The sequence below is a fragment of the Scardinius erythrophthalmus genome (assembly GCF_964197995.2).
Source record: "Scardinius erythrophthalmus genome assembly, chromosome: 13".
NCBI classification, from domain to species: Eukaryota; Metazoa; Chordata; class Actinopteri; order Cypriniformes; family Leuciscidae; genus Scardinius; species Scardinius erythrophthalmus.
Window position 1 is genome coordinate 34,225,143 of NC_138233.1, and position 60,948 is coordinate 34,286,090.

The following is a 60,948-nucleotide window of genomic DNA, read 5'->3' on the forward strand; positions in this document are numbered from 1 at the left end:
ATGTCATCTAGCAGTCATCAGAGTATTAGTAGACTGTCTGCTTAATATCTGCTAAGAATTCATTTTGATGGTCTCCAACAGACACTCTACTGAGTAATTTTGTATCTAACATAACAGTCTTCTACAGTCTACTAATACTCTAATGAGAGATCGACATGGACCACCATCTGCCCCGCGTACAGGGAGCTGCTTGATGTAATGGCCAGTGCCATGGACAGGCTCAGTCTGGTCTGGGCGTGTGAGAAGCAGGAGGTTGCTTGTGGCCGATTGGATGAGCAATTCCTCGTGGGCCCTCCCTCGTGCCCTTACTGTTTCTCTTGCTGTGGATTCTGGAAGAATCCACACTCGGCACGCATTTTTCCCTTCCAACGTTACAATTATTCAAATGTGGAGGGATTGTGGGAGTATTTGTGTGCATGTATGTGAGAATGCCCCCTGTAGAAGAGGAGCTAACTGGATATCTCTCACGGAGTGTGATATCCTCAATAAGGGCTCCAGTCTAATCATCGAAGCTGTCAGATCACCTCGTGGCTCGTGGGTAAGGCTATGCAGCAGTGGGCCAGGCTTGTGGTGCCTTGCACATTATTGCTGTGTTGCAGACCAAGCAAACCTTAAAGATTGAAATCAGGTCCAGGGATTATCTCCTGAGGTGGTGGCTGACCTATGCAGTACCACAGATTTGGCTCTCCGTGCCACTAAACAGACGACCTCTGCCATCGGGTGGCAGCAATGGTGATCACGGAGAGGCACCTGTGGCTGAATCTGTCAGGGATCAATGAGCAGGAGAAAACCTGACCCTGAAATGCCCCGATCTCGCTCTCTTGGCCTTTCGGCATCTCTGTTGAGACAGAAATATCTTGCAGAGGTTTGAGTCATCACACAAACTCTCCATGGCTTCTTCTTCTATATCGGTGAATCCAGGTTGATTGGGACACTTTTTGCCATTGAGGTGAAAAAAAGTGTCCCAATCAACCTGAATTCACCCCTACCTTTGAACCTTCTGAAACTCAGAGACAGGGTCAGAAGGCCAGCGTAGCTGGTCATGCCCCCCTTCCTATGAGTAGGAGGCAGAAGCCCAACAGAAGTGCAGAAGTGAACAAGACCTCAGGGAATTGATTACTCAGAGATTCAGAAAGAGGAAAACAGAATGACTACATGTGATGTGATGATCATTTTATCACTTCCACTCCAGCATTGCAGCGGGGAGTGGTTAAATATATTACACTTCCTTGTCGAGCTTGTGGTAATTATATCAACCGTTGCAAATAATTGGCACAGGATTACAGCAGGTGTTTAAAAGAAAAGAAATGAAACTGTTCTCTGCTGCTTGTTTCTCCATCAGGTGCAGTGCTGTAAATTTCATGAGAGTAGAAAGGATAGTGCGCACCCCCCGTCCCTGTGGATGGTTGCTGTATTGACTTGAAGCTTGCTGAATGAGAGTAGCTTTGGGCAAAGTTTTGCATGCCACACTCCCATTTACCACACTCTCCGATCATTCAGTTGGAGTTTAAAGTAAGGGAAATGCTTCCCTCTAAATAGGTTATCAGGGTATGAGCTGGGCAAATAGGAATTATGAGAACAGAACACTTTGCGTTCCATTCTTATTGCGTCTCATTGCCATGCTTTAGGGAATGCCTGCATGTCTCCTTCACACAAAATAGTTGATGATGATTGCCATCTGTCAGTGATTGCCATATGTGTACATGTGCTCAGACACCGGTCACGCTGAGGGCATTCCCAGAGCGTCAACACCAGACTCAGCATCTCGTTCCCCTTCGTAGGGAACCGTGTTGCATACGCAACATAAGAAGTTTTTCACTGGCATCCCTCTTCACAAGTTCACACATACAAATAATCAGATCCAGGGGAGGGCAAATGAGAGTAAATGTGGTACGAACCCAGAATACTTCCCCGTATCCTTGACTGGAATAGAAACCAGCTAAGAATTAGGAGTCGTAGTAGTTGCGAAGGGATACAGAAAAAACTGTTTAGGAACAAAGGTGAGTCAGCTATATAGGTCTCCTCTCATGCTGATTGGGTAGATCATTTGAATGTGCTCCTCACAAACTTTGTTTATAAAATAATTCAGGTACTGAAGACTAGTCCATCTTTTACTTAAGTACTGTTAAAATCAGATAGTCGTCTAAAGCCTGGTTTCATAGACAGGCCTTAGAATAAGCAAGGATTAGGCCTTAGTTCAATTTGGGCATTTAAGTAGTTTTATAAATGTGCCTTAGAATTATTATTATTTTTTTACTGGTGTAAATCTTGAGACAAAACAATGGCACTGACATATTTTAAGATTATGTCAGTGCAAGTCTCAAACTAGCTTAAGCCTTGTCTGTGAAACCGGGGGTAAGACTTTTACCCAATTGGTATCTGAATTGGTGACTTGTAACTTGTAATTTTGGCTCCTTATGGTATCTCTGTTTTTATTCAAGTATGGTTTTCAGATAATCTTCACACATCTGTGGCTATGGTGCTGGGCTTGCAATTAACTGGTTTGGGCAAAAAAAAAAAAAAATGGCATTCAGAAATAAACAAGTGTGACATAAGTGTCCAATTAGATTTGGGGCAACTTTATGCCTGATATGTATCAAGGCAAAGTGATGGAGTGAGCACAGATCACATGTGTACAGGTGGAAAACAGCTGATCCAGGCTGGGTGATTTTTATATGTAAAAGAGGATAAAGACAGGCATTGGGATTTGCTGGGAAGAGTTCCAAGACAAAATGCTGCCAAATCTTTGTGTCCCCTGATGTTTGTTTGTTTGTTATATCAGCGGCACAAAGTGTGAGAACACTCAGCTATGCACAACTTTGAGACAATGCCCCTGGCTTTCACTTGTGTTCAAGCTATGGCATTATTTAATCTGCTTCTAATCACATACATAAACACCCTCATTCAGCCACAGGCTCATCGGCACTGGTACTGCTTACATAACTGAAAAACTACTGCCTCACAGAAAACCTGATAATTCCAGCGCTGGTTGCTTTCTGTCTGCTGAACAAATGAGTGTGTGCAGAAATGAGTGTCCATAGAATGTGGGATGGTGTGTTTTTTGTGAGATTTCGAAGAGTGGGAGAGAAAATTTGTAAGCAGCTCATGCGCTTCTTTGAATCCCTTAATGGATGAATAAATATAGAGCCACTGCTTTCACTCAGCATCTTTTTTTTTTTTTAAATACCACTTTTCAGAGTCACTTAATGGGCACATGTCTGGTGGGGGGTGGAAGTGTTGGTCATTGGTGTTTCAATGGTAGTGACATTATTTCTGGAAAGGATAAAATGCAGCAAATGGCCAATTTAGGAACCTTATGAAACATGCCTGGGTCCAACGGCTTAGACATGTGAGTTGGGGCACAACTTCTGTGCTCCAAAGGCATCGTTTTGCAAAGCAGGAGCAAGAAAACTGCTGTTCAAAGCGCACAGATGAAACGCAGAATGCAGAGGATGTGACTCAATGTTGTAACCATGACCATTATGGACCTTATGGTCGTGTAAACTACAGTAACTCCTGTGCCCCAATTGGGGGTCAGTGTTGTGCGGAGCGTGAGCAAAAAAAATAATTGCCACAGAATGCAAAACTGATGTAGAATGTGGGGATGTGTAGAATCTCATGAGCAAGACAACTATCATTCAAAATGCAGTTAATCAATTTCTGTCTAAAATGAGGAATGCGGCATAATTGACAAAGTGAAGAGAAAGGAAGATAAGCCAGGCCCAAAATGGTTGAATGTACAGCCTAACTCAATATACAGTAAGGCACCAAATATGTGCCTGTAGTAGTCGCGACACTGTGGTCGCTGATTCCATACAAGAAAGTATTGTGTCCAAAATTCACAGCTGAATTGTTGTTATCTGAAACATGGCACACGGTGGACCTGACAAAGCAAAATCAGTCATAGAGTGACCAATCTCGTGAGCAGAATTGGTAATAATAATAATTTGTTATTTATATAGCGCATTTCTCGACACTCAAAGCACTTTACAAATGGAAGGGGGGAATCTCCTCAACCACCACCAATGTGCAGCACCACCTGGATGATGCGACGGCAGCCATATTGCGCCAGAACAACCACCACACACCAGCTTATTGGTGGAGATGAGACAATTACATTCTGAAGCCAATCAGAATATATGGGGATGATTAGGAGGCCATGATGATGGACAGAGGCAACTGGGCAAATTTGGCCAGCATGCCGGGGTTAAACCCCGACTCTCTTTCGAAGGACATCGTGGGATTTTTAATGACCACAGAGAGTCAGGACCTCGGTTTAACGTCTATTCGGAGGGACGTTGATTTTTGACACTATAGAGTCCTCGTCACTATACTGGGGCGTCAGGACCCACACAGCACAGGGTGAGCAGCGCCCCCTACTGGCCTCACTAACACCTCTTCCAGTAGCAACATAGTTTTCCCAGGAGTCTCCCATCCAGGTTACAGGTCTTGGGCTACAGGGTGATATGGCTGCCGTAGCGTGAAGCAGAAAGTTATAAATCAGTCACTGCAAAATTACAGAGACGTATACAAGTTGAAAGTTTGAGAGCAAGAGCTGTGTGCTTTACAGGTGTGCACAGTCCGCAGGGAGCAAGAGAGAAGTAGAGACAGTCTGCTCGCTCTTCATAACCTCAAGCTCAACATCGGATCCTTAAAACCCAGAACTAGAGCAATGGCGGATAGTTGATTGCCCTTCTTGCCTCGTAAAGAAGACAAGCCCCCGGTGAAGCACATCAAAGTGCAGGTAGTTCAGCCAATCCATTCAAGAACTGCTTGCGCATGCCGAACGCACAAGCATTACACACACTACCTTGCATGTCCTCACTCGCCAGGACAGAGAGATAAACACTTCTGAAAGCCACCATTTTCCACTCTTAGGAGAATAATAATGCTGAAACACAATGAATCCAATCATTCAAAGCAAATAATACATGAGCAGATCTTATTAGAAGAAATCTGAAGAGTGATGCCATGAGAATGTCCTTTTTAAGGCACTGTGACTTATAACTTAAGATGGCAGCACTAGTACCAGCAGCCAATGAATTGGCGTGTTTCTATTTAGGCTTCAGAGAATCATCACCATATGATCTTCACTCCTAGTTCCCATCGTATCAGCTACTGATGCAGTGTCAAGTGAACCCATGAAAGCAAACTGCCTTTCGTTGTTGATTTGGTAAGGTCTATAAGCGGGTTTAAATATATTTTCCTCAACTCTTTTCCAGGCAGTCCATCTGTTGTCTGTGGCACATTTTCACAGCACTATCATCAGCTTGAATGTGTTATAAGAACACGGCTCGGTGTGTCTGTGTGTGCGCTTATGTACGTGCATGCACAGCATGTGAAAAAATGATCATCACAGTCATGCTCAGTTGAAGAACTTATTTAATATTTAAAAGAATGCTCATTTCTAGACGCAGCAGCTGTAACTGTCAATTAACACAGACAATGATTTGTCCCAAAGTTGTCTCAAGTGTCCCCCCTGTAATATTTGAACAATAAGCATAAGGACACTGGAAAGCACAATTTAAAAAAAAAATCCACACAGCAATTTCTATACATTTTTATACACACAATTTTCTTTTACAAATTGTATGCGCACATAAATAATGCTTACCCTTTATTTTTTAATATATTCAGTCAATATCACCACACCATTATTATTTCCACAAGAAACACTATGGATGTATGAACGCAATGAATCAGTTTTCATGAAACTGTAAAAAACATTTACATTTTTTTATTATGCAGTAACCATTTTACAAAAGCAATGAGGATCTTGAGGCTGTGCTGTATGTTGAATATAGTCATGCTGAAGGGTTCTGTCGCATCACGTGCCTAACAACACCTTACAGCTGATTTCCACAATATAGCATGACTCTCGCAACGTATGCAGTGAAATGCCATGCCCTGTCGACTAAACTGCATTACTGTAAACACAATTTTGATTTTTTTTTTTTTTACAAACTGAGGGACGATTCAGTTTTATACTCCTCAGAAAACATGAAAATATCTGTTTTGCAAATTAATTGTGCAAATGATTACACACACCTTTTTCAAATTGGTTTTTACAATAGCAATTCCATAAATGAAACAATGGAAAAACATTTCATAAAGACTTCCATATGCAAACTGTAAACATTACTGACCGACAAGAAAAATAAAATCTGTGTCTTGAATAGTTGTTATCTTGCGTTCACCCAGTGCTGGTTAAGAGCCTGCATGTGATCTGGCCTTGAGTGGGCTGTGAGATGCTTTTCAAAGAGACCGATGCATATCGTCTCTATGGTTACGGCTCATAATGGCTTTATGATGCAGTCACGTCTACCCCAGAGGGCACTTTAATGGCTTAATCTCAATATTTGTTCACCATATACAAATACAGTTGATCTCCTAACCTAAGAGCATATTTACCAACCCTACGAGGACTACCCTCCCTCCCCCCTTTATATCTATTTAAGATACCATTTTAAATAGATATAATTTCATCAATTAAACAAGATTGCTTTTTTCCATTTTAAATGGAGAGGGTCACCGTTTTCCACTATGAGGAGAATAAAAATGCTGAAACACAATGAATCCAATAATTCAAAGCAAATTATACACGAGCAGATCTTATTAGAAGAACAGAAATCTCCTCACGGGTGCCGCCATGTTGATATAACATAACTAGCCGTGTCAACTACAAAGTAAGAACACAAAAGTACATTTTAAAATCACACAAGCAAACCAAACAATATAACAACCAAGTCTTGCATCTGCAATTCATCGGTCCAAAAATAATGAATATCAATGGAAAATTGTTCAGGCACGCTGTTCCTGGATGAAAGAAACTGCAATGACCTACAGCCTCCAAACACAGACTGAGGATAAACGTCTTGGCATGAAGTGATGACCGTGACCACAGGGAGAGAGAACTGGAAAACAGCCGGCCTTAAGATAACAGACAACTGACAATACAAAAAGTTAGTCAAGTTTCAATCCTATGATGTCAATCACGGTGTATTGTGTGAAACGAATAAACAAACTAACAAAATATATACCGCTTCTGATAGGTCAAAGCTGAAAGCCTCTTGTGCAGTGCTTTAACACAAGTTTGAGAAAGAAATTTGTGTAATTAGTTTGAACAAGTATTGTTCAGTGTTGCTACTGTGGGTCTCTCGGCTTAAGACTTTTTTTCCTTTTTGATGGACAGTGCCGATAAAACAGACAATGGAGGAAAACTGCGACACTATCGTTGCATCGCTGTACATGTTCCTCCATCTGTGCGATTCTCATCTCCGTTCCCTCAAGTGTTCCTGAACAATGCAGACGTAGGCTTTAATTAATCCCACAGTGTCAATATTTGTCTTTAGATTCTCTTTGAACTTCCTCCCAGAGTCTCTTGTTTATCTGCATTGACAGCTGCCTGTACCGTGACGGATCCTTAACGCATTACGCACACACCATTCTCAATCTGACTCACGGTGTGTGTGTGAATGTAAGCAACAGAAATGAATCGATCTAAATAGAAAGATGAAAATAAACTGTAATCTAGCTAAAATCCTAAATTGGAAAGCATTTGCAGTCTGCATGTTGGCAAGTAACGCTGTAGTGCACGATTGGCCTGTATAAAGCTGTGAAGTTGCACAAGTCTCATAAAGCATGTAAAGAGGTAAACACCCATCCTTGTAAATCTTCTTGGGTCTGGCGACTGAGGATAGAGCTTCTAGAGATTATTGACTATTAGAGGGCAGATTAAAAGCTCAAGACTCCATATGGTTGAGGTGATTCCTGTAAGAAATTATAGTTTCCCCAACTCAGATTCTACTCCGAAGTATATTTAAGAAGGAGCTCATCCCCAAATTGGCTTAATTATCATAGACAAGTCAAGTTATATTGTTTCTGCTCCATTTGGGTGGATCACATCCTGAGCAAATGGTCATCAATTGTAGAATGGGAATGGGTGTGAGACACAGAGAGACATCTCAGACAACTGGGTGTCACAACTTCATTAAAGGATTAGTTCACTTCAGAATTAAACATTTCCTGATAATTTACTCACCCCCACATCATCCAAGATGTTCATGTCTTTCTTTCTTCAGTCGAAAAGAAAAAAAATAATAATAAAAGAAATGTATATATATATATATATATATATATATATATATATATATATATATATATATATATATATATATATATAATTTTATTTTATTTTTTTTAGAAAATGACCGATGGTTTGGCTAGATAAGACGTTATTCCTCAGCTGGGATCGTGTAGAGCCTTTATATATATATTCCATTTTTTTTTGCAAAAATCTTACTTTTCATTGAAGTAAACGAACTGAAAGTGGGGGGAAATCACATTATGAAATAAATGTTTATCTCCAAAACACGTTGGCCACAATTATTGGCACCCCTTTTATGAGTAAAATGACTCTGAAGTATATTCCCATTAATATTAACTTTTTTTTTTTTAGCACTCCAGGGTGACTAGGAACTCGAAATTGTCTATGACTTTTTGTTTCAGAGGAGTTTAAATATGAGGAAACACAAAGGCCAAATTCCTTTAATCATCCATCACAATGAGTAAAAGCAAAGAATATAGTTCTGATGTGCAGAAAAAGATTGTTGAGCTTCACAAAAATAGAAAGTGGCTGTAAGAAAATAGCTAAAGAATTGAAAATCCCCATTTTGACCATCAGGGCAATCATTAAGAAGTTCCAATCAACTAAAGATGTTACGAATCTGCCAGTTAGAGGACGTGTGTCTATATTGTCTTAAAGCACAGTGAGGAGGAGAGTTTGAGTGGCCAAAGACTCTCCAAGGATCACAGATGAAGAATTGCAGAGATGTCTTGGGGTCAGAAGCCCCAAAAAACAAATCAAACAACCCCTACATCCCCACATGTTGTTTGGGAGGGTTTCAAGAACAATCCTCCTCGCTCATCCAAAAACAAACTCCAGCAAATTCAGTTGTCAGACACGACTAGAACTTCAAACGGCACAGGGATCTGTGGTCAGATGAAACAAAAAAAGAGCTTTTTGGCAGAAAAAAGTATCCCATGTGTACAATTTAATAAACCGTTGGATCGTTAATGTTGTGGGCATATTTTTCTGCTGGAGGTCCTGGACATCTTGTTCAGAGACATGGCATTGTGGATTCGATCAAATATCAACAGATAAAAAATCAAAACCTGACGGCTTCTGCTAGAAATCTTATAATGGGCCGTGGTTGGATCTTCCATCAGGACAATGATCCAAAACAAGCTCAAAATCAGCACAAAAATGTGTCAATGAGCACAAAATGAAGCTTCTGCCATGACCATCTCAGTTCCCTGACCTAAACCCTATAGAAAATGAGTGGAGTGAACTGAAGAGAAGAAGCGCCAACATGGATCTGGGAATCTGCAGGATCTGGAGAGATTCTGTATGGAGGAATGGTTTCTGATCTCTTGTCAGGTGTTCTCCAAACTCATCAGGCATTATAGGAGAAAACTCAGAGCTGTTATCTTGGAAAAAGGAGATTGCAAAAAGTATTTATTGGGTGCCAATATTTGTGGCCAACGTGTTTTGGAGAAAAACATTTATTTCATAATGTGATTTCCCCCCACTTTCAATTCTTTTACTTCAATGAAAGGTTAGATTTTAGCAAATTTTTAAAATAAAAGATCAAAAGGATAAACAATGCAGATTTAATACAGCCATTTTTGATCATATTTACTAGGGGTGCCAATAATTCTGACCACAACTGTATATATATTGTCACGATTTGGTCTCGTCTTGGTCACGTTTCATGTCATTGTCATGTTTCTGTGTCTTGTCATGTGATTCCCTGTTTGTCATGTGATCCTGCCATGTGTCTTGTCATTGGTTAATCGTCTGTTCATTGTTCACAGGTGTCCCTTGTCTTGTCATTAGTCTGTGTATTTAAGCCCTCATGTTTGCCACGTGTCTTTGTCAAGTATTGTTTCCTGTAGTCTGCTGTTGTGTAAGTTCATGTTTATGCCTTGGTTTTTGTTTTCATGCCACGCCATGTTTTTGTTTCATGTTTTGTTTTGTTTGTAATAAACTGCACTTGGGTTCTTTATAACTTGCCTCCAGTGGAATCCCTTTACATATATATATATATATATATATACAAATGCTCATCTTGCACATCCACAACTTCACACATTACGTAATCACATTGGAAAATTCATGAGTGTTCTGGTTAGAAAACTGTAGGATAGGACAAAAAACTTCATCTCATTTTCTCCTCCAATTTCAAAATCGTCTGACAGCGTTGTTTTACTTTTTATTTATAATTTTATTTAGTAAATGGCGTTTGACTTAGTCTTTGCATGTTCGCTTTGTAAACACTAGGTCGGTACTCCCGCCTACGCCATGTGGCGCATCGCAGAGCTAGTGCGAGATGAGCATTTGTAGTTTTTAATTTACAATAAGACCCTTATTCCTCGGCTGGGATAGTGTAGAGCCTTTGAAGCTGCATTGAAACTTTAATTTGGACCTTCAGTTTCTTTTCGACTGAAGAAAGAAAGACTTGAATATCTTTTTGAATAAATTATCAGTAAATTTTAATTCTGAAGTGAACTAATCCTTTAAAACACAGACCACAGCTGTTACAACAGGAGCAACTTCATTTACATTAGTAAATGAAACAGGATAAACTGTAACAGGATAAAAGGTTTGAGATTTGGATGTTCTGGGTTCATTCTGACACCGGTGAACCCAAGGTGCTTCATGTACTTTGTCAATGCTATGCTGCAAAAAACTTCTTTGAGATCTTCAACATCCTCATCATTTTTTCTTACATTCTCTACATACTTGCTTCTAGTTTGCTCAGGAGTAGAAGCAGTTTCAAATTCATTCAGTCTCCTTTCATAGATTCACTTGACTATGGGAACATCCTCCAGGTGTGATGATTGTCTGAAGCCTGTGTTATGGCTATTCATTGGCCGATGGCGTTCAACAGGACCTGTCCGTGCCATTACTCCTCAGATTTCTGTTCTTCAGGAATACGGTTAATCTGCCAATGCTTTTTGAAAAGCCTTGGGTTTATTAGCTCATTATTGGATGTTTGTATCATGTTTCCTGCAACCCACATGGAGTAGTGTTTTGTTTTTCCTCGAAGTAACCTCTCTGGCGCTAGAGGCCGTTCCCTATCCAGCTGTCTGCAGCGATCACGGGACAGCAGAGGGGCAGTGAAGCAGTCCAGACTTCCCCTCAAAAACACTCAGGTCTGTGGACTCACTTTGCAGTGCAGTTACACTCTCGCAGGAATGTAGACCTGAATGGAGGACTGGCCCGCTTTGGGGGATTGTGTCAAACTGCAGAAGCGTATTTGCCTTTCCTCCCTCTAGATTCTGTTCTGTCAGTCCCAGAGTCTTTAGAGTTTCGGGCAACAGCAGACTGTGTGTCTTGAATCTTCTCGTCATGCTCCATGCGATGATGCTTTCGTAGTAGGGTACAACGGGGCTAAAGGCGCACCGGGGTAAACGGTGCCTTTGAGTTTATTTTCCTTTCCACTAGATGGGACAAAAACTTGTCGCAGTACTTTCCAAAACATCCGCTTTTCAAGATGCACGTGGAAATTTGGCTGAGCCTTGACCCAATCGTGGACAGCAAGGCAAAGTTGATTCTGCGCTAATTTGATCTAATATTTATCGTTTTTTTTAAATGTTGTAGATTTAAGTAAAAAACAAGAATCGCTAAAATTATTGAATATATTTTGAGACAAAAGTCTTGTTTATAATTTTCAGTTTTGTCCAAGGTAATTAAAGCAACAGTTGTTCAAACGGAAGAATATGTAAAAGTATGGTATGTGGGGTAAAAGACACCCCTGCTGTCGGGGCTAAAAGGCACAATAATTAACATGATAATAAACAGCTGGCTGACTTTACCTTTGTTGACATGACATGGTTAGATTCAGATGGTAAATATAGAGTTTATCACTATTTATAATAAAACTATCATATTTAAAAATGACATTAATCATATTATATAATAAAATATAATGTATTGTTACTACTGTAAATCTATATTAAATTATAATGGGATCTCCTTCAATGCTTTCAATCTTTATTTTTTTAATTATTTTGTTTCTGTATTTTAAAAATATATTTTGATATTAAAATATTGTAATGACAGTACATTTATTGAACAAAAATGAATTATTTTATTTTTCTAAATGAACAGAAAATAGTACCAACTTTGCTGTTTGTGATTGTTTTGAACAATTATTAACTTAGATATGATTAAAAACATATTATTTTACCTAAAGCAGTGGTTCCCATCCACGTCCCTGGAGGCCCCCAACACTGCACATTTTGCATGTCTCCTTTGTCTGACACACCCATTTCAGATCTTTGAGTCACTGCTAATGAGCTGATGACCTGAATCAGGTGTGTTTGATTGAGGACATGCAGAACGTGCAGTGTTGGGTGTCTCCAGGGACGTGGATGGGCACTGACCCAAAGTATTTGTAATAATGTGTGGGGTAGAAGGCCCACCTCATACATTCACAAGATTTTTTTAAACAAAATAAACCACTTTTATTACTTTTATTTTCACACAAAATCTGTTTCTCCATCAATGTTAAATACAAACATATATTTGCAATTTTCTGTAATCACACTATGGGAGTAGTGAAAGTAAGGTGTGCCTTTAGCCCGTTGTACCCTGCAGGAGATGTGCCTCGTTTATGTCATTTCAGACGGTCTCCCTAAGACTGGGAGGGGTTTTCCTCGTTCAAGAAGGTCTGTCTGTGACACATAAGCATAGACCGATTCTGAATGCCTCATACGTAACAGGCTTTCTCTAGTCTGCACACCCTGTGCCTCAACCCACTGATAAGGTGTCTGTCGTGACCCTCCTGCAGCGACAGACTCTCCACACTGAAAGCCAAGAACTGGGGTTGTTTCCATTGTAACAGGTTTTGGTTCTCAGATCTGTGTCTCTCTTAAAGGGGCAACCTTGGAGGATCCTAATCAGAGCAGATCTACTTTCCCAGGTTGAGGGCACTGTTGGTGGCGTCCCCAGCTGAAAACATGGAAACATTGTTTTGTCTTTAGATTGGCTGTTAATGTGCATGTGGCAATGATTGATTGTCTTATCTATAGTCAGGCAGCCAGGGTTACTCATGTAATCGATAGTGTTGTGTGCGTTTCACCTCAAATTCTTTAAGATGCTGTTTTCAATGGTTTCGTGGCTTTTCAATGGTTTAGTTACTTAGTCTGAACCTGAGTTCAAATACACCCACATCCCTCTGCCGCCACAGGCCTTTTTTATTGTGTGTTATTTGGTTGTGAACTGTGATATCTTTGCATCATCGTTATGAGTATGTAATAGCTGCAATTATTTACTACTGTATCTCAGGAGATGACACCTAAATCACTTTATTATTGAACTATTCGTCCAGAACTACACACTGCATGATATCTGAAGAATGTGAGGTTCTCTGAAAGCCATTTATCTGGAGACAAGCAACACAGACGAATGCACTACTATGATAGTAATCTTACTGTAACTGGGAACATGCAAATATTGCGAAATGCAAACTATATAGTACATCATCAAGTTCAGATGAACTGCACCCAAATCAAATAAGATACTATTACATTGAAAAACAGGCATTTCAGTTTGAGTAGGATCTTATTGGATTCTTAGCTGACACTATTAGGATCCCTATGAATTGTCAGTTCTGATTTATAACAGAAATTGTTATTGCAATTTTTACATTCCTTCAGGAATCTTGTTGCTCAGAACATCTGGTTTGAAAGAATTTGACGAGAAGTGTCTGTACTGGATTACTGCAAATCTGATCAGTTTGAGACAAATAGTTGAGATCTCCTTTGAAGGTTTGGGATCATTAGCCCTGTTTGCACTGAGTAGTTATAGGAACTAGCCACCAGGGTGGTTCCCCTATGGCCATTTTCCTTGTTGCATTCGCACCGCCAGTAGGAACTCTGAAGTGATGAAAGCCATGTTTGTTGTTGTGACCTTTATTTTGACGACAGATCCTGAGCACACAGTGATCATATACACAGAAAGTAGACATTATATAAAACATATTAGCGTTTGCCATGTGGTTGATGTCCAGTGTTGCTAGCTGAGCAGAACTACATGTTTGGCTTGGTCCTCTCAAAACTGTGTTGGATTTTCTCCTTAGTGTATGTTCGTAGAGTTTGTTTGTGGAGTAAATATATAGGCATATATATACACATCATCTTTTTTCTTTTTGCGTGTCCTTGACCAATCAGCCTACACTTACGTCACTGGAAGTTCCTATTGTGCTGGGTTAGACCCCACTCTGAAGTAGCATCTAATTAAGAGGCTGGTTACACAACACTAATTTTTTACTAAAATCGTTAAACTTTTTATGCGTTTTGGCCATTCTTTTACACGACAACAGCGTTTTGGGTGCCTGAAAATGTAAACTTTTGAAAACAGTCTCCATGTAAACCACAAAACGAGAGTCTCTGAAAACGATGATGTCATGCACATGCGTATATGTTCAGTCTATAGTGTCTATAGCATCGCCATCTAATGGCCTGGCAGCAGAATACATGGGTTTTAGTCATTTTCGCGGATCCGTGTGAATGGGGATCGTTTGGCAATGGTGTTGTCTGTACGCGGAAAACTCAAAGGAAAAATGTTTTAAGCATATCGTTGTTATGTAAATGTACCCTTAGTTCCCCCAAAAGGCGTTCCTTGAATTAAAATCATTCCCAGTTCCAGCGGTCCAAACACACCTAAAAGCAGGTACTGCCATCATTAGTTTGCAAATATCACAAATATCACTATCACTTTTTTCTCTGTAGAAAACCCAGAGGAGTAGGAAACTTTTACATTTGAACTCACTTCTGTCTTGAAGGGGGGGGGATTAGTCTTTATATTTCAATTAATTAAATAATTAAATGATTTAAAGGGATTTAAGGGAATCAACAAAAAGAAACAGAAACGGTAAACAGCTCTACGTCTAATTGTAGTTATGAAATATTCTATTTAAACTATTTACAAATAATATTTTATTTTAAAAACTTGCACACATTCACTTTTATTCACATGGTTTATATCTCAAAAACTCAAAACATTTCTTGTCTTGTCACATTCAATTATGAATTACATAAATCATGTAAATGATTCATAAGGGCAACTCTTGATAAAGTTTGAGTATATTACTGTCAGCTCTAAACATTTCTACCGTAAAACAGTTGTCAAATATTAAATGTTTAGCTATCCATATCTTACCCCGCACTCTTTCAGTAGTAAAACTAAAGCGTTGCATTGGAATTTGCACTAGTCTTCTGTGAAGCACCGCCTCCTTTGATTTGATTGGCCATCTCAATCTTTTTTACATTTATGATACCGTTAGACTGCTGAGGCAGAGCATCCTAAGAATATGAGTTTAAAAACGTTTAAAACAGAGAAGTGTGTAACAGAGTGCAGCAGAACAGCATCAAGAATATCAAGTATGGGGGGACAATTGGGCCATATCTAATTATTGATGAAGACTAGTCTATGGTGGTTATGGCCCTGCATTAAAGTTTAATAATTTTCTACTTAGCAAACAGCTAAAACAGAAGGGACACGCAGCAAAAGAAAAGCACAGGTCATCAGTCCCGATGCTGGAGAGTTTCTTCCTCTTTCTCAGGCTCAGCAGATATGCTTCAAACCCCTCTCTGTCACTGCCTACTTTACTTAGTAAAGCTGCTCAGTCGAGGCACCATCACCCCTCCACACACACACCGAGAGCTGTGCGCTTTCCTCTGAGGATGTGGATTATTAGGGTGAATCAAATGGAAAAGTCTAAGAATCGGTCATTGAAAAATCCCATTATGATCATTGGGGGATATATCCCCCTCAATGCCTATGATGATTGTGACTTTGGCTCACGGGAGTTCAGAGGCGGGCCGAATGGCTTAACAGCCGCGCCTGGACCTTATAAATAACACAAGCACACAATGCAACAAATGATACCGCTGGCCAGAGTGAAGGATCGACAGTTACACTGCCATTTAATGCTTAGATGTCTTTTAAAACCCACTGTAATAACATACATCTACGACACACATAAAGTCGATATGAAATGGCATTTGCAGCCTATTTTACTTCTGCAGTTAGACTTATTTCCAATTAAAACAGGGAAGTGATATGATTGTTTAAAGTCTGTGTTCCGTAACAGTGTTTTTCTTCTCTGGAATTAAATGCACTGATGATGAACAGTAAGGCCAGGAACGAGTATTAAGAAAGTCCAGCTAACCATCCATTTTCCAAATTTCTTACAGGGTCGTGGGGATGCTGGAGCCTGTCCCATGGCCAGATGGTGTTTCAGCTCCATCTGATTCAGCCTGTGCGGTGTCTAAGTATCATTACATTTATTAGCAGGATCTATGAGCGTTTGCAGCATGTGTTTGAGATGGTTGGCTGAAGAGTTGTCAAAAGTACTAAGAAATTGAAAAAATGTGACGATACCAGCATTTCCCTCTAGCATTTTGAGCGCTGTTGAACGGATTCTTAACCACCTCTGATTGGCCGTTGTGTTCACACGCTCAACATATGTCTGTGATTGGCTACAATGATCAACGCTTCCAAAGCATGTTGTAAATAGATATCTTTGACGCTCTTCACCGAGCGCTTACACAGATACACACGGGAGTGTTTGAAAGCAGGCGTCTATCAGCGGATCCCTATATGAACTCATAGACGTTGCTTTCAAACGCTCCCGTGTGTATCTGTGCAAGTCGGTACTGAAATGTGACGATACCAGCATTTTGAGCGCTGTTGAACGGATTCTTAACCCTCTGGTGCTCTTCGCGTGGCGATCAAAAATTACAGAATTATCAAAATGCTATATTTTAGTTTGATAATGTTTTTTATTGCATATTTTTAGGGGATTTTATGGTACTACATTATATTTACGCAGTAGTTGTAATCCATTTATTCACGTTTTGAGCATAGACCTGAAAATTTAATTTCCAACTTAAAACTGCCGTAAATCTTGAATGCTTTAAAGCACAGACTTAAGTTTGATCTCTTTTTAAAGACGACACCTGGCAAACTATTGGTGAAGTGAAAAAAGTTTTTAAAAAAGTGAACGCAGTACCAAAAGTTTTTACTAGATGAAATCCGTTTCCCATTCATTTCCAATGTGCTCATTTTTGACCGCGAGGAGCACAAGTGTGACTATTTTGTTTCAGGACCATTTAAAGGGATGGTTCACCCAAAAATGAAAATTCTGTCATCATTTACTCTCCCTCAAGTTGTTCCAAACCTGTATGACTTTCTTTCTTCTGCTGAACACAAAATAAGATATTTTGAAGAAAGTCGGTAACCAAACGACTGATGGACCCCATTGACTTCCATAGTAGGAAGAAAAAATACTATGGATGTCAATGGGGACCAGCAACTGTTTAATTACCAACCTTCTTTAAAATATCTTATTTTGTGTTTAGCAGAAGAAATTAAATCATACAGGTTTGGAACAACTTGAGGGAGAGTAAATGATGACAGAATTTTCATTTTTGGGTGAACTATCCCTTTAACCTTTTCGAATCAGGTCCATGATTTTTTTGTGTGTTCACATAGCAAGTGCCAAAACCTTTAGTCTCTGATTGGCCATTGAGTTCACGCGCTCAACATATAGGCCTACAGTATGTCTCTGATTGGCTACAATGATCAATGCTTCAAAAACATGTTGTCTTTGACACTCTTCGTCGAGCGCTTACACAGATACACACGCGACTGTTTGAAAGCGGCGTCTATCAGCGGATATATTAGGGATCCGCTGATAGACGCCTGCTTTCAAACGCTTCCGTGTGTATCTGTGTAAGCGCTCGGCGAAGAGTGTCAAATATGTCATTGTTGATCATTGTAGCCAAGCACAGACATATGTTGAGCGTTATAGTTGGCTGTACTGAAGTGGGGTTTCAGGCCTTCTGAAACCTCTCTTTCTCTCATCATATTCCAGCTCAGAGATGTTGATGTTTCAGACACCTGGACGATAGCTCTCGTGTCAGTGATCTCAGGTTATCTGTTTGAATTGCTGAATGGCTTCTATAATAACTGAGCTTTGAAGACGTGATGTTCCCTCACTGGAGTGAACTGTGAGCTGCTCAGTGTTCCAGCACAATCTTAATTAGATAGATTAGACACAGCAACACAAAGGCTGGTTGGGTAATCTGCTTTGACTGAGCTGGTTATAGGTTTGTCCTGGTTTTCACGCTTTGAAGTCTCGGCGGAGAGGACGCAAGAGCAAAATGAAAGCGAGGAAGCATGATAACAGAGGGTTCAGCGGAGAAGAGACTTTGGGGGACGGAGATTTAATAATCTGATCTAATGCTTCCGTTTTTCTTTACGTTCTCTAAGCAAAGCAGATCTGCCAAACTCTCCCTTCAAAAAATTGCTTCCAGGGTTTATAAGACGGAATAAACCAAACAAAATTTAAGTCAGTGAATCTCATGCTGTTTCTGGCTGTTTTTACATGGGCTTAATCTTTTATGCTTGCAAATTGGTATTGAATATAGACATTTCTCTGGTGAATAAGGCTCAGAAATTGAGACACGAAAGACTGCCTTATCTAAATACAGCATTCACTGTTGCTTTCATTTAAATTTGACTTCGTTTTATTGATGAAACTGGAAATGTGTTTGTACAGTATATCATTTTTGGCCTGTTTCGAATAATGTTAAAATACATTAAATACATACATTTGTTTTATATTTAGGACAAATATACTTGTTGAATAATCGTGTTTTATTCATGCTTTCATAAAGACACTTTGAGTTTGAGGTTAGCAAAAAAGACTATCAGGAAATTAAGATTAAGGGATTAATTTAATTTCTGATTGACATAAAATAAATGACGGGATGATATTTATTATCCCAAATGGCATCTCATAACTAAAAGCCCACTGCGAGATTTTGTGTTACAGTTTATAATTCAAGCCTGAGATTACAACGGATGTGCTTGTAGGAAATACCTGAAATTTAAAGCTCTAAAAAACACAAATCACACACACAAAAAAAAACCTAATCTCACCTTCATGAATTGAAAAAATAGGCTCTTGCTTAAATATCCAAACATCAATTACTGAATATAATTGATGATACATGTATTATCATTACATATGAATAAGATAAATTTCAAAAGACTTCATTAAACAACACTAATATTAGTATATGAAAAATTAGAAAGGTAAGCAACTGAAATGTTTGATTGATAATAAACAACAAAATACAGTATGGCTATGGTTCAACTGAACTGGAAACTTGACTTTTCTGAACTCAGGTCCTCTAACCGTACACCGATGAAACACTGAAAGCTTCTAACACAGCCAATACAGCTCTGATACTGTCAGGTGACGCTATACCGTTCTGCTCAATTAACGCCTACTTTATAACCTTTATAAGCCTTCACAGTTCACTAGATGTATAATGCTAGTTAAAAATTAACATATAGTGTGACACGTGAATATCCTCAAAGCAAAACACCTTTTTTCCACTTGAAATATTTTGTATTATTACATCTTTTGGTCTCACAGTGACACTTGAATATCCACATGCAGTAACTGCATCTATTTGTAAAGAGGGTTTTATAACCTTTGGTTACACATTGTACTGACTCTAAGTATTAAGGGTAAGACTTTATTTTACAGTGTCATATATGTTACATGTACTTACCATAGTAGTAACAGTAAATTATGCATAATTACATGCAACTGACCCTTTAACCAAAACCTAATCCTACCCTTATAGTAAGTACATGTTGTTAATTAATATTACTCAGTACTTAAATACATAATTACACTGTAACAACGACACCTTACAATAAAGTGTAACCGTAATTAAGTAATGTTAATTAACAACGTACTTAAAATAGAGTTACGGTTAGGGTTTGATTTAGCTACTTGTAATTATGCATAATTTACTGTTATTACTATAGTAAGCACATGTAGTAACGATACATCACCTCAAAATAAAGTGTTACCAAACCTTTTTAAAACCTAGAGGATTCCCTCTCCTTTTGGCCTCAGGGTTACACATGATAATAATGACTTAATCTATTTCTCATCAAAAAATGGCCATCAGCTCAAAAGCTTTATAATACGTCCAACAATTTGGCTGACAGAAGAGAAGCCCTTTCAAATGGCTCAAGCCTCCTAGATTAGCAGATCATTTCCGGACAAAATATGACAACAGTGCAACACTGTGTTTCTCACAAGCTGTGAAAGCAGAGAAAGGGGAAGGCAGTCTCTTGGTGAGGGGAAGATCAATGGGGTTCGAGAGGTTAGCTGAGAGACATTAAGGGCTCGGACGTGGGAAAGTCTGGTGAAGGTGGTGGGGTTTGAGATCTAGAAGCTTCTACGTGTATTGCAGGTGATCTCTGGTCTGGGAGGCAGGGAGGAGACGCAGGAACACGGGTGTAAGTTCACTCACGGTAGAATACATATTCGGTGTAGTTGGCCCAGATTTTGTCATCAGTCTGCTCATGGGCGAAGGCGCAGGTCCCTGTGGAGTTGCAGGCCACCATGTGGAAACCGGCGTCGGCTAACCTGTCAAACGCCTGCTCCAAGAAAGTAAACTTTAGGTAATAGCGTGACGTGTAGCGCTCTGGGGGGCGATCAGGGTCACGGCTTTCGTTCAGCGTCTCCCCAAAAACCTCCTTGGCAAGAGAAGTCTTCCCGCACACCATAATGCGAGCCACTCGTCGAAACTTGGCGTCTGTTTGACTGTCCCGGCCGAGAGTGTAGGAGCCCCGGTAGCCGATGGTGATGAACCCGGAGCACTTGCCGTCTCCGGCGCCGGACGCCAGGCCTGAACACGCGGCCGCCCCGAGGTTTCGGGGGATCTCAGCGCTGGGCGAGGGATCCTCGGGGTCGCTCTGGCAGCCCTCGTCGCCCAGAGAGTTCTGCTTGCTGATCTTCGGTGCCAACAGTTTAACCAGATCCGGGAGGTTGAAGAATTCGGCTTCCCGCTGAAGCCGTCCACGCTCCGGGAAATGATCCGGAAGGACCAGCTGCTGGTCCCGCATGTAGTCCAGAATGTAGCGAAACAAAAAGCCATCTCTGTCGACGAAAAAACGACCTTTGGTGTCACGAGCCAGGTTTTTGGTGCTCTTCTGGCTAAACATGTCCCACAGGAGGGAGTCTGGCACACTTGTTAAAGTCGAGTAGCGGGTTATATACACCTGACCTCCTACGTTCAGTTCGATGATTTCTGGAAAGGCCAGTTCCTCTACGGGAATGCCAGAGGCGTTGTCGGGTAAAGCCATATTTCAGAATACTAAGACGACACTTGGTGAAGGATTTAAAAAGTCTGTCGACCTGGAACAACAATTCACACTGTGTAGATAGTGGAGTAGCCTATTGTAAGGTCAGAGATATGTGACAAATACGTCTCCAGTTCACAATCACAGTTGCAAAACACAATTTATACATAATAATCCTTCAGAAAATGAGTTCAAAATTCATGTAGATTAGCATACATGGCTCAGAAAAGCTCACCGATGTCAAACACTGCCACGCAAATGCACAGAGTTTTCAGATGATGTTCCTTTCAATTATCCATGTCCATAATCGAAGGTTTTCCAAACGTCCAATTCACAGACACCTACCGTCAGTCACTGTTGAAAATGCCATCTAAAGGGCTGATTTTGCGCATTACATGTCCGTGGAAGAAATAGATGTGAATAATAAAGCGTTGTGATGATCCATTTCTCACAGGATGAGTGTAACGGAGCTCCACTCGCTCATTCTCGCACTCTGTGCTGCGCACTGCAAACTGGACCATAATAATCCCGCGCTCTGGCCACGCCCATATATTGTACGTCATCGACGCTAACCCCGCCTCCGCCTTTGTAGCGTCATCCGCAATCGTGTATAATGTAAATAATGCATAGGCTACTACATGAGGTGAAAACTCTCGCTGCTTTACCAGAAGTCTTTTAATTTGCAATTTCTCACACTTTGTTATCTCTTAAACGTATCAGTGCAAGAAATAATACATTTTAAGGCGTTTCATAATTGTGATTTATTATTCATCATCACTTATCTTTAATAATAATGTTTTTTATATATCATTTATTACATTATTTCTCTACTAATAACGTTATTATTCGTGTTACTAACGTTATTATTCAATTGATCTAATTTTTTGGAAGTTTTTCCTGCATTTTATTCGCATTAGTGAATGTGTTAATCATATATTTTCAGTACATTTTTTTTTTTTAATTACATTCGGATTAAGTTTAGAAAGTACCACACAATAATACAATTTTATGAAACACTGACATCTAGTGGATAGAAAGCCCTGATCAGATGTTTCAGAATCACAATCTAAAAGAGATTCATTACTCTCTCTCTCTCTCTCTCTCTCTCTCTCTCTCTCTCTCTCTCTCTCTCTCTCTCTCTCTCTCTCTCTCTCTCTCTCTCTCTCTCTCTCTCTCTCTCTCTCTCCTAGTTTTAAACCAGTTTTAATGATAAAAGTATGGGACTGATGATCTAATTGCATAAAGCGATGTTTTCCTCTAAAAAAAATATCTAAAAAAGGCTCGCAACTAAGAATATAATTATTTTTACATATAGGAGTCAGAATAGTTCCTTTAACACAATTTGTACAGTTTTTACACTCTCTTACAAATATCTTCTTCATCAACATGGACGGTTAAAATGATAACTATTAAATTAATTTACCATCTTGCAAAAAAAGAAGAAGAAAAAAACCCGAAATGAATTGAACTCAACGTGACACGGCCTCGCTTCATTCACAGAATCGAGAAGCTCGGGCTTTAATCAATTGCGCCCTGCGTTCAGTGTCAGCATTTCTCCAATCTTTTGTTTCTGCACTGTAAACTGCAGAGAGTTCTTGGTGAAAGCTATTGAAGCTTGAAACTAACCTTGAACAGACTATGTTCCACTGAATGAAAGCAAGTCACAAGGGCATTTTGTGATTTATTTTCTATTTAATCAGAAAAGCTGAGGTGACTTTGCACTTTGTGCCATGCAGGTGAAAAATGGATCCCATTCCTCTCCCTTTTCCATCATTGTCTGTAAAATAAGAAAAACGAGACTATAAAAGAATGAGCTAAAAGAATAAAACGACAGTCAACAAAACAAACGCAGAGGTTGAAACAGAAAGTGGCAAGCCGAGACGACTGTAAAGGCTTCGAATTTACATTAACACGTGACAAAACAAGCATTTCCAGATGATAGATTAAGTTCATATAGTGCTGCAGACTAACTGTGACTATTTGTGATATCTGTGATTTGCTGTTCTTTCTTTTGCTTTGACATTATTGGGTTATTGTGGGAGACTAGTCACTGAAACACTGAATGAATTAGTGATTGCAATCAATCACTTACAGTTTACAGAGGAGCTTGTTAAAATCACTGCAAGCTTATTTTGATAAGAGCTCTTTTTAGTCTTTTTTATGTTTTAATATCTGTCGTCAGGTGTATGGACTGAGGTCAACAAAGGGGGCATCCTCAGCCCACATATCCTTCATGAGTTTCCCCACACACTCTCTCAGCAAGAGAGAGAGAGATCTATCACATTTACTCAAGTTGTTTCAAACCTGTATGAGTTTCTTCCTTCTGCTGAACACTAAAGAAGATATTTTGAAGAATGTCGGTAACCAAAAAGTTGATGGACCCCACTGACTTATTTTTTTTTCTTACTTATGGAAGTCAGTGGGTTTCATTTTTTTGTTTCAATGCTCAAACTTTCACAAAAAAACAAAAACAAAAAAAAAAAAGCAAAAGCAATGGAAAATTACTGCTTCACAACATCCTTTAAATGGAGACGTTCTCTTATCTGTCACTCATGAAGACATACAGAATGTGTGTCCCTTGAAACCACAAAGAAAATAAAACCCAACACAGATGTATGGCGGCTCTCTTGAAGCTACACACAGGTTGCTATAGGGTCATTCGAGCCTGTAATTCTATAGGGGAGGAAGTAGATGTCTGTGAGACATGGTCAGAAAGACGAAAGTACGTTCAACCACCTCCTTCTTCCGCTGAACATCTAACCGCGTTACAGAAATGCCGTTGGTAATGGAAAGAATAGCTTGTATTTGATGCAATACTGCGCCTCTTTAAGAAAGCATGAAATACTTTATCCTCCTTCCTGGAAACAAATAAACATTATTTCTGTTTTTTAAGCCAGCCAAGGATAAGCATAATGCAGCCAACTAGGCTTATCACCAAGCCCGCATTAATGCACGGGCTTACCTGGGCTGAAGCCCAGGGGCCTCCCAAGTTAAGGGGCCTCCCATGTTCAGGTTTATGATGAGCTGAAAAGGTCATATTGTTTTAACTTGTCAGATTTTGTCGCTGTATGTCGCTAGTCGCTTGTGGACGTTGGTAGTGCTGTCGCTCTAATGTTATTGTTATGGTGCGTTTATACCAAACGCGAATAGAGCGTCTGGCGCGACTGATTTCAATGTTAAGTCAATGCAAAGACGCGTTTACGCGCGTCTAGAGGTCCCGCGGCGCGAATGAGGCAAAAGTCCGCTCAGTGCCGCTAACGTCTCGCTTTGGTGTGTGTCTGTTGCGAGTGTGTTTAATCTAAGTTTTTTTTTTCAACACACGGACAGATGCACGCGATTACATTTAGAAATAGACAAGCTTTGTTTCCAAATGCACCAAGCAATTATCCTTTCAATTTTATAAACTTTTATAAACCCAGCCAATATAATCACAATGAACACATCCAAAATAAAATCTTTAACATGTAGGATAACAACTGCAAAGCATCTAATTTGTAAACAAAATGATTTACGCACTAAATCCAGCATAAACTCACTGAGGCCCCGATCACACCTGACGCGTTTTTCAGGTTCGAAAACGCGAGGTGCACAGTTTTTAGTGCGCTGCGTTTTTTATGTTGCTAGGCAACTACTGAAACAGCTGTCCTGTCAGTCAAGTAAACGTCAAATCAGCCTTTTATTAACTTTATTTACTTTCTGTTAACATTGTGGTAGTTACGGTTCGTGAAGTCGTTAAGCTCTCGGTAACCCACGAGAGCACCACTAGTTTATCCTCCATCATCGCACTCTCCGGACGTTCAAGCAACTGTAGCGTTCATCACTACAACGGAAGGCCCGCCTCTCCATTCACTCGATTGGACAGTGGAAAAAAACGCGATGACGTCGGGCGCCTTTTCCGCTCGGAGTTGCTTTTTTTTCAACTTCAAAAACGCGCGCAGAACGCTCGCTGCCATAGGAAACCAATTGAAAACAGGCGCCTCTCACTGCAAAAAACGCGTCAGGTGTGATCGGGGCCCGAGACTGTCGACAGTTTCTTTTCCATGCATCATTTTATTATAGCCTATCCATGTTTGTGGTTAATTAGTCAAATCATATAAAACAGTGAAATCGCCCTCGAACTCTTCTGTCTTGCCTGCACTGCACTCGAGACGGTGACGGGAGCTGAGCTCCACTGAAAGGCTTCTTTCCTATTGGTTGTCGCTCGCGAAAATCGCTTCTCATTTGCATAAAGTTGAAATTTAGTTGCTGTGTGTGGTTGTTAAATAAAGTGTAAAGCTTGTTGTGTCTTGTGTTTATGTGCTCAGTGATATGTTAATAACAATATTAAAATGGAAAACAATATAAAAAAAACCTCACTTTTGTAGGTCTCGAAAGAAACTAATGCATTCTGTGATGTAGATTACCTAAATATTACACTTTTTTTAAAATGAGACTATAAATCGAGGGGATGGGGGGCCTAGAAAACCTCTCAGCCTCGGGGCCTAACATTAGGTTAAGGCGGCTCTGCTTATCACATTAACATCAAATTTGTGTGTGGGTTTTTTATTTATTTATTTAAAGTTAATGATTCGTGGACTGTGAACTATGTGTTTGAAAGGAAAGGGATTATTTTAGTGCAGCTTGTGAATAATGCAGTAGATTCTGCCGTATGTTTAGAGACAGACATTATAGTAAGGCACAAGTAAACAAAGAAGATATATTTTTATGCTGAAAATGTATATTTTTATTTTTGAAAAGACAAGCTAGGAGGAACTGTAATAAAGTTAATGAAGCAAAGGGGTTAAAGGTATAGGCTAATGATTAATCGGATAACTAGGCCTACTGTTTTGCTTGATAGAACAGTTCAGCTAAGGGTTGGGTCATCATATAAAATAGATAAATGGTAGGCTACAAGTAAACGTGTGCAGCGCAATATTTTTAAACATCATGATAAATTATGTTTTACTAAATATTAAAATAGGCCTGAAGATCTCAAGCTGACCAGATGTCAAAGGGATATTTCCTAGTTCAGTGTTCGAAATACCATTGAAATCTCACTTTGCATAGGCTCTAGGATGACTTTTTTATATCTTTATTTTATTTTTGTTTTGTTTTCTTTCCTTACACTCCAGTCCTCCAGTCGGTGGCGATGATACAGTTAGTTCATCTGGTTTGTCAACCGCCATTAAATCGAAGCAGAAGGAGGAGGCGTGGCCAGCAGGTGACGTCACGCGCGCTCCGTCTGAGATCAACAATGGCCGAGAGGTAGTGGAGACTCGCGCTCAGGGATCGACATCGGATAGAAAATATATCAACAATTACACCTCTCGCTGTTTATTGGGATCTACTCCATTTCCTGTACGATCTTTAAAAAAATAAACAAACAAAAAAAAAATGCCCAATATTAAAATTTTTAGCGGGAGCTCCCACCAGGATCTGTCCCAGAAGATCGCGGACCGCCTCGGACTGGATTTGGGGAAGGTGGTAACGAAAAAGTTTAGCAACCAAGAAACGTGGTGAGTTATTCCTAGAAATTATCTGGTTGACGTTATATGTTAGTTTATGATGTTGGAGTGCCGTTACTCGCGGGCTGCTGTGAGTTGGAGTTCACATAAAGACCACCAGCGGCCCACGTGGGTTTGAAAACACTACAATTCCCAGAATGCTGTGCGTCCGCATGCGAGGCGATGCCTATATGCTTCAGTTTCAACGTACGTTTTGTGACTAATATTGCCATTAAATATTATTTAAATACTAAACGTCTGTTGAATGGACAATTATATTAGTATCGATTGAGTTTATGCACCTTGAGACCAAGAGCATTCAGGCATTCTGTGATTGCTTCGCTTATGCTCCCCACATGATCGATTTAATTACATTTCCCACGATGAGAGTCTGATCGGTCACTTAAATGTTGTCACAAGGCCGTAATGTGCCTTTTTTACGTTTATTCGTTCAATGGGGGAATAATTATTTTTGTCCATTTGATTCCAAGTGAAATATCCCTGAACTCGCTGTGTTTACAGTCACTGCTTATCGGTTTGCTGTGAGAAACATTGATAACGAATGTTTTATTTCATAGCACGCCTTCGTGTTCCGGTGTACTTTTACAAAAAAAGAACAATGTTTCAGTGATGGTTTCATATGGTTATACACAGTAGCTTAGATGTAAGACGATACTTAGTGATTAAATTACCTGATTCAGATTGCATAACTTACACGTTGCCCAACGGTTACATGGTGATAGCAGTGTTTATCAATATTTTTTGGCAATGTAGCTTATGATATAGTCCAAACTTGTTGCTACACAGCGTTACAGGTGTAGTTCACCCAAAAAAGAAAATTTACTTTTCATTAAATCATTTACTCACCCTCAAGTTGTTCCAAACCTGTACACGTTTCTTTCTTCTGTTGAACATAAAATAGCCTAGGCTATGTTTTAGACAAACAAAACAATTGATGTGCCCCATTGACTTCCATAGTATAATTTCTTAGTTTTACTATGAAGTCATTTGTGTTCAGTATAAGAAAGAAAGTCATACAAGTTTGGAACATGAGGGTGAGTAAATTATTTTTTGGACGAACTATTATTGGGCGATATGACCGAAATCCAATATGATATGAGTAAGTTTATTTCATGATAACTAGCCTATATATCACAATATAGTTATTTTTGCTGTAAATAAGGTTTTTATGATATACATTTTTGATAACCATTAAAATGTAATAATTCTTGTCACCATTTTAAATATCATAAAAAACGAATACTGGCCTAAGTACAAAAACTAAAATAAAAAGCTTACTAAGCTCTCCAGCTTACTGAAGAAAAGTAAACTGATAAAGAAAGAACAAAGAAACTAACTTCAAGCATATAGTAAAGCAAACTACAATAGAAAAAAGACAGAAAATGCATACATTTGAATTGTATAGTAATCAAATGTATTAAAAAACACTGCACAGTCTAAAAAAATATACGTTTATTCTTATTAAATTTACAAAAGTGATTCAGTCAAGAGCAGTGAGATATCTTTTCTCTTTTGTTGTTGTTTGATTAGCATTAATAACGACAGCAGGTAAATTAGGCTGCTGTCCCTTTAAGACCGGCTGCACGGATTAAATACACTTGTGCGTTTTCTTTCTCAACTGTTTACGTTCACTTAAGACATAAAGTATATATAAGACACTTAAGACATATAGTTGCTCAAATGAGTTGTCTTTCGCTGCTTACTGCGCTTCAACGGTTTAAAATCACTGTTTTTTTTTTAACCGCAATACTTAAAAACGCATGCAAACAATAAGCCTTCATGACCACAGCAATGTCACATCAGCTAAAATTTACCAGTGGGCAAATTTCCCCACTATATGAAACAAATGTTCTATTTGTAAGAGAAGTTTTATTTGTTGATGTACAAAGTGGGACATCTAAATAGTGTAATGCTTTACACTGTAATGTACCCGTTGATTTGAGTCAGGTCTATACGCAGAGGTGCTTTGCTAACTTTGACCCGTTCCTCCTGGTGTGCAGTGTGGAGATCGGTGAGAGTGTCCGCGGGGAGGATGTCTACATCGTCCAGAGTGGCTGTGGTGAAATTAATGATAACCTCATGGAACTTCTGATCATGATAAACGCCTGCAAAATCGCATCAGCCTGCCGAGTCACAGCGGTCATCCCATGCTTCCCTTACGCCCGGCAAGACAAGAAGGATAAGGTGAGGTGAAGGTTAAATGCCAGTATTTGGGATGTAATCTGTGCACATTTGTGTGCATGCTTGCTGAATGTTTTGTAGAAAGTAGGTTGCATACTTTAATGAATCAGTCAGTTGTTGTGAAATGATGTGTGATCTTCTCATTTGTCCTCTGCAGAGTCGGGCGCCCATTTCTGCCAAGTTGGTTGCAAACATGCTGTCGGTCTCTGGTGCCGACCACATCATAACCATGGATCTGCATGCATCTCAGATACAGGTGGGTTTGATGGCACTGAAAACCGTTTAGTGATAAAACAAACAAACTTAGTGTGTTTTAGATATAAAAATTAAGTGCTGATTATAGTGAACACGCTTCCTCCTAGATGTTTGGTGTAGAATGAGAATAAGGGGCAAAAAAGGTTAGTTTTTTTCTCGATAGTTCCCTTTAGACGTTCTACTAACCAGGGCTTGACATTAACACACATCAACCATCAAATGTGTGTGTGTGTTTCAGCAGTGGCGTGTTTCAACACTCCTGTGAGCCACTTTGGTGGGTTGAATTTTATATATAATGTATCATTTTTCTATTGTAGTCTTTTAAAAAGGCATCTGAAATAATAAACTAAGTGCAATGTAGTGTTCATATCAAATATCATAATCTATATCAAAAATATAGATTTTTCAATACATCTCAACACTGAAATATCTGAAACGCTTCCAATACAAATTTTGGTTACACTTTATTTTAAGGTGTCATTGTTACAGTGTAATTATATATTTAAGTAATATTAGTAATATTAAGCAACTACATGTAAGGTTTGGGTAGGATTAGGATTTGATTGAGGGTTAGTTGCATGTAATTATGCATAATTTACTGTTATTACTATGGTAAGTACATGTAACATATGTAACAAGGACACTAAAATAAAGTGTTACCCAAATTATTTTGCAGAATAGATACATGGCACCAGCTGCTCTTTCTCTCATTTCTCCGACAGCGAGTGATACACAAACCCCGCCTCTCCTCACTCACTCGATTCATTTGCTGCGGATGAATATTGTTGGTGTTACAGAGGGTGCTTGGGATTGCACGTATTGTGCATAATTTTACTCATTCCTGCTGGTTTTGTGCTCACACCCAAAGTGCAGCACATAAAGCCTCTCAGTACTAAATTTAGTTGCGCTTAAACAGTCAAATACACACAAAATAATGTCCAAATACAAGTCTTGGCGAGTATTGATGTAAACACAGTCAGTAGGCACGTTTCCATTACAGATGTGTGCAAAACTTTTGCGATTTTTTTTTTTTCTTTTTTTTTTTTCTTCTAAATATCGATAAAAAACTATTGCGACAGCGTTTCCATTAACCGATGTTATGCGACTAAAACGTCTTTTTTTTCTCTCGTGATCATTCATTCCAAAAATCATGCCAACAGACGTTGGTAGGTTTATATATATATAACAGCCACCGCACTAGACATTATTATTATTATTATTATTATTAATGGAAGGAAACGTAGGCGTGTTATCCAAGCAGTAATGGCAAGGAAAGACCCGTATACTGTGTATGAGGTGTTTCTCCCTCATTTCAGCTCCGAGGTCTTGATTATGACATTTCTTTGAGGTTTAGATCCAGTATTCCTGTAATTCTTTTGTCTTTTATGAATTTAATAAAGAAATCTGTCTCGTCTTCTGTCCAAACACACCGCGTCATCTACGTCAGGTGACCTGTAAATGCGCAAAAACTGTTTCCATTGCAGTTTTGCGAAATATTTCTTTTTCGAATTGCCTGAAAAACCCCCTCATGCGAGCGTAAAAACCTTTTTTGCGATAAATGGGAGTTTTTGCGAAATTGACGTGTTTCCATTGAGCGTATTTTCAGTTTGCGCAATTTAAAGGGAAATGGAGACGCGGCTAGTGATGCTTTAAGTGAACATAAACAGTTGAGAAAGAAAACGTGAAAATGTGTGACAATATAATGGATCCGTGACAGATGCCTAATACATCTGCTGCCAAATTATGGGACAATATTAAAAATATATTTTTTTTCTCATGGTATCGATGTCAAAATTGTGGCCAGCAAAAACGCTGAATGGCTAGTAACCTTGGAAAACCACTAGTGGCTGGTGAGCAAAAAAGTTGATGTCAAGCCCTGCTACTAACTATAAGTAACTTTGCATACTACAACTACAAGTACTTTTCAGCACGTCTAATGTGGACTATCAAAAAAAAACGTGTTATAAAAATATACAGTGATGCTATCATTGTACCTACACATTATCTTTCAGTGATCACTAATGCATGAAGAGGTGTGGGAATCGTGCTCAAAGATCTGAATTGGTTCTCCTCCTTTTTTAGGGTTTTTTCGACATTCCAGTGGACAATTTATACGCAGAGCCGGCCGTTTTGAAATGGATTAAGGAAAATATCCCAGAATGGAAGAACTGCACTATTGTGTCACCTGATGCTGGAGGAGCCAAGAGGTCTGTCAGCCGTCTGAATTATGGCATGTTTGGTTTTGCTCTTAGCACGTGTAACTGCTGACCGAGCTGTTTCTCCATTGACAGGGTGACCTCCATTGCAGACAGGCTAAATGTTGACTTTGCCCTTATTCACAAAGAAAGGAAAAAGGCAAATGAGGTGGACCGCATGGTTCTGGTTGGAGATGTGAAAGACCGGGTGGCCATATTGGTTGATGATATGGCAGACACATGCGGTACCGTCTGCCACGCTGCTGATAAGTAAGAAACTAGCACATATAATAATAAAACATGTTATTTGAATAGCAGATGCTGTTCAGAATATTTCACTGGTCATGGAGAAAAAAAAAACAGTTAAAAGCAATATACAATTAAAAATTGTAAATAAGAAATAAGAAAAAAACAACAACATGGCTGTTTCCAATGTTTTTAGCATTTATTGCATCATTTAGTTGTTTTTTCTTGTGTAACTTTTCTTTTCTTTCTTTCTGTATTAAGGTTAATATCAGCGGGTGCAGTCAAAGTATATGCCATCTTGACCCATGGCATCTTCTCTGGACCGGCCATTTCACGCATCAACAACGCTTGCTTTGAGGCTGTAGTCGTGACCAATACCATTCCTCAGGAGGAGAAGATGAAACACTGCCCCAAAATACAGGTTTGTCACGACTCACGCCAGGAATCTTTCATTCAAATCGAAGCACTGAATTCAGTCTGTATTGAATCATCATAGCGGTTTTTTTTTTTTTTTTTTTTTTAAATGGATAATTTGGTCCAAAAACAGCTAAATGTCTAAACAAAGGTGGAGATGAAAACAAAAAGGTTTTTTTATTAGTTTTCCCTGTCATAAAAAAAAAAAAGAAGAAAAACTCTGAACAAAAGCACAGATGCATTAAAAGTTTGAGTACCACGAGGATAACGAAGTTACCTGGGCCAAAATAATCATGTTTATTTGTCAGCAAAAGGGGCATTTTAAGTTATCCGGGGCACAGATCCAGGGCATCCGTGAAATATACAGTTTGTACCTCCGTATTTCTGTATCGCCGCTACGGACAGTCGGATCAACAGAGGGTTATTAACAGAACAGATATTGTAAGAGTAGGTTTATCACTGAAAACTGTATCATCATACTTTATCTACTATTTAAACTGCATTGTTGCATAGAGGTGTAACGATTCCCTTAAGTCACGATTCGATACTGTCCGAATATTTTAAGCCAAAATAAAGAAGAGGTTTTTTTTAAAGGGGTCATATAATGCCATTTTTGTGCAAGCTAATATGATTCTTTAGGGTCTAAATGAAAAGTTTGTAATATACTTTAATTAAAAATTCTCATTAGTATTGTAAGAAAACACTAATTTTACCTGCTCAAAAACAGCTCTGTTTTCAGCACGCCGTTTGAGTGCATGTGTCTTTAAATGATAATGAGCTTTGCTCACCCCGCCCCTCTGCTCTGTGCGTACACCGTTTTTAATAATAACACTTAACCATAACGCGTTGTTCATTATAAACGTGGGATTATGAATTATATTGAGTACGTCATACATAGAAAACATGCTGTAATGTACCCTGAGTGTAAACCTTAGCCGCATTCATCGTGAAGCGTGCTAGCGATTTGCAAAGATTAATATAAAGATTAATATAAAGGTTAATAAAACCTTACACTCACTTCTTCTTCTGGAGATGCAGCAGGAACACAAATAGTTGGTACCGATCCTTTTTTCAGGAGCAGCTTCTTAGCAAAACCAGCTTTATACTGACCCTCCTTTATATAGCAGTCTGGTGAGAAATGATTCGCGCAAACATGAAAGCATTGACGTTGATCGTGGGGAATATTCCTTTCGAAAACAAACTCAGCCACTGCGTCTTCAGCGGTTCGGATTTAGGAACATCAAAATGATGCTGTGTTCGTTATTACAGTCAAGAACACCACAATCGCAGTTCTCACGCTTTCAGTTCAGGCTGAAAATAACCGGATCCTGTTTTCAAGTTATGCAAAAATCCTGTCTGTTCATTGTATGCTTTTGAAATATAGAGTTGGCTTCTGTTTTAATATCCCCAAGTGTACCTAAAATAAAACGAGTTTAATATACAGGTTTGTGGCACTTCATTTATTTTTATTAATTAACCACTTGTAAAGTCGAATCGGGAATCGAAATCAAATTTAGAATCGAATCGAATTGGAACATCTGAATCGATTCCCAGCCCTAGGTATAAGCGGCTCAAACTCGCGGCGCTTTAAGACGGAGCAGCGTTTACAGAGCCGTACATCAATGACATCAACATAGTTCCCATGTCCTGAAACGTGCTGTGGCGAGTTTTTGTGCAATCTAGCGGTTTAAAAGGGAATCATGCGCCTTTAGCTCCTTTGTACCCTATAAAACAGAAGAAATGTCATTTAAAATGTTTTAAAATACATTCGAGATGCTGTCATTATACAGATGTTCTGTCTTTACGATACGATCTGATCTCTGCAGGTTATCGACATTTCCATGATCCTGGCGGAGGCCATCCGCAGGACCCACAACGGCGAGTCGGTCTCGTACCTCTTCAGTCACGTGCCGCTGTGACATCTCCAGCTCCGGCTCCGTGACTGCGTTCATCATTCCCAAAGAGATCCCACCTGACGCCATGTGTTTCCAGAGCAAGACTTCAACGGTTCCCTCCTGAAAGTTAAACACGGGATGTTTTCATAGTCTGTTTTACTTACAAATCGCTGTTACAATCTGTGACTGAAAGTTAGACGTTAGCTTAATCGTGACGACAACCTCATTTATTTATTTGCATTCATTTCTATGCTTTGAGAAACGTCAAGTCACATTATGAATAAGTTGTAGAGAGAAGACTTTGACAGCCTTCTTCAAATGGACACGGTTTATTTTGAAATTCACTATACAAAGGTGATTTTTAGCTTGTTCCTCTTGCAGGCTGGAGCTCAACAGTAGAGTCTGAAAGAATTGGCTGGTTTTATTTCATTTTCCTGATTTTATTTTGCAAGAATGTTTTTTTAATAACTCTTTTTATGAACATTTCTATGAACAATAAAAATCTTTTTGGTTACATTACTCCATTCTGATTTCCCTCAGATTTGTTTCTACTGTGTGGTTGATTTCTGTGACGTCTTTATTTGAACTGGTTATCATATTTCAGAATACTGGGCTAAATGTAAAGAAGTGCTGTGGTGACACATTTGCTCTGGTAAACTTTTACTTCAGATCGCTTATTTTGAATGTGTTTGAAATGAAATGCAAGCAAGCATTCCTTTTTGCTAATCTGTTTAATAATTCATTTATTATGAAACGGAATGCGCACAGATAGGAAGTAAAACAAACCAAACCATAAAAAAAAATAAAAAAAAACTTTACAAGAACGAGTTGTACGTTATGTTGGAGGTTTGGCGTGAATAAATTAACTGAAAAATATTTTACATAAATAGATTCTTGAAATATCGCGCCAGTTATTTCGGAGCTATCATTTAAAATATATATAATGATAGTTGTGTTTATCAGTCAAAACACATTTTCAAGTAGGACAGGAAGCATGACATCATGTAAACGTAACGAGGAGCGTCAAGTGCTTCGACATCTTCAGTCGTGGAGAGATGATGTGCTTCTGTCATATTGGAGATTGTAAAGTTGTTTTTCTTTTATTTCAGACGAGTCTCTTTAAATAACGCATGTATATTCTTAAAGTAGGCTATCAGAGCATACATTCGCCCAGAAATCTCAGATTGGTAGGTTTTTTTTTTCTCTCTACATTGTAATCCTTCCACATTTCCTCAATGATTTTTTTTTTTTTTTTTTGCATTTTGTTTTTGTCACTTTCAGTTCACTTGAAGTATCGCTGTACAGCGGTATATTTATTATAGACAGCACGCGACTTATCAGTACGATTGAATATAATATCACACGAATTAATCTGTTTTGTTTATCATTTTACAGGAGACATTTAACTTAAAGAGACATTTTCAAAGGTAAGGAACATTAAATAATTAATACTGTCTGCAATAAAAGCTTTTGCACATTTACACGGTCACTGCTATCCTCATTTTTAAGTCGCTTTGTTTGAATAAAAGCTTAATGAATTAATGTAGGCTAATGAACATTAAGATATATTTCTGTTTTTTTTAATCATCACTATTAGCCTACAATTCATGGGAAGATGACACGGTTTAAATGTATTAAACATAACAATACATTAGCTTTCGATATCATTAGAGTAGCCTGAATAAAAATAGTGTAACATTTAAGCATCTATAGCTAACCGATTTCGCTGCAAACTGATTATGTTGAACTGCATAATAAGCTAGAATGAATGTATGCATTTTGTTTACTAGTCTATCTAATCCATTGAACCGTTTACACCCATTTTAATCAATGAGACCTAAAAGATTTTCTTATCACGTGCCGGCTCCCTCTGGTGGACAACATTATCATGGCCTTCATCTATCATTCCCACTGAAATTGAGTAGGATGAAGCTGCAGACTCGGAGCCTGCTGCATCTACAGTCCCGCACCCAGAGTCCCGCATTCTCAGACCCCTCGTTTTTCGAGACAGCGCCTCCTATCAAATTAGATCGGATAAACATGTGAAGAACTTAAGCCGAAATGTGAGTATCGTCAATTTTATTTAGCGAATCATACCTCATTCGGTTTCTTTTTAATCAAACTACTTATAGCTCATCGATACACCAACATATGAATAGTCCATTTAATATTTGTAAAGTAGTTTGTAACAAAATTTGAGCCGTTAATGTATGTTTTTTCGCCTTTTTTCCCAGAAAATATTTTGATAGCTTACGTTAGCCTTTAACCTTGGACTTTTGGTAGACAAGCCATTGTAAAAATTTGATTAAAAATAGTTGACATTAAATTAGACCAATTAAATACATTAAGTGTGTTAATATCAAAGAATGTCATCATTAATTATTTAATCAGATTCACCATTTTACCCTTTTTTTAATTACCGGACCTTTTTTCCTAAAACTATTAAGTTGAATTAATTAATGCTGGAGTAATTATTTTACTTTATATAATTTATGTAGACTACTTAAATTAGTTATTATAAAACGTAGTATTAAAATGAATCAATAATAATTTAACTGATATGAAGTTGTTGCCAGCCATTTCCTCCGTGGCCCTATACTTATCACCCTAGGTAGGTATGCTTGTAATTTGCATTTGCAAAAAAATATAATTTATTATTACACAATATTTTTGACAATGGCAATCATCTTTTATTTTAGTGAAGTCGAGGAATTTGACAGAGCGATTGCAAAAAGAAGGAACATTCGCCTACCAGAAATTATTGTACCTTATGCATTTACATTTTACATTTATTCATTTAGCAGACGCTTTTATCCAAAGCGACTAAATGAGTTTTTTTTTTAATGCAACTGAAGACGAAAAGTAAAGTCAATAACACAATTCTTTTCTTTTTTCTTTCCTTTGTCCTGTTTACAGCAAGATGATGCTTAGGTGATCGTTAAATAAAGTACAGAATTGTTTATTATTGGTGTTTTGTCTATTCTTATTTGAGTTTTGCTTCGCATTCACTATCAAAAAACAGGTTTTGTAATGTTAGCATGGTATAATGTTAATTAGACCATTATTGAACTGAAAGAAAAATTGGAATTTGAATAAAAAAAAAACATTGTAGCAATACAGTATATATTTTTCAGAAGATAGTTCAATATGCAATTGCGACTTTATTTCTCAGAATTGCGACTTTATATCTCGCAATTCTGAGAAAAAGTCACAACTCTGACTTGATATATTGCAATTGTGAGAAAAAAAAATCAGAATTGTGAGATAAAAAATCGCAATTATTATTATTTATTTATTATTCAGTGGCGGAGTCAAGCTTCCATAGTAATTGTATGCCTTCCATCAGTAATTTTCTTTCAATTACACCCACGCTCAAAAAATAACTACTGGGTAATTTGTTAGTCAGAGAACACAATGAGTTTTTTTTTGGCACATGCATTAAGCAGGGAACACAAATATTTATTTGGATAACTTTAAATAAAACGAGACCGTATTGCATCCTATACGCTGATTTCACGCAGCCGTTATTTTGAAATCGAAAGCGAGGCTCCGGTGGGAAGAAAACCGGAAGTGTCGCCTTTAATCATAGGAGAGTCGTGAATGCGATGGCGTATTGTTGTGTTTAATGATGTTTTGTCAATTCTAAAACTGTACAAACATTTCTTTCATACTTTAGACTATATACAGTGAAATTCATTTATAAATAAAATATTTTTTTTATATTATTCAGAAAGTAAAAAAAGAAGCAGGAATGAACTATATAAATATCCTATATTGGATATTAACATCCAAAAGTGTAAATCGCGGCAGCAGCTTCAGGCTGGTAGTCCAAAGCCATTGTTGTTTATCTTTACTTCCGGGGTTTTTCCCACCGGAGCCTCACTTTCGATTTCAAAATGGCGGCTGCGTGAAATCAGCGTATTGTTTTCAATGGCATTTGGATAAGGGTGTTATACGATTTTCCGAACAGCAGGAGGCGCTGTCTCGAAAAATGAGGGGTCTGAGAATGCGGGACTCTGGGTGCGGGACTGTAGATGCAGGCTCCGAGTCATGTTGCTGAAATTCATGAAACTGAAGAAATTCCTCCCTGAAATGTTCCTATAGATATATTTTCTTTCCAAATGTGCATTCTGAATAATTAATTAAATATATTTCTCCACTAATCTGCTGCAGCAGTGCAGAGCTCGTCTTCTCATTAACAGTGGTTTCCTCTTACTGATCATATTTCAAACCTTTTGAGTTTACATTTTGTAAAGAATTTGACTGATAAAAAGGATTGCTTATGCTCGCTGGTGCTCTTATTCCCGTCTTTTAAAACAATATTTTTTTGAAAACAATACGCGCTCCGACACGGGGCTTCATGAGAAATTGCGCTGCATACTCGAGACGCGCTTTGAAGCTTCAGTGTCAAATATCACTAATATATATATATATATATATATATATATATATATATATATATATATATATATATATATATATATATATATATATATATATATATATATATATATATATATACTTGTAAAGAAGGACTTGCTATTTATGTTCGGGGTAACGGGGATCAGCCAATCAGCGCTTTCGTTTTGGGGTCACCGAGAGGACCTGTTTGCGCTGACTGATAAGTTTCGCTTTGAGTTAGTAGAGAGAGTGGCCGGGAAGCACATCGTAGATATTTCTGAAGTGCATAGTTGTCGTCTGTGTCGCTATCTGTGCATTTGTGCGTTCAGAGACATAACCACACATACTGTGCACTCAGGAAGACAGATAATCATCTGCTGGCTGTCAACAAATCCATTGAAGAACATTAGAGCATTTGATTGCATTCTTACCGATGCACCACCAGTGGTCACCTATTCTCAACTAGCTACAGTTACAGTCCTAGCTATCAAGTTACCATTACAATACTTCTAAATCTTTTCTTTCCCATATTCATTTTTAGTGCCAGAGATTGTTATTTTAGTAACCACACGTGCGTGGACAGAGCTGATAGATGATTAGCAAATAAGTTTGAAACAGCTGCTGTAGCCTATTGAGTATGACCGATTGTTGTTTACTGTGAGTAAATTAGCCCTGCATTGAGTGGCTTTACAGGGTTTTAATATATGTTTTAGCCAAGTAAAATTTAAAAAAATTAAGCAATGAGAATGGATGTCAGGCCATCAATGCTGAAAACTTGTACAAACATGAAAAAAAAAAATCCCACATGAATACACTTTCTATGCATTTTTCAAATACATTTTTATCTTTAAACTTTATGCAATTGTGATATAATTCTATTCCTTTGAATATGTTAACAGTTTGTTCTTAACATTTATTGATTTGCAAGGAACAATAAAATCATTTGTATGGAAAAATCAGTTATTTATTTGGTTGAGTGTGCTATATTGCAAGTTGAGAAAATATGCTAAATTAAGTTCAATGAACATACACTTTAGTACAGATAACTTGAAAATGTAAGTTATCACATTTCAACTAATCTTTAAAAGTCCAGGTTACTTGAAATAAGTTGTTGGCTCAACTATTTTAACTGTCAACTAAACTTTTTAAGTTGAACATACTTAGTAGATTAAGTCAATAAAACTTAATTGAGTCAAAGCAAAAAAATAAGTAAAAAATGTAAGTTGAGTGAACAAATTTTTTTTTACAGTGATTATAACTGTGCATCGATTTATCGTCCTCGTTATAACACTGACATTTTTTATTTGACTTTAAGGTCTGTGTGATTAATTTGAATAATAAAAGCAGGATTTTTGTCTTGGGCTTATTATTTCACTTGATCTTTATGAGTTTCTAGTGTTATAGTGGGTTGAGCTTGGCTGTACGAAATGGTATGTCAATATGAGTACTATTGAATAATCATTTGGGCCTAGGCTGTTTTCTGGCACTTTCGTTTTTGGGAGGTTTTAATAGAATTATTTGGATTTATTGTGGTCAATTTATTAACTAATTTTTCATTGTGTGAATTTTATAGTAGTCCAAAATGACTTTCATTCAGGGATTGAATGTAGAACTTTCTGAGAAGTTTCTAGATAGGTGCACCAAAGAACAACTTTTAGAAATCGCAGAGAGTCATGCAATCATTTTGACTGGCAATGATAAGAAGCGCAAGGAGGATTTGTTAAGGGCTGTTAAAAGCCAGCCAAGGGAATTCTGGTTGTAGGAGATGAAGCTGGTCTTGGTAAAGTAGTGTATCCACTTGTTGAGAGAGATTTAATGTCCATAGAGAAACAAACACAGTTTGAAACAGAGAGACTATCGTCTGAAGGTACTCAAGCATTAGAAGATTGGGAATGGGAAAAACGTTTTCAGTTAAAAAAAATTAGAGCCTGAACAGGAGCGTGAACGTACACAATTTGAGTTGAGGAAGTTATAGTATGCATGTGAGAGTGAACGTGAACATAGGCAGTATGAGATGAGGAAGCTAGAACTTGAAATCCGTTCAGGTTGTGCATTCTTCTCTTGATGTTGGTTGAAACATTAAGATGGTTCCCCCATTTTGTGAACGTGATGTGGACAAGTGTTTTGCCCATTTTGAAAGAGTTGCTTCTTCTCTAAAATGTCCAAAAGAGGTCTAGACTCTACTTCTGCAGTGTGTCCTGACGGGGAAGGCTCAGTAAGTGTTTTCTTCTCTTTCTGAAGAAGAGAGGGTAGATATTAAACAAGTCAAAACAGCCATTTTGAGAGTGTATTGGTTAGTACCAGAGCCTTATCGCCAACGATTTTTTGTTTTTTATAAAAAACCTGAAAACAAACATTGAATGTTGAATTCGGTCGGGAAAAAGAGATTATGTTTACAAGGTAAAACGTGTAAAGGCTTTTCAGTTGTAGAACTCACTGTAGGTGTAATTTTGATGTTGGTGTGGATCCTCAGAATGCCCTGTGGTCTGTGTGTATCAAGTTTTGTTACGTTTGGATGTTGCGATCAGGAGATATAGGTCAATTCCTGAAAAAGGTTTGCTAATATCTTTGCATGAATCAAATCAATGAATCAAAATTATTTTGATAAAGTTTTTTGCCGGCACCGTCTCTTGCTGCTGTGTGTAAAATTTGGTTCAGACCAATGGCCTAGAAAGAGTAAAAAAAAAAAAAAGAATTTTTTTTTAAAACAGCCTGAACATTTGATAGATGGAAATGGAACTGGAGATATACAAGTACATCTTTGACTTTGTAGGCTTTGACTCAAGGAAAAAAATATAATTTTGATCTAAAACACAAACCTCCATCTTACTTGGTGTCGGATGGATGTGTGTCTGTGTGCACGTTTGGGACCAAGCTTGGGGTCTCTATGATTTGGGCCCTGACCTCACAATCTTCCCCCGAGTCCAGACTTTTGTGACGTAACGCCGCTGTGACTGTCTGGTAGAAGTTCACTTCAGTGCGGGATCGGCGAAAGGGTGCATCAAAGGCACATATTGACCTAAAAAAAAAGGGGCATTCGTGACCAATCTTCTGAAACCTATAATGTCACTTGGGACACCCTGCAGTCTTGTGGACTTACAGGGATAGTTCACCCAAAAACATCTGTCATTAATTAATCATCCCCATGTCGTTCCAAACCTGAAAGACTTTCGTTCATCTTCAAAACAAATCTAAGAGATTTCTGCGTAACACGAGAATGAACCTCATTGGTTCTCTCACGTCAAGCGAACCTGCTTGAGCTTCAGTTTACCACAACTGATGTGTGAGTTGATCAATGTTTATGTGAATAAAAGCCTAAATTCAATCTGTTAATTTCATTGAAAATGTGGACTAAACCGCTCGATTCAAATGGATTAATTTTACGATCTCTTTGTGAACTTTTTGAAGCGTCAAAGTGGTAGTTGCGTAGCTGAAGGAATGGAGGGACAGAAATCTCTCAGATTTCATTAAAAAGATCTTAAAATATCTTCATTTGTGTTTTTGAAGATGAACGAAAGTCTTACAGGTTTGCAACGACATGAGGGGGAGTAATTAATGACTTGTCTTGTCCCAAATGGCACACTGACGCCTATAAAAAACAAAATTGGGACACAATTTTTGTTAGTATAAACTAAACTGATGTTTCATAGTGTTTCAACTCTCACTGGTAGTGGGGCAGATTGCAACAACCACACTGTTTGTGCTTAACGTTAATTTACAGGGCCCTATCTTGCACCCAGCGCAATTGACTTTGTACACCGACACATGTATCATTCCTATTTTGCACCCGACGCACAGCGGACTTTTCCCTCCACAGACGCACGTCGGTAAATTAGGGAATGAACTTGCGCTCCCGGGGGCGGTTCAGCGAAAAGAGGAGGCGTGTACCGGCACAAACGTTTCCTGGTGCTATTTTGCAGTTTCAGAAAACGATTCCGCCACAGACCAGGAAAAACCTTGTCTAAAGTCAGTGACACGTTATTCAGCTGCTATTTTAAGGGCGCATGCTTGGCCATAATGTAGCGCGCACACAGTGCGCATACACTTTGCTTATCTCATCTACACACAGACGCAGCAGTCTGTCCATTTTTGCAAACCATACATAATTACAAGGAAAAATAGTCCACATGAGGAAAATCATTCTGGTGTCCATGAAGATGTGAAAAAATAGGCATAAATCTAGCTTACACATTTACCCAAATTATTCTATGCCTGTTTAACCGAAGCTTATTTGGGTGGGTTTCTCCATCCCCATACAATGTCACTTCTCTGTCTTTTACGGCCCTGTCGAGAACGTCGGTCTCCTCGGCTGTGAACCGCTCCTGGCGTGCGCCTGGCAAATCCGCCGTTATAATAGCAATCCGCCATGGAACAAGCGTGTTTGCTCTTAAAGGGAATGTGAGACGACGCTCTGATTGGTTTATTTCACGTTACACCCAAACCACACCTATGAATGATGAAGCTACTTCAGACCAACCCATTTTAGGTTTGAGATCCATCGAGATCCGCCCACAAAGTTACTTTCATTTCGCGTTTGAGATCGTTTCAGAATGTTAAAATAGGGCCCACAGAGTTAAGGGATAAATTGTAGATTTCAAAATCCGATAAAGCAGATAAATGTGGGGAAATTATCTCAAAGTTTCTGATGAATGGCGAGTTACAGACTTTACAGCAAAAATGTTACAACCACTACCCTTCTATATAAAAGATTAATCTGTATAAAAGGTAACAGACGAAAATATCGCTAAAAACTGAAATTAGAATGTATGAATTGTATACAATTGCAACGTGACCGAATGTATGTCAGGGTTGCTTTTTGTTCCCTAGTTTACCAACAAAAAAAAAAAGGTTGATACTGCATTTTTTACTTTCTAAAAGTATTTCCTAATGTAATGTACCGTATATTGATGCAGTTTGACTCGTCACTTTCCCCAGCAGATCCGGAGATGGCAAGCAATTCGCATCGCAAACAGGACGATGTCCTCCAATCTGCCGACTCCACGGCCTGGTTTCGCAGCTACTTGCACGGAGGGACGTCTAGCCTGATCTCCACCCTCATCATATTCCCTTTGTACAAGACCGTCTTCCGCCAGCAGCTGCACAGCACTTTAGTGCGAGAAGCGGTGGCCCAGTTGTTCAAGGAGGGTCCAGTGAAGCTGTACCGTGGAGTGGCGCCACCCTTCCTGATGAAATCCCTTAACGGGACGCTTCTGTACGGGCTCCAGGACACCTTCCTTCATCAGCTTTCCCTCTTCTCCACGACTCCTCTTCCCAGGAGCGCTCTCCCTGCCCTGGCAGGCTTCGGCGTGGGTGTGGTGGAGGCCTTGCTCTTCACCCCGCTTGAGCGCGTGCAGAACGTCCTGCAGAACAGCAGGAACGACAGTCGTCTTCCCACCTTGAGAAGCATATTGGTCAAACTAGCTTCGAGACCGTTAGCGTCCGGATACTACACAGCCTTTCTGCCCATACTCGTCCGTAATGCCTTAGGGAGCAGCCTGTATTTTGGCCTGAAGGACCCCATGTCTAACACACTCAGGGATAAAGGATGTTCTCCGTTTGCAGCTTCTTTCATGACTGGTGCTTTAAACGGCGTGGTGATCAGTCTACCGCTGTACCCTCTTTCTGTTCTGGTGGCCAACATGCAAGCGCAAGCAGAAGGAGGAGAAGGAGGAGTGAGATCCAGCTGGAGGCGTCTCTGGGCGGCACGTCAGCACAGACTGCCTCTTCTGTATCGCGGAGGATTCTTGGTCATCTTTCGCTCCAGCATCACCTGGGGAATCAATACGGCCGTATACGACCAGCTGGGCAGACACTCGAGGTGACAATCCCAAAGCCCAGAACATCTCAGGTTAACCGGCAGTGCTGGTGTGCAGCGGTGTCATACACTACACTATTAAGATTTTCAATGTTTTTAAAATAAGTCTCTTCTGCTCACCAAGGCTGCATTTATTTGATTAAAAATACAACAAAATTTTTTAATATTGTGGAATATTATAACAATTTAAAACAGCTGTTTTCTATGTGAATAATATACAGTAAAGTGTAATTTATTCTTGTGATGGTAAAGCATCATTACTCCAGTCTTCAGTGTCACATGATCCTTCTGATATGATGATTTGATGCTCAAGAAACATTTATGATTATTGTCAATGCTGAAAACAGTTATTTACATTTTTATTTCAGGATTATTTAATGAATAGAAACTTTCAAAAGAATAACATTTATCTGAAATAGAAATGTTTTGTAGAAATGTCCTTGAAATAGAAATGTCCTGGAGCTTTGGTCACAGGAATAAATTAGATTTTAAAATATATTAAAATAGAAAACAGTCATTTGAAATTGTCATAATATTTAACAATATTACTGTTTTGTTTTATTTTTATCAAATAAATGCAGCCTTGGTGAGCAGGAGAGACTTCTTTTAAAAACATTAAAAATCTTACCGATCCTGAACTCTTGACTGGTAGTGTGTGTGTGATATCATGTATTGATTGATGCACAGATTGAAGCAAGAGTTGACGTGTGTACTGTATATCGTATGCAATGAAAAAACCTGTACAGTTGTTCTCTATACTGAAATATGTAACAACCCAAAGGAAAATGCCTGTATTAGTGACCACAGCATTACCCACATCTTTGTTTACTTGAATATACCTCAAATGCTGTTTGTCCAGCACGAGCATGAGCATTGTTTTTTATAAATAATAATGATAAACATGGTATTTTATTGGAAGATATATCTGGGACAAGGGTTTTCCCACTTTTTATGTAGCTCAAAAACTTTAATTTTGGTCTGTTGTCATTTCTGTCCTAATTTGGCTATAATACCACATGGGGATCATTTACTCAACCTCAAGTTGTTTCAAAAGGTGTATTTCTTTCTTCTGCTGAAAACAAAAGAAGATATTTTGAAGAATATGGATAACCAAACAGTTTATATGTCCCATTGACTTTCATAGTATGGAGAAAGAAAGAAAAATACAGGTTTGGAATAACCTGAGGGTGAGTAAATGATGACAGCATTTTCATTTTTGGGTCAACTATCCCTTTAAGAGAAACGTAAAGTACTGTATTTTATCCATTAGGATATAGGCCTCTATATATATATATATATATATATATATATATATATATATATATATATATATTAATTCAGACTATCCAGTGGGGTCTTAATTGATTTTATTTTAATTTAAAGAGCATTCTTGTTTGTTCCCCTTAGAAATGAAAAAAATGAATTTGTGTATTTTGCATCAGCACCTGAAGGTGTTAATGGCCACAAGATGGCGCTGCTGGTGCGTTCAGTGCTATTTTTTTTTTACAGTCTATGGTTCAGTGCCTCTCTCTCTAGGTAGACAAGTTTTGTTTTCGCCACGGAATAAAACATTTGAAAATATTATTGCGATTTTTTTTATCTACCAATTCTGAGTCCCCCCCCCCCCTGCGAGATATAAACTCGCAATTACGAAATATAAAGTCAGAATTGCGAGATATAAACTCGCAATTGTGAGGGGAAAAACATCAGAATTGCGAGATAAAAAGTCGCAATTACCTTTTTTATTTTGTATTCAGTGGTGGAAAAAAGCTTCCGTAGAAACGTCTAGTTAAGATGCAGTATTTTGATTCGAGGTGTCTCTTCTCTGGAAAGTTAAACACGTTCACTGTGTTTCAGTTTCACTCACTGTACAATCGATTTACCGTTACTTCACTGCGCTGCAGGATTATCCAATCAAAATACAGAAACGCGCTGCAGGATTATCCAATCAAAATACAGAAACGCTGCAGATTTGTCCAATCAGAACACAGTAGTGAGAGATTGGGCCAATCAGAGCGAGCGGATTACACGCCTGCTGTTGCGCAACGGGATGTGATGGCTATTTAAACCAGTTTCCCACCTTGAGCCCTGCACAGTGATTCTGTTTGAGATATTTTGTGTACCACAGCTCCGAGGCCAGCGCCAGGTAAGGCTCTCGAATTATATCTTTATTTAATCTGAGAAAGAGACTCTGCGGTGTTATACCAAATCATAGTTTTTCGCATTACATCCAGATATTATCACGGATGTGCGTGTCTCTTTAAAAGTGTGCATGTACATTATACAATTGTTAACATGCGATTAAGAGAGAATATACGTTTACATTACATATGCATTTAATATGTATAGTAATAATATGTAGGGATCTCATGTTTTAAAATTCAAGGAAGTGCAGCATATGCTTGTGTACGAGAATGCGTAGTGTGTGCCTGAGCGCTTGCAGTTTAATTATTAAGCTTACTAGTTTGTAGTATCGAGCATTTTGCGGTGTAGAAGAGATGCGTGTGCCTTTGCTTTGCGCAGTCTGTCATAAATTCTCATGGCGCATTAAAACCAGTTGCAGTAAAACGCCACTTGGAACATTTCGCAGTATTGGAAGTGTTGCAAAATCCCTGAGACTAGACTTGGCGCCGAGTCAGATTGGGTGTGGTGAAGACATGAGGATTTTAACGTGATCATTGGTTCATGCAGTGATCATGATCACACCTTCTTGTTAATTTACCATACGTTTGTGTGTGTGTATCTGCTATGAAAGTGTTCTGATGTTAAAATAAAACTGAGGCTGGTGTGTGTCATCTGCAAATAAGAACATTAAGAGGGAACATCGAAGTCTTCAACACACGAATTAAAGGCTTGATTAGCTAAACCAATATGTTTTCAGGGTTACTGTGTTCATTGTGCATATCATAAATCTGTCTATTTTGGAGAGATCTGAATCTGATATTAAATTAAAACTAAAAAGTGAATATGATCTGGCCCTCAAAACGAAATTATTCAGTCATATTAGGTAATAGCTTGAATAAAACCAGTTAATTTAGATCATTTTGCATTGTTTAGCAAATTATTTTTATGCCATGGAAAATCATATGGTAACAAATTACTTTAATGAGTCTACTTGAGTGATTTGGTAAAATCACTTCCTGGTGTTGTGCAGATCTTTCTGTTGCTTTACCATTTTGCTGACCTTATCTGTTAAACATACATGCTTCAGCGCAGTTAGGTTTTAATTGTTCTGCAAATGCACAAAAATCAATAATGGATTACTATTTGCAGCCTGTTGCTATAATAAGGGGTTGTGTAACCTGGGTTTTGTACACACACCTGAGGGGCGGGTGGGGCACGTCGACGTGTCCATACACAGTCAGGAAAACTTACACCTTTGAGGAAATAGCTCTTGGGTAGTTAAAAATGGCACTTCTGCTTTTTAAAAATGTGGTTTAACCACGGTTTAGATGCCGTTATGTCTTGCCGGCTATGTTTGGCAACAGCAAAAGAAACACAAATACTGTCCAAACACACATTTGGTTTGACCAAAGCATTAGAATGTCAATAAGTCGAATAATTTGTGTAAAGAAAGTTTTGATTTGCGAACAGCTATTTTTAATGATTAATTAGGAAAAGATTAAGCAGACATTGCATGTAGAGACTGAAGCTGTCTAAAACGTATTCAATTGCTTGGATTCTCACAGACTCTCCAAAATGAGTGACAACAACCCCGTTAAAGAAGAAGTGCAGAAATTTGACAAGAAATGTCTAAAAAAGACAAACACAGCGGAGAAGAACACCCTTCCAACTCAAGAAGGTAAGCGGGTTTGGCAGCCTCGCCCTCATGATTCATTGTTCCAGATCACAGCTCACCCTTGCACAGTCTTGTGCCGATCTGACACGGCAAAGCAAACATTACAAGAATATACACATAGAGGAATTCTGCTGAGATAAGAACTGAGCTGAAGGGTACAAGATAGAAAGGCGTGGCAGTTGAGGGACTCCAGTGATTACTATCCAGCAGCAAGATTTACAAAAGCTTGTTATGGATTTTAAGCTTCATTTTCATTAATTAATATTGATGTAACACCCCTACTCACAGGTATAAAATGTAACTGCATATGGCAGGGAATGAGAAGATAAGATCTTGGAAGTGCACACTTAAAGGGTTAGTTCATCTAAAAATGAAAATTCTGTCATTAATTACTCACTCTTATGTTGTCCCAAACCCGTAAGGCTTTCGTTCAACTTGAATGAATAACTTCATCAACTAATAAAGTCAATTCAACGAGTCCATTGTCAGCTACGCAACTACCACTTTGACTCTTCAAAAAGTTCATAAAGAGATCGTAAAACTAATTCACATGAATTGAGAGGTTAAGACATGATTGCTTTATATGATGAACAGATTGAATTCAGGCTTTAATTCACAAAAATCAGAGAACATAAACAGAAGCTCAACCGTACTTGCTTGACCCTCGAAAACAAACCTCTTGCAGAAGCTCAAACGTCTGCGTAACACGAGAATGGACCTCATTGGTTCTTACTGAAGCTCAAACGTGATGCGTAACACGAGAATGAACCTCATTGGTTCTTGAGGAAGCTCAAACGTGCTGTGTAACACGAGAATGAACCTCATTGGTTCTTGCTGAAGCTCAAACGTGATGCGTAACATGAGAATGAACCTCATTGGTTCTTGAGGAAGCTCAAACGTGATGCGTAACATGAGAATGAACCTCATTGGTTCTTGAGGAAGCTCAAACGTGATGCGTAACACGAGAATGAACCTCATTGGTTCTTGCTGAAGCTCAAACGTGATGCGTAACACGAGAATGAACCTCATTGGTTCTTGAGGAAGCTCAAACGTGATGCGTAACACGAGAATGAACCTCATTGGTTCTTGCTGAAGCTCAAACGTTATGCGTAACACGAGAATGAACCTCACTGGTTCTTGAGGAAGCTCAAACGTGATGCATAACATGAGAATGAACCTCATTGGTTCTTGAGGAAGCTCAAACGTGATGCGTAACATGAGACTGAACCTCATTGGTTCTTGAGGAAGCACAAACGTGCTGCGTAACACGAGAATGAACCTCATTGGTTCTTGCTGAAGCTCAAACGTTATGCGTAACATGAGACTGAACCTCATTGGTTCTTGAGGAAGCTCAAACGTGCTGCGTAACACGAGAATGAACCTCATTGGTTCTTGCTGAAGCTCAAAGGTTATGCGTAACACGAGACTGAACCTCATTGGTTCTTGCTGAAGCTCAAACGTTATGCGTAACACGAGACTGAACCTCATTGGTTCTTGAGGAAGCACAAACGTGCTGCGTAACACGAGAATGAACCTCATTGGTTCTTGCTGAAGCTCAAACGTGATGCGTAACACGAGACTGAACCTCATTGGTTCTTGAAGAAGCACAAACGTGCTGCGTAACACGAGAATGAACCTCATTGGTTCTTGCTGAAGCTCAAACGTTATGCGTAACACGAGACTGAACCTCATTGGTTCTTGAGGAAGCACAAACGTGCTGCGTAACACGAGAATGAACCTCATTGGTTCTTGCTGAAGCTCAAAGGTTATGCGTAACACGAGACTGAACCTCATTGGTTCTTGAGGAAGCACAAACGTGCTGCGTAACACGAGAATGAACCTCATTGGTTCTTGCTGAAGCTCAAACGTTATGCGTAACACGAGACTGAACCTCATTGGTTCTTGAGGAAGCACAAACGTGCTGCGTAACACGAGAATGAACCTCATTGGTTCTTGCTGAAGCTCAAACGTTATGCGTAACACGAGAATGAACCTCATTGGTTCTTGAGGAAGCTCAAACGTGATGCGTAACACGAGAATGAACCTCATTGGTTCTTGCTGAAGCTCAAACCTGATGCGTAACAAGAGACTGAACCTCATTGGTTCTTGAGGAAGCGCAAATGTGCTGAGTAACACGAGAATGAACCTCATTGGTTCTTGAGGAAGCTCAAACGTGCTGCGTAACACGAGAATGAACCTCATTGGTTCTTGCTGAAGCTCAAACGTGATGCGTAACACGAGAATGAACCTCATTGGTTCTTGAGGAAGCTCAAACGTGATGCGTAATTTGAGACTGAACCTCATTGGTTCTTGAGGAAGCTCAAACGTGATGCGTAACATGAGAATGAACCTCATTGGTTCTTGAGGAAGCTCAAACGTGATGCGTAACACGAGAATGAACCTCATTGGTTCTTGCTGAAGCTCAAACGTGATGCGTAACACGAGACTGAACCTCATTGGTTCTTGAGGAAGCTCAAACGTGATGCATAACATGAGAATGAACCTCATTGGTTCTTGAGGAAGCTCAAACGTGCTGTGTAACAAGAGAATGAACCTCATTGGTTTTTGAGGAAGCTCAAACGTGATGCGTAACACGAGAATGAACCTCATTGGTTCTTGAGGAAGCTCAAACGTGATGCGTAACATGAGAATGAACCTCATTGGTTCTTGAGGAAGCTCAAACGTGATGCGTAACACGAGAATGAACCTCATTGGTTCTTGCTGAAGCTCAAACGTGATGCGTAACACGAGACTGAACCTCATTGGTTCTTGAGGAAGCACAAACGTGCTCCGTAACACGAGAATGAACCTCATTGGTTCTTGAGGAAGCTCAAACGTGATGCGTAACACGAGAATGAACCTCATTGGTTCTTGCTGAAGCTCAAACGTGATGCGTAACACGAGAATGAACCTCATTGGTTCTTGAGGAAGCTCAAACGTGATGCGTAATTTGAGACTGAACCTCATTGGTTCTTGAGGAAGCTCAAACGTGATGCGTAACATGAGAATGAACCTCATTGGTTCTTGAGGAAGCTCAAACGTGATGCGTAACACGAGAATGAACCTCATTGGTTCTTGCTGAAGCTCAAACGTGATGCGTAACACGAGACTGAACCTCATTGGTTCTTGCTGAAGCTCAAACGTTATGCGTAACACGAGAATGAACCTCATTGGTTCTTGAGGAAGCTCAAACGTGATGCGTAACACGAGAATGAACCTCATTGGTTCTTGCTGAAGCTCAAACGTGATGCGTAACACGAGACTGAACCTCATTGGTTCTTGAGGAAGCACAAACGTGCTGCGTAACACGAGAATGAACCTCATTGGTTCTTGAGGAAGCTCAAACGTGATGCGTAACATGAGAATGAACCTCATTGGTTCTTGCTGAAGCTCAAACGTGATGCGTAACACGAGACTGAACCTCATTGGTTCTTGAGGAAGCTCAAACGTGCTGCGTAACACGAGAATGAACCTCATTGGTTCTTGAGGAAGCTCAAACGTGATGCGTAACATGAGAATGAACCTCATTGGTTCTTGAGGAAGCTCAAACGTGATGCGTAATACGAGAATGAACCTCATTGGTTCTTGCTGAAGCTCAAACGTTATGCGTAATTTGAGACTGAACCTCATTGGTTCTTGAGGAAGCTCAAACGTGATGCGTAACATGAGAATGAACCTCATTGGTTCTTGAGGAAGCTCAAACGTGCTGTGTAACAAGAGAATGAACCTCATTGGTTTTTGAGGAAGCTCAAACGTGATGCGTAACACGAGAATGAACCTCATTGGTTCTTGAGGAAGCTCAAACGTGATGCATAACATGAGAATGAACCTCATTGGTTCTTGAGGAAGCTCAAACGTGATGCGTAACACGAGAATGAACCTCATTGGTTCTTGCTGAAGCTCAAACGTGATGCGTAACACGAGACTGAACCTCATTGGTTCTTGAGGAAGCACAAACGTGCTGCGTAACACGAGAATGAACCTCATTGGTTCTTACTTAAGCTCAAACGTTATGCGTAACACGAGAATGAACCTCATTGGTTCTTCAGGAAGCTCAAACGTGATGCGTAACACGAGAATGAACCTCATTGGTTCTTGCTGAAGCTCAAACGTGATGCGTAACACGAGAATGAACCTCATTGGTTCTTGAGGAAGCTCAAACGTGATGCGTAATTTGAGACTGAACCTCATTGGTTCTTGAGGAAGCTCAAACGTGATGCGTAACATGAGAATGAACCTCATTGGTTCTTGAGGAAGCTCAAATGTGATGCGTAACATGAGAATGAACCTCATTGGTTCTTGAGGAAGCTCAAACGTGATGCGTAACACGAGAATGAACCTCATTGGTTCTTGCTGAAGCTCAAACGTCATGCGTAACACGAGAATGAACCTCATTGGTTCTTGAGGAAGCTCAAACGTGATGCGTAACATGAGAATTAACCCTTATTGGTTCTTGAGGAAGCTCAAATGTGATGCGTAACACGAGAATGAACCTCATTGGTTCTTGAGGAAGCTCAAACGTGATGCGTAATTTGAGACTGAACCTCATTGGTTCTTGAGGAAGCTCAAACGTGATGCGTAACATGAGAATGAACCTCATTGGTTCTTGAGGAAGCTCAAATGTGATGCGTAACATGAGAATGAACCTCATTGGTTCTTGAGGAAGCTCAAACGTGATGCGTAACATGAGAATGAACCTCATTGGTTCTTGCTGAAGCTCAAACGTGATGCGTAACACGAGAATGAACCTCATTGGTTCTTGAGGAAGCTCAAACGTGATGCGTAATTTGAGACTGAACCTCATTGGTTCTTGAGGAAGCTCAAACGTGATGCGTAACATGAGAATGAACCTCATTGGTTCTTGAGGAAGCTCAAATATGATGCGTAACATGAGAATGAACCTCATTGGTTCTTGAGGAAGCTCAAACGTGATGCGTAACACGAGAATGAACCTCATTGGTTCTTGCTGAAGCTCAAACGTTATGCGTAACACGAGAATGAACCTCATTGGTTCTTGAGGAAGCTCAAACGTGCTGCGTAACACGAGAATGAACCTCATTGGTTCTTGAGGAAGCACAAACGTGATGCGTAACACGAGAATAACCCTCATTGGTTCTTGAGGAAGCTCAAACGTGATGCGTAACATGAGAATGAACCTCATTGGTTCTTGAGGAAGCTCAAACGTGATGCGTAACATGAGAATGAACCTCATTGGTTCTTGAGGAAGCTCAAACGTGATGCGTAACACGAGACTGAACCTCATTGGTTCTTGAGGAAGCACAAACGTGATGCGTAACATGAGAATGAACCTCATTGGTTCTTGAGGAAGCTCAAACGTGATGCGTAACATGAGAATGAACCTCATTGGTTCTTGCTTAAGCTCAAACGTTATGCGTAACACGAGAATGAACCTCATTGGTTCTTGAGGAAGCTCAAACGTGATGCGTAACACGAGAATGAACCTCATTGGTTCTTGCTGAAGCTCAAACGTTATGCGTAACATGAGAATGAACCTCATTGGTTCTTGAGGAAGCACAAACGTTATGCGTAACACGAGAATGAACCTCATTGGTTCTTGCTGAAGCTCAAACGTTATGCGTAACACGAGACTGAACCTCATTGGTTCTTGAGGAAGCACAAACGTGATGCATAACACGAGAATGAACCTCATTGGTTCTTGCTGAAGCTCAAACGTTATGCGTAACACGAGAATGAACCTCATTGGTTCTTGAGGAAGCTCAAACGTGATGCGTAACACGAGAATGAACCTCATTGGTTCTTGCTGAAGCTCAAACGTTATGCGTAACATGAGAATGAACCTCATTGGTTCTTGAGGAAGCACAAACGTTATGCGTAACACGAGAATGAACCTCATTGGTTCTTGAGGAAGCACAAACGTTATGCGTAACACGAGACTGAACCTCATTGGTTCTTGAGGAAGCTCAAACGTGATGCGTAACACGAGAATGAACCTCATTGGTTCTTGCTGAAGCTCAAACGTTATGCGTAACATGAGAATGAACCTCATTGGTTCTTGAGGAAGCACAAACGTGATGCATAACACGAGAATGAACCTCATTGGTTCTTGCTGAAGCTCAAACGTTATGCGTAACACGAGAATGAACCTCATTGGTTCTTGAGGAAGCTCAAACGTGATGCGTAACACGAGAATGAACCTCATTGGTTCTTGCTGAAGCTCAAACGTGATGCGTAACACGAGAATGAACCTCATTGGTTCTTGAGGAAGCTCAAACGTGATGTGTTACACGAGAATGAACCTCATTGGTTCTCTCACGTCAGGCGAACATGCTTGAGGTTCCGTTTACCACAACTGATGTGTGAGTTGATGAATGTTTATGTGAATAAAAGCCCAAATTAAATCTGTTCATCATTTAAAGCGATTGAGTCTCTGGACTAAACAGTTCGATTCATATGAATTAGTTTTACGATCTATCTATGAACTTTTTGAAGCGTCAAATTGTCAGCGCATGGCTGTCAATGGAGGGACAGAAATCTCTCAGATTTCATTAAAATATCTGGTTACACTTTATTTCAATAGTCCACTTTAGACATTCTACTAACTCTAAGTAACTTTTCAACTACATGTTAACTAGCTCTCATTAGAGTATTAGTAGACTGTAGTAGACTGTTAGGTTATGGTTAGGGTTTGGGTTCGGGTTAGAAGAATAAGTTGACTTGTAGTTGCCAAGTTACTTATAGTTAGTAGAATGTCTGTTGGGGGACCAACAAAATAAAGTGTTAGCAGATATTAAGCAGACACTCTACTAATCCTCTAATGAGAGTTAGTTGACGTGCAAAGTTACTTATAGTTAGTAGAATGTCTAAAGTGGACTATCGAAATATCACCAAATATTACCAAATATCTTTATTTGTGTTTTGGAGATGAGCGAAAGTCTCACAGGTTTGGAACGACATGAGGGTCAGTAATTATTTTCATTTTTGGGCGAACTAACCTTTTAAGTAATGATCGACTCTTCAACACCTACTAAGTAGATTTAAGCATTTATTTTCTCCAATAATTGCCTTTAATATCAGTTTTCAGTACAGCTTGTCAGAAGACTAAAAGTTATCTGAAGATGCTCAGATCAATATGTCTCAACTGACGTGAGAACTACTACTAATAATTGTAAACATCTTCCATGTGATCCATTTAGATTTGTTTCCACAGTGTTTTGTCTTTATGTGCCTGAAGTTGTCCTTTGTTTTTCTCGTTCAGCGGAAGTAATTTAAGATAGGCTATGCTTCATTTACATCTCACTTTGCATTTACAGTTTCCTCATAAAAAGAGAAAGAAATAAACAAGGAAATATCTCGCAGATCTGGATGCGCTGACATTGTAATGATGATTTAGTCAAGCTACTTTTATTTAGCCTACATAATGCTTTATACAATAAAGGTTGTTTCAAAGCAGCTTATTATGTGCTGGAGTACCTACAAGTCATGCTCCAGAACAGTGTTAGATGTCTTATGAATTAAAACAGCTCATTCAACTCATTCTGGGAGGAGCGTCCCGAGGAAACCCTGATCTATAACATTGTTTCTCAAAATGTGTTCGGTGGCCAGAATGAATCCTTATGACTCTTTTTTTTATATATATATCACATGATATGGAATATGTAGCATTTGTCGCTTGAATTTTGATTAGATACCGGGTTATGGCTCTCATATTTTTTATGCTACTCTTAAGGCCACTTTTCACACTCAACCATTACACAACACCGTTTTCAACTAAACTGAAACGTTGTATGCGTTTTGGCTGTGTTTTTACATGACAGCAGCATTTTGGGGCACATGAAAATGCAAACTTTTGAAAACGGGTTTCAAATTTCTGTTCGGGTTTCTGTTCAGTCCAGAGATGGTTTTATTATTGGGAGATACGAGGGTCCATGGATCTACCGTTGGAGAAAGCGTAACAGCTAATTTGGATCACGTGTGTCTTGATAACCAGTCACATTACAGCCTGGACGTCATTGAGTTTCGTTTAGTGTTGTGTGACAGTCAATCACTGTTTGCAGATGCTATAGAAATGAAAGCAGTTTATTCAGCGTAGCGAAGCCTGTCCTTTATTGACATCCATTAAAACCATAGACAGTATATAAACTGGACACAGCGACCCCATTGGATTCAACGAAGACAAATGAAGTCAATTAGAAGCACTAACTTCCTGATGGTCGAGCGTACTGCGCAGACTCGAACGGAGCTTGACGACGTAGATGTGACGTGAGCAATCCGTCTGTCTTCTAGTAGCTGTGCCAAGAGAAATCTCAATCATTCCCTTCCAAAACTTGCAGAGACGGAGAGTGTGAGTAGAAGCTGTCCATGAGCTAGAAGCAGGAGCAACTTTTGCTAAGTATTTTGATTAATTACTTTGTCACTTTGCCTCTACGTCCCCCCGATTGCGCGCAAGCTTCTCCTCCTGTCCATACGGTAATTATTTCTGTGCGACAGAGAGTCGCGTGGGTATGACGCAATCGTTAGCCTATTTTTACAAAAACTGCATCTACGGGGCCATAACGTAAGATCCAAGGTAATGGAGCCTTTTATACATTTTCGTGTTTCTTTAGAAATAAATAATGGACAAATGGAGTCTTTAAACGCCTCAGATGTAAAGTTATTCGCTGCCAAAATGAATGGGAGTCAATGGGATGCTAACAGCAGGTGATGGTCTGCTAGCCAATGGCGGCGCCCGGGGAAGCTTCAATGTTTTCCGAAACATTGGGGGCTTGATTAAAACAAGTCCTCTTGTCTCCTTCCCTGTACCAGAACGTTAGCAGGAATTTCATTTTTTTTTTTCAGTTACAGGCTTGCCTTCAAGTGGCGCGTAGTTTTTCTTTACAAAGTGACATCGCCACCTACTGGCCTGGCAGCAGAATACAGCGTCTTTAGTCATTTTCGCGGATCCGTGTGAACGGGGATAGTTTTGATAATGCTGGCGAAAAAATGCAAAGAAAAAAACGTTTCTGTTTTTAGTACATTATTGTCGTACATTATTTGTACTTCGTTGTCGTGTAAACGTACCCTGAGCCCACAGTGTTTAACCCTGGGTTATGAAGCTTGAGAAGGCCATCTGTTTCTCTTGTTATGTTCATTGTTGCACCTCTCTCATTTCATCTGTTCACAGATATTGAGCAAGAAAAGAAGGCTGGAGATGGGGCGAAATGAATCCTGCCACGGCTCTTCTCACATCCTCACGCTCCCCGTCCCGACCCCCGGACGTCTGCTCTACTCCTGCATATCAGATCATTTTTAAATTGAATGGCATTTTTAAAACAACGAGAATCATGTATTAATTGAACCTGTGGATATTTTCGATCTTTTTAACATGTGTTATTTAGAGAGGAGATGATGAGGTGGGCTGTTAATGAGCACATATCTGTATCCGTCATTACCAACTAATGACTGCCCACATCAATCTGGTGCCATTCCACATTCTTCAAATGTGAGATGATATTTTTGTTTAATAAATAATGGTAAAAAGTTCTAAAATGTGTCCAATCGCTTTATGAGAATAATACTTAGTAATGGTCTCCTTGAGAGATTTTTTTTATATATATATATATATATATATATATATATATATATATATATATATATATATATATTAGTGCTGGGCAGCGATTAATCGCATCCAAAATACAAGTTTGTGTTTACGTAATATATGTGTGTACTGTGTTTAATTATTTTGTATATATAAATACACACACATGCATGTATATATTTAAGACAAAATTATTTACATATTCAATATATATATATATATATATATATATATATATATATATATATATATATATATATATATATATATATATATATATATATATATATATATAATATAAATTATGTATAAATATATACAGTATATACATGCAAATATTGCAGAAACCGTAGGCTATTTAACCCAACAGTTGGGTTATTTCTAGAAATTACCCAACGATTTCAAAATGACCCAATATTTTTGGAAAAATAACCCAACATATTGACCCAATATGTGTAACCCAACGTTTTTTGCTGTGTATATATATATATATATATATATATATATAATATAAATTATGTATAAATATATATATATATAAATATATACAGTATATACATGCAAATATTTCTTAAATATATACAGTATATGCATATGTGTGTATTTATATATAAAATAATTTTACACGGTAGACACACATATAATGTAAACACAAACTTATTTTGGATGTGATTACTCGTTGCCCAGCACTAATATATATATATATACAGGGTGTCCGCGGATCCTTAAAAAGTCTTAAAAAGTCTTAAATTAGATTTTTAAAATTTAAGGCCTTTAAAAGTCTTAAAAAGTCTTATTTTTACTTATGAAAGGTCTTAAATTTTAGATGGCAATTTGACTTAAACATATCTAAATGTTTTCTAAATTAGAACCATCTAATTAGCGTACTTTTTTTATTTATTATTCTTTCTTTGTGGTTCACGTGACATTTCGCGTCATTCGCGGCAGCGTTACGTCCATCTCCTGCAGACCTGCACGCGCGAAACAGGAGGAGAGAATGAGAAGTGAGTTGGTAAACGTCAGTTCAGTTCTAAGTTCAGTCTTTATGTTCGTAGTGGTGTGCGATGTGTATTGTCTATTATTATGATATTGTAATCATTGTTTTAACGATGTACTGCGAGCTGACATCGCTTTGGTCTCGTACTCACTGCGTGATGAGTGCAGTTATAACGTTAGGTAGGCTATATGTTCCCATGAGTTTTTGTCTCATATCATATTATGTTGTTATCATAGACCTACAATATCACATCAGCAAGACTTCCGTTTTCCCGTGCACAATTGCAAATGTGATTATTTATTTATATAACAGTAATTAACAATAAATTAACATTGTGATTTAAATTTTATAAACAGTAGCCTATTGTCAATATTGTTTGTTTCCCCTTTATTTCGCTGACGAGAATTTCAAATTGAAGCCATAGCAGAGCCTCAATGCAACAGACAGCGATGAGTTTTTGACTGGAATCCGCGTTTTGAACGAATCAATTTAATGATTCAATGAACAGTCACTTGCTTCCCGAATGAATCAGCCGTTTGAACGAATTGGTTGAATGAATGACTCCCTCAACTCACTTATTAAAACAGTGACTTGCCGCCACCTACTGGCAGCTTTAGTTTCACATTTAGAGTACTTTTTAATTAGAATGTTAAAATTAGAAATCACAGTTCATATTTAACAATCTCATAGCTTTATTTATGCAATTGTAAATGCAGTGTAAATATATTAATGCCAGATCTGATGCCGCCACTGTGTCACCTCTGCACTGCAAAGGTGGATTTTGATTTAATGATTTAATTTGACTGGTAACAGTGGTATTGTGTAATTATTCTAATATAATTTAATTTAAATGTTAGAATTTGACATAAAAGGTGATGCATACATCTACAAATGCCAATATAGAGATGAAAATGCCACTGGAAATCAATTTAAGATGGCAAATATTACCCCTTAATAAAAAATGTTAATTTTTGTTACTATTATCTAATTATTACCCTCAAAACTTTGAAAATATCGATCGAGACATATTTTGTCAATATTACACACCCCTAATGCATGGTATTAATTTTGATTTCTTCGGGTCTTAAAAAGGTCTTAAAAAGTCTTAAATTTGACTTTAAAAAATGTGCAGAAACCCTGTATATAGCTGCCTAATAATGCAGTTAAAAAAACTTATCCTTTTATGGATTCACACCTAAGAGGTTGTGTTTGGATGTTGGATGATGTCACCCTCTGGGTGGTGTCTACCGCGACCACGTCACTCTTATCTTGGTCACGAACCGCTTCCTCTACTCGCATTACTCAATTCCTGTAAAGATCTACCTTTATAGATTTAGGAGGAGTCATGTAGGCGTATAATATTCTGTTCTTTGATTATTATGCGTTCCCACAGCCAACTCTGTTCAAGACAGAATCTTGACTGACTTTGTAAAGTCGGGATATCGCTATTACTAACTTTTTCAGACAGTAATTTCATGATACCTCAAAAGGATTCTTACTCACAGCAATAAACAGACTGGGACAATACTATTCAGAGTTTTGAGGGCAGTCCTCATTCTCAATTTATTATTTCTAGAGGCTAAAGCTAAATACACCATGGGCCAAATACACAATTGCATTCTAAGGCTTTTGCTCTGTCTTTGATCTCTCTAACAAAAAGGTGTGTTCTTCTGAGGGTTGTGGTCAATGGCTTTTCTCTCTCTCTCTCTCTCTCTCTCTCTCTCTCTCTCTCTCTCTCTCTCTCTCTCTCTCTCTCTCTCTCTCTCTCTCTCTCTCTCTCTCTCTCTCTCTCTCTCTCTCCAGAAGATCTTTCACAAACACACAAAGAGAGCTAAAAAAGGCCCCATTTTATAATCCCTAATGACGCAGAGTATCTCTACATTTGCGTAAATGTTGCTTCTACTTTATTTGTTACATTACTTGTCATTGCTTTTCCTGTTTGCGTCAATGGCATTAGCAATACACGTTTTTTTTATTGAACATTTTATCAAATTTCTACCTTTCTAGACATTTAGTTACACACAACAATGCTCCTGTTCCCCAGAACCCATGTTCACCCACACACACATAATGCAACATACGTCATCTTTATCTTTGTGCACAGTATATGTTTTTGTCACCTTATGAAAACTTCATGGCCCCAAGATCTGTAATTCTCTGCATTTTATTAAATCTTTTCTTATAATTTAGATCTTTATCTAATAATTTAGAAGAGAACACTCTCATGACAGATGATATAAAACATGTAGACACTGTTATCACCAATACTCATGATTAGTGAACTTCTGCTTCATACTCATCCTGCACAATGTGTGCTATAGTGACATGAACGATCACTCAAAACGTGCAGCTTGATGAGGGGATGTCTGATATTACTTTTCTTACTTTTAATTCTATATTATTTGGACTTTTCTCTGATCAGACAGATGCATATTGCCCG

General features: G+C 38.7%; 4 protein-coding genes across 5 annotated transcripts; 3 read left to right on the forward strand and 1 right to left on the reverse strand.

The window, feature by feature from the left end:
• Positions 1-19,775: 19,775 nt before the first annotated feature.
• On the reverse strand, positions 19,776-21,250 carry kctd12b (potassium channel tetramerisation domain containing 12b; the record flags this gene model as incomplete). Its single annotated transcript, XM_081382075.1, has 1 exon — positions 19,776-21,250. The coding sequence occupies one exon, from the start codon at positions 21,248-21,250 to the stop codon at positions 20,408-20,410; it is 843 nt and encodes a 280-aa protein (XP_081238201.1). The 3' UTR covers positions 19,776-20,407.
• A 5,168-nt stretch (positions 21,251-26,418) lies between these two features.
• On the forward strand, positions 26,419-34,459 carry prps1b (phosphoribosyl pyrophosphate synthetase 1B). The gene is made up of 7 exons (XM_081382294.1): positions 26,419-26,742; positions 28,752-28,935; positions 29,090-29,188; positions 31,270-31,394; positions 31,479-31,652; positions 31,890-32,049; positions 33,869-34,459. The coding sequence occupies exons 1-7, from the start codon at positions 26,621-26,623 to the stop codon at positions 33,959-33,961; spliced, it is 957 nt and encodes a 318-aa protein (XP_081238420.1). The 5' UTR covers positions 26,419-26,620; the 3' UTR covers positions 33,962-34,459.
• Positions 34,460-34,953: 494 nt separating this feature from the next.
• Positions 34,954-45,009, forward strand: LOC308700673 (solute carrier family 25 member 53-like). Of its 2 annotated transcripts, XM_081382402.1 has the most exons (3): positions 34,954-35,124; positions 35,333-35,364; positions 43,277-45,009. In XM_081382402.1, the coding sequence occupies exon 3, from the start codon at positions 43,285-43,287 to the stop codon at positions 44,158-44,160; it is 876 nt and encodes a 291-aa protein (XP_081238528.1). In that variant the 5' UTR covers positions 34,954-35,124; positions 35,333-35,364; positions 43,277-43,284; the 3' UTR covers positions 44,161-45,009. The 2 variants fall into 2 exon arrangements, with proteins under 2 accessions (XP_081238528.1, XP_081238529.1); XM_081382403.1 differs by lacking the exon at positions 34,954-35,124 and having other exon boundaries at positions 35,217-35,364.
• A 1,186-nt stretch (positions 45,010-46,195) lies between these two features.
• Positions 46,196-57,459, forward strand: tmsb1 (thymosin beta 1). Its single transcript, XM_081382405.1, has 3 exons — positions 46,196-46,299; positions 47,843-47,955; positions 57,095-57,459. Exons 2-3 carry the CDS (start codon positions 47,853-47,855, stop codon positions 57,133-57,135), a joined length of 144 nt encoding a protein of 47 aa, XP_081238531.1. The 5' UTR covers positions 46,196-46,299; positions 47,843-47,852; the 3' UTR covers positions 57,136-57,459.
• The last annotated feature ends 3,489 nt before the right edge of the window (positions 57,460-60,948 follow it).

Excerpts from the sequence above, each read along its gene's own strand:
- LOC308700673 (XM_081382402.1), top strand. The coding sequence starts at position 43,285 with ATGGCAAGCAATTCGCATCGCAAACAGGACGATGTCCTCCAATCTGCC.
- tmsb1 (XM_081382405.1), top strand. The coding sequence starts at position 47,853 with ATGAGTGACAACAACCCCGTTAAAGAAGAAGTGCAGAAATTTGACAAG. Across the intron at positions 47,956-57,094 it reads CACCCTTCCAACTCAAGAAG|ATATTGAGCAAGAAAAGAAG; the intron begins GTAAGCGGGTTT and ends ATCTGTTCACAG.
- prps1b (XM_081382294.1), top strand. The coding sequence starts at position 26,621 with ATGCCCAATATTAAAATTTTTAGCGGGAGCTCCCACCAGGATCTGTCC. Across the intron at positions 29,189-31,269 it reads TGCATGCATCTCAGATACAG|GGTTTTTTCGACATTCCAGT; the intron begins GTGGGTTTGATG and ends CTCCTTTTTTAG. Across the intron at positions 32,050-33,868 it reads AACACTGCCCCAAAATACAG|GTTATCGACATTTCCATGAT; the intron begins GTTTGTCACGAC and ends TGATCTCTGCAG.